We start from the raw sequence: 70390 nt of genomic DNA, 5'->3' as shown, positions 1-70390 counted from the left end.
CCCCTTTTTCTCCCACTATTTTTCCCTCCCCTATTTTCCCCTATTTACCACCACTTTTCCCCCACCCCTATATTTCTTCCACTATTTACCCCTCCAATATTTCCCTCCCCTATGTTTTTCCAACTTTTATCCCCTCCCTTTTCCCCCTCCCTATTTCCCTCCTTATTTTTCTCCTGTCCTAATTTTCCCCCTCCCCCATATTTTCCCCCTTTTCCCGCCACTTTTCCCCTCACCTATATTTCCCCCACTATATCACCCTCCCATATTTCACTTCCCTCCCTATTTCCCACTCCATTATCCCCCCTCTCCCATATTTCCCCCCTTCCTCTCTTTCCCCCTTTTGTCTCTCTCCCCATTTTTGTCTCTCTCCCCTCATGTCACTGGATTGGCTGACAGTGTCAGTGATAAAGCCAAATCAAATCACATTTTATTTGTCACATACACATGGTTAGCAGATGTTAATGCGAGTGTAGCGAAATGCTTGTGCTTCTAGTTCCGACAATGCAGTAATAACCAACAAGTAATCTAACTAACAATTCCAAAACTACTGTCTTATACACAGTACAGTGTAAGGGGATAAAGAATATGTACATAAAGATATATGAATGAGTGATGGTACAGAGCAGCATAGGCAAGATACAGTAGATGGTATCGAGTACAGTATATACATATGAGATGAGTATGTAAACAAAGTGGCATAGTTAAAGTGGCTAGTGATACATGTATTACATAAGGATGCAGTAGATGATATAGAGTACAGTATATACGTATGCATATGAGATGAATAATGTAGGGTATGTAACATTATATTAGGTTGCATTATTTAAAGTGGCTAGTGATATATTTGACATCAATTCCCATTATTAAAGTGGCTGGAGTTGAGTCAGTGTCAGTGTGTTGGCAGCAGCCACTCAATGTTAGTGGTGGCTGTTTAACAGTCTGATGGCCTTGAGATAGAAGCTGTTTTTCAGTCTCTCGGTCCCAGCTTTGATGCACCTGTACTGACCTCCCCTTCTGGATGATAGCGGGGTGAACAGGCAGTGGCTCGGGTGGTTGTCGTCCTTGATGATCTTTATGGCCTTCCTGTAACATCGGGTGGTGTAGGTGTCCTGGAGGGCAGGTAGTTTGACCCCGGTGATGCGTTGTGCAGACCTCACTACCCTCTGGAGAGCCTTACGGTTGTGGGCGGAGCAGTTGCCGTACCAGGCGGTGATACAGCCTGCCAGGATGCTCTCGATTGTGCATCTGTAGAAGTTTGTGAGTGCTTTTGGTGACAAGCCGAATTTCTTCAGCCTCCTGAGGTTGAAGAGGCGCTGCTGCGCCTTCTTCACGATGCTGTCTGTGTGAGTGGACCAATTCAGTTTGTCTGTGATGTGTATGCAGAGGAACTTAAAACTTGCTACCCTCTCCACTACTGTTCCATCGATGTGGATAGAGGGGTGTTCCCTCTGCTGTTTCCTGAAGTCCACAATCATCTCCTTAGTTTTGTTGACGTTGAGTGTGAGGTTATTTTCCTGACACCACACTCCGAGGGCCCTCACCTCCTCCCTGTAGGCCGTCTCGTCGTTGTTGGTAATCAAGCCTACCACTGTTGTGTCGTCCGCAAACTTGATGATTGAGTTGGAGGCGTGCGTGGCCACGCAGTCGTGGGTGAACAGGGAGTACAGGAGAGGGCTCAGAACACACCCTTGTGGGGCCCCAGTGTTGAGGATCAGCGGGGTGGAGATGTTGTTGCCTACCCTCACCACCTGGGGGCGGCCCGTCAGGAGGTCCAGTACCCAGTTGCACAGGGCGGGGTCGAGACCCAGGGTCTCGAGCTTGATGACGAGCTTGGAGGATGTCATAAGGTGAACGCACCAATTTGTAAGTCGCTCTGGATAAGAGCGTCTGCTAAATGACTTAAATGTAAATGTAAATGGAGGGTACTATGGTGTTGAATGCAGAGCTGTAGTCGATGAACAGCATTCTCACATAGGTATTCCTCTTGTCCAGATGGGTTAGGGCAGTGTGCAGTGTGGTTGAGATTGCATCGTCTGTGGACCTATTTGGGCGGTAAGCAAATTGGAGTGGGTCTAGGGTGTCAGGTAGGGTGGAGGTGATATGGTCCTTGACTAGTCTCTCAAAGCACTTCATGATGATGGAAGTGAGTGCTACGGGGCGGTAGTCGTTTAGCTCAGTTACCTTAGCTTTCTTGGGACCAGGAACAATGGTGGCCCTCTTGAAGCATGTGGGAACAGCAGACTGGTATAGGGATTGATTGAATATGTCCGTAATCACACCGGCCAGCTTGTCTGCGCATGCTCTGAGGGCGCGGCTGGGGATGCCGTCTGGGCCTGCAGCCTTGCGAGGGTTAACACGTTTAAATGTCTTACTCACCTCGGCTGCAGTGAAGGAGAGTCCGCATGTTTTCGTTGCAGGCTGTGTCAGTGGCACTGTATTGTCCTTAAAGCAGGCAAAAAAGTTATTTAGTCTGCCTGGGAGCAAGACATCCTGGTCCGTGACTGGGCTGGTTTTCTTCTTGTAGTCCGTGATTGACTGTAGACCCTGCCACATACCTCTTGTGTCTGAGCCGTTGAATTGAGATTCTACTTTGTCTCTATACTGACGCTTAGCTTGTTTGATAGCCTTGCGGAGGGAATAGCTGCACTGTTTGTATTCGGTCATGTTACCAGTCACCTTGCCCTGATTAAAAGCAGTGGTTCGCGTTTTCAGTTTCACGCGAATGCTGCCATCAATCCACGGTTTCTGGTTAGGGAATGTTTTAATCGTTGCTATGGGAACGACATCTTCAACGCACGTTCTAATCAACTCGCACACCGAATCAGCGTATTCGTCAATGTTGTTATCTGACCAATCTGAAACATATCCCAGTTCACGTGATGGAAGCAGTCTTGGAGTGTGGAGTCAGCTTGGTCGGACCAGCGTTGGACAGACCTCAGCGTGGGAGCTTCTTTTTTTAGTTTCTGTCTGTAGGCAGGGATCAACAAAATGGAGTCGTGGTCAGCTTTTCCGAAAGGAGGGCGGGGCAGGGCCTTATATGCGTCGCGGAAGTTAGAGTAACAATGATCCAAGGTTTTTCCACCCCTGGTTGCGCAATCGATATGCTGATAAAATTTAGGGAGTCTTGTTTTCAGATTAGCCTTGTTAAAATCCCCAGCTACAATGAATGCAGCCTCCGGATAAATGGATTCCAGTTTGCAAAGAGTCAAATAAAGTTCGTTCAGAGCCATCGATGTGTCTGCTTGGGGGGGATATATACGGCTGTGATTATAATCAAAGAGAATTCTCTTGGTAGATAATGTGGTCGACATTTGATTGTGAGGAATTCTAAATCGGGTGAACAGAAGGATTTGAGTTCCTGTATGTTTCTTCCATCACACCATGTCTCGTTAGCCATAAGGCATACGCCCCCGCCCCTCTTCTTACCAGAAAAATGTTTGTTTCTGTCAGCGTGATGCGTGGAGAAACCCGCTGGCTGCACCGCCTCCGATAGCGTCTCTCCAGTGAGCCATGTTTTCGTGAAGCAAAGAACGTTACAGTCTCTGATGTCCCTCTGGAATGCTACCCTTGCTCGGATTTCATCAACCTTGTTGTCAAGAGACTGGACATTGGCGAGAAGAATGCTAGGGAGTGGTGCACGATGTGCCCGTCTCCGGAGTCTGACCAGAAGACCGCCTCGTTTCCCTCTTTTTCGGAGTTGTTTTTTTGGGTCGCCGCATGGGATCCATTCAGTTGTCCTGGTTGAAAGGCAGAACACAGGATCCGCGTCGCGAAAATCATATTCTTGGTCGTACTGATGGTGAGTTGACACTGATCCTATATTCAGTAGTTCTTCTCGACTGTATGTAATGAAACCTAAGATGACCTGGGGTACTAATGTAAGAAATAACACGTAAAAAAAAAAAAAAAACTGCATAGTTTCCTAGGAACGCGAAGCGAGGCGGCCATCTCTGTCGGCGCCAATGGATGCAATAGCGCTATGTGGCCAACAGATGGAGGAATTGGAACAGAATTTACATGAAGTCACTGCCATTACGGCACAATTTCCAACAGGATTTTAAAAATGTACTTAAACTTTATTTTATGGGTAATACTAGGAGGAAAATGGATGCCACCCCCTATATATATATAGGAGTAAAAGGGGTCAAAATAAGGAACGCTTCACGAATTTGCGTGTCGTGTTGAGCCTTGCACCCGGTGATTGGTGAACTTGCTGAAAATATCGGTATGGCTCTAAATGGCTTCAGGGGGGTGCTGGAGGTCCATTGCTGGGTAGTGTGCACCACCCAACAGGGGGCACCCCTGGTCATTCAGACGGTTTTTAAAAGATCTTCCCACTTAGTGCAATGAGAGATATGTTAGTCTGTGGAACTTAGTCTTTGGAACAAAAGCTGAACATAGCGCAATGAGAAAGAAATTGGACTCTCGTTTTTTTTTTTTTTAAGTCTCCCCCTTTTTCTCTCGCTCTCTCCCACTTTTTTCTCTCCACTCTCTCCCACTTTTTCTCTCTCCCCCTTTTGCTCTTTCTCTCTCCCTTTTTCCCTACCTTTCTTGTTTATTTCCTTTATCTCAATACAGCTACATGGCCTGGTTCAGGACATACCAAGTAAAGCCGGGGACCTCAATGGCCACTTCAAGGTCTATGTCCAACTCAGGGACACAGCAACAGCTGTAGAGCCTCCTAATCCATGTAAATATATATTCTGTAGTCATCTAAGTCAATCAAACAGTAAATCAAACAGTGTAGCAAATGACAATATAACTGTGTCATTATGTTTGTCTGTGTTTCTTAGCTGCCGAGCCATCAGATCAGGAGTTGCTGTCTATCTGCCTGGGTTTTGACCAAGGTACACTATGTTGTGGCACTTTATTGTTTATTTCTGTTGAGAAGAATATACATATGAAATGACCTTTCCCCTAATAACTGTCTGTTGTTGTTAGCATTAACAGGATACATTTTAAAGTAGTAAGGTAAGTGGTAAATTGTTAAAACACCTCCTTCCTAGCTGGGCTTAGAAATCACTGTAGAATTTCTAATTGTTGCATCCATTTTGCTTGACACATAAAAATCCTTCCTCATCTTTTTGTGGAATGATGTGTTTACTGTAGCTTGTCTTGTCACCATTCCAACCTGTATTTCAGTCTGCATCACTTTGCTTGGCCTATTCCTTGCTTGTTGATGTCTACCCACTATACATCTATCGTTTGTAGCTTTTAAATGTAGATTGTGTTTAACCCAGATTCCTAACCTCTACCACTGATAACACTGATCAAAACTAAACCAAAGTGCATTGTCTGTCAACAGGCTGTTAACATGTTTTGAAGCTGAAGCTCTATTCTAATTGAATAATTTCACTTGTTTCTCTGAAATATTTTGTGAGACTAACTCCTGTGCTCCTGTAGCAGGTCCTACTGCCACCGCACCCCCTGCTGTGCTAGCTCCTACTGCCACCACACCCCCTGCTATGCTAGCTCCCACTGCCACCACAACCCCTGCTATGCTAGCTCCTACTGCCACCACAACCCCTGCTGTGCTAGCTCCCAAAGGAGCAGCAAGAGTGGGTCAGTCGGGCCCACTCTTCATAAGAGACAAGCAGCTCAAATGTGTCCTGAAAAGCCAGCTTGAGCTGTGGTACTCCCCTCCTCTGCCTCCTAACATCAGCCATAAGCCTCCAGCTTCTCCCTCCGGCCATTCTGCCTCTGGATGCCCTACCGCCTGTGGACCTTTAAGTTTGTGTGCGCCCAGCCACAGTGCGCCCAGCCACAGTGCACCCAGCCACAGTGCACCCAGCCACAGTGCACCCAGCCACAGTGCAAGCGTCAAAATCTCACAGGCTGTGGGGTGTACAAGACAGTCCGGAGGGTGCTTGACATGGACGGCTGGTATTATATGGGGACAGAGTATTCTTACAGAGGCTGGTATTATATGGGGACAGAGTATTCTTACAGAGGCTGGTATTATATGGGGACAGAGTATTCTTACAGAGGCTGGTATTATATGGGGACAGAGTATTCTTACAGAGGCTGGTATTATATGGAGACAGAGTACCTGGAGTGCCGCCTCTGTAAGAAGCTACTAGCAGGATGGTCGCTGGAGGTCTTGAACCAGCTGGACACAAGTCATCGCTCCATGTTCCCAGCCATCTTGACTTACAGGTTAGTAATTCACACCTCTGGAAATCAAAGCTCTTGTTCACTTTGAGGAAAAACAGAGAAAAAGCCCCATTGAAATGTTAATTAGCTCTTTGCCCATTGAAATGTTAATTAGCTCTTTGAGCTCTCTGAATTTCTGACCTTCGATCTCTTATCAGGAACTGCCCAAACAAAGCAAAGTGTTTCAACGTCACTTTCCCCAAGCCTCTCCTTCCCTTATCAAAGTGTTTCAACGTCAGCCCCTTTCCCCAAGCCCCTCCTTCCCTTATCAAAGTGTTTCAACGTCACCCTTTCCCCAAGCCCCTCCTTCCCCCCTCCTTCCCTTATCAAAGTGTTTCAACGTCACCCTTTCCCCAAGCCCCTCCTTCCCTTATCAAAGTGTTTCAACTTTCAGCCCCTTTCCCCCAAGCCCCTCCTTCCCTTATCAAAGTGTTTCAACGTCACCCTTTCCCCAAGCCCCTCCTTCCCTTATCAAAGTGTTTCAACGTCACCCTTTCAAGCCCCTTTCCCTTATCCAACGTCACCCCTTTCCCCCCCTCCTTCCCTTATCAAAGTGTTTCAACGTCACCCTTTCCCCAAGCCCCTCCTTCCCTTATCAAAGTCACCCTTTGTTTCAAAGTGTTTCAACGTCACCCTTTCCCCAAGCCCCTCCTTCCCTTATCAAAGTGTTTCAACGTCACCCTTTCCCCAAGCCCCTCCTTCCCTTATCAAAGTGTTTCAACGTCACCCTTTCCCCAAGCCCCTCCTTCCCTTATCAGTGTTTCAACGTCACCCTTTCACCCTTTCCCAGTGTTTCAAGCCCCTTTCCTTCCCTTATCAAAGTGTTTCAACGTCACCCTTTCCCCAAGCCCCTCCTTCCCTTATCAAAGTGTTTCAACGTCACCCTTTCAAGCCCCTCCTTCCCTTATCAAAGTGTTTCAACGTCACCCTTTCCCCAAGCCCCTCCTTCCCTTATCAAAGTGTTTCAACGTCACCCTTTCCCCAAGCCCCTCCTTCCCTTATCAAAGTGTTTCAACGTCACCCTTTCCCCAAGCCCCTCCTTCCCTTATCAAAGTGTTTCAACGTCACCCTTTCAGCCCCTTTCCCCAAAGTGTTTCAAGTCACCCTCTCCTTCCCCAAAGTGTTTATCAAAGCCCCTCCTTCCCTTATCAAAGTGTTTCAACGTCACCCTTTCCCCAAGCCCCTCCTTCCCTTATCAGTGTTTCAACGTCACCCTTTCCCCAAGCCCCTCCTTCCCTTATCAGTGTTTCAACGTCACCCTTTCCCCAAGCCCCTCCTTCCCTTATCAAAGTGTTTCAACGTCACCCTTTCAGCCCCTTTCCCTTATCAAAGTGTTTCAACGTCACCCTTTCCCCAAGCCCCTCCTTCCCTTATCAAAGTGTTTCAACGTCACCCTTTCCCCAAGCCCCTCCTTCCCTTATCAAAGTGTTTCTAGAACCCCCTCCACACACTCCTCACCCTCCCAAAGTGTTTCTTCCCCTCTTTTTTGACCCAATTGTCTCTGTGTATTAGGCTGTCCTGTGACCTGAAGGTGGTCACACCTCCTCCCTTTTTGGATGTGCCCTCAGCCCAGTGGCTGCTGACTGTCCACGGCTACGATGTTCTGTTCCAGCTAGAGGACTTCAAGGCCAGAGTCACCTCCATCTTTGGGTCCATCCTGAAGATGGATTCAACCAAGAAGGTGATTGAAGATGTTTTGACCAGAAATAATACTAGTTAGTTAGAGACAATCAAATAAATACTAATTTATTAGGACTTATTTTATGACTTAATGAATGTATTGTGAAACGTTGTGTCCACTCACTGACATGACTGTGTGTTCGTCTGTCTGTGTTTGTTTGACTCCCCTCAGGTGACCAAGAAACTAGCTGGGACAGCAGCGTGGGCCACAAATGTTGTCAATGAGTACGGCCAGGTGCTCATTACGGTCCTCACTGACAGTGAAGGAGAGGGCCTGCTCGACATGGCAGCTGGCCTCCAGCAGCGCTACAGTAGATCTGGAGTGGCACCTCCCAAGCTGCTCTCTGTCGACCGGGACTGCTGCACCCTGATGGGAAAGGGGAAGAAGGCAGCCATGTTCAGCCAGTGGGATGAGCTCATCGTCCGGCTGGATGTGTGGCACCTCATCCGTCGTTTAGCTCGGGGAGTGACCACAGAGAGCTCGGGGAGTGACCACAGAGAGCCATCCTCTGTATGCTCTCTTTTTGTGGCGGCTCTCCTCCTGCATGTTGGTGTGGTGTGCAGATGATGTGGAGCGCCTGCTGGAGGCCAAGCGAGGTGAGCTCATGGAGAGCAACATCACGGGGCTCAGCAACGCAAAGGTGATGAATTGAATCAGCCTGAAGGAGATGGCTCGGCACTGTCGTCGTCGCGGGGCGGAGGAGACCGAGCGTCTCATCGGGGAGCTCCTGAAGACCTTCAGGGATGCCACAGGCGTCCGGCTCCTGGACCGTGTCCGAATGCAGGCCATCTGGCAGACCCAGAGACGACACCTGGTCTGCATTCAGGACCCCCCTGGTGTCAGCCTCTACACCAACAAGGGCAAGGACGTGACCAAGGGAGGTGTCATCCTGCCTGTGTTGAGCTGCGCTCGTGGGTCCACCTCCCTGGAGTCTTTCCACCTCCACCACTTCATTCCTTGTATTTTAAATGTAAAACTGGGTCATGTCGTTATGTCATGTTGTGTGTTAACAGCTGTGTGCATGGGAGGAGTTATTATTTCTTCTTCATGTTGTCATCATCTACATCGGCTGATGTAAAAAGGGCTTTATAAATACATTTGATTGATTGATTGATTGATCTACAGGAACAAGTGCGGGTGCCGAGCCAGGCCTACCTCCTTGAAGGGTTGGTTGGGTGGAATGAGGACCGTGCCGAAGCTGCACTTTCAGGCCTACCTCCTTGAAGGGTTGGTTGGGTGGAATGAGGACCGTGCCGAAGCTGCACTTTCAGGCCTACCTCCTTGAAGGGTTGGTTGGGTGGAATGAGGACCGTGCCGAAGCTGCACTTTCAGGCCTACCTCCTTGAAGGGTTGGTTGGGTGGAATGAGGACCGTGCTGAAGCTGCAGCGGGGGGGCAGAAGCAGACCCTGCACTGCTATGATGGTGTAGCCCAGCACGCCATCAATGAGCTGAGCCAGAAGCTCCTGGGCTGCAGTCTTGTGAAGGAAGGCCTGCAAAGTACACTGGTATGTATTTCTAAATTATACAATTATACACACACTAAAACATGTGCAGTTCTGTTTATGTACAACTCTTGTTTTTTTGTTTTCTCTCTAAGGGGAACTCATTGGGGTCGAGTATCTCTTCTCCCAGACCCATGGTGACCAGATTCCAACCTCGGTAAGGACCCAGATGGGACACCTGATCTATGAGGGAGGAGGATGACCTGAGAGCTTGAGGATGACCCCACCATGTCCTTGCCCGACCTCGATGACCGTCTCCCACCAGTCCCTCCACTCAGGAAGGCCACTCAACCCAACCCATCCCAGGTACCTGTCGTCACACCCCCTGATGACACTGCACCAGCTGCCAGTCAGGACCCGGAGGATGATGTAAGTGCCTATCCACGTCCTAAACAGCTCACTCAAGTTTCTTTCCATTCATAACTATTAATGTGACTATTAATCCAACCCTTCCCCATGACTCTTCTATTTCCAGGAGAACATAGGACCTGATGGGGTTAGTGGATACCAGCACATGGTCCTCCTGGCCACTAGTCAGCCACTGCCACCTCCACCCAGTCTGTCTTCCACCTCCCTCCCTATAACGCCAGTCTTCCAAGACCTGCCCTCGACCTCCACTCCTCTTCCCCCTCCTGCTGGTGGACCAAAGGTCTCCAGAACCACCGAATGGAGGAGGAGGAAGAAGCTGGAGTCTGGCATTAAAGTCAGAGTGCACAAGCCATACGAAGGCTATAAGTGCTCTAAATGTGGCAAGCCTAAAACTTCTGAGTTTGGACACAGTATGTATGGTTCTGTGAGATTCTGTGCCACTACCTCTGGTGGCCAAACTGTGGAGGAGTGGCTGGCACTCATGAGGGCCCAGCATGGTGCTATAGCCAAGGCCAGTAAACTCTGACTGACTGGTGTGTACATTGTAAAGTAGTTTTTGTAAATATGTTCTTTGTTTTATTTACGACATTCATTGTTAATCTCTTGTACATTTAGCTCATTTAAAATCATCTTAACTTGTACTGTAGGGGACATTATGCTGGGTTGCTTCACACATGACATTCCCTGTGAAATAAATACATGGAATACAAGCACTTTCTCCCTTGAATTCATTTTGATTTATTGTCATACACTCTTAAAGTTCAACAAATAAAAAGACAAGCAAATCAGTCATCATTTTCTTAGTCAAACACAGAGTTGTAACGCACAAAAAAACAAATAGTGCTGGGAAACAAAAGGACCCACCTCCACACCTGACATGTAGCCGTCCATGGTGGCCTCCAGTTCTGAACAGGCGGTTCCCCAAAGGCGATTTTTTTTTTAAGTGTTCGTTCAAATAACATGTAACAATCAGGGTCCGGCCCCTACACTTACGTAGCCAATCAGGGTCCGGCCCCTACACTTACGTAGCCAATCAGGGTCCGGCCCCTACACTTACGTAGCCGCACTCTTGGGCCGGGTGTTACTGGCTGCGGCGGGCCTGACCACAGCAGCTACCCCCTCCTGGTCTCTGCGCTGAATGTAGTCAATCAAGGCGGCCATCGCACTCCCAGGATAACGGGGTGTCTGCGTCCTCAAGCTCCTGACATATCTGTGTGAGACACAGCAGAGGGACTGTTTCAGATGTAAAATGTTGCATAGAACACACTGAGATGAACATAGAAAACACAAAAACACATTACTTTATCCTGTCTGCACCCAGGTCCTGCAGTGAGTCCCACTTGTACTTCCTGATGCCAACAAGGGCCTTGTCCTCCTGGCCTGGAATCAGCACAGGAACCAATTAACTGTCAGAGCAAAAGAGTTCCATCTTACATACAATGAGAAGAATTAAACAAACTCACCTGGCTGGAAGGACAGGACTTTAGCTTCGTCGTACATCCGGTTGAACCTGACCATCTCAGTGAAGGCCGGATAGGCGCACGAGTAGCGAGTTAAGGCGTCCTCACAGGAGGGCCCTGAGCACCAGAAGCAGGGGGGGCCGTCAGCGTCCACTTTTACTGCCTGGGGTGTGGCCTTGAGGACCAACTCCTGTGAGGGTGTGAAACGGAACCTTGGATTTTTCATCTTAGGAGGCAAGAAAAAAAACTATTATCATGACTAATGGGTGCAGTTTACAAGTGACAGCATAACCATATTAGATACATATAAAGGAACGTATTTTTGCTTGATAGGTCTGCTAGGAGGAGGACAGCAGTGAGGGGGGGAGGGGGTATAGGACAATATCAGTGGTGTGGAGGGGGGTGCCGGGTTAGGTTGATTATTAGCTCATATGCAGTTAAATTCAGTTTAGTTAAAATCATAGAAAGCCACGTTTGCCCCAATGACAATCATGTTGTCACATATCATACAATGCATCCAACTACATACACTTCAAACGCATGCCATCAAAAAACGAAGAAAAATAGACAATTAAACAGTATACAATTCCAAGTTTGAGTTGATATAGATGTTAGCTAAGGTTTTATAGGGTTGTCAGCAGTCAAATAAACTTTTGCGTTTTTGTAAACCTTGTTTACAGTAGCTAGCGATCTACAGATGTTGTTAAATTACACAGTTCGGGTAGCTCCTGTAGTCAAACAATTCGGTTGGCTAGACGTGTTGTCATATTTCATCACATTTTACTAGTTGATTATTTTCATTTCTTTGCAATATATATACATAGGATATTATCCATTTCTGTCAGAAAAATATTTGATAGACAATGCTAACTTGCCTGCGCACAGCATGCAGCACACTATACTAGAACTACAGTAGCTAGAGATCTACAGACGTTGTTAAATTACACAGTTCGGGTAGCCTCTGTAGTAAAAAAAAATGCGGTTGGCTAGAGGTGTTAATGTCATATTTCATCACATTTATAGTCCTTGATGTGGATTTCTTTGCAAATTAAGCGAAATTACCACAGATACTCACCGGGTAGGTATGATCAAAACAATGGCTGCCGGAATATATTTTTTTTGTGGTCAAATTACGTTCCAGGACTTTCGGAGAGTGATGATTGGCTGAAAAACATTTGAAACAAACTAGACTTTTCATTGGTGGGTTTTTGCTCTCTTTCTCCAATTTGAAACAAGCTAAAGCTCTGATTGGAGGAGAGGACTAATGGGTATTTGGAACATTTGAAACATTTGAAACAGAGAAGAATGCGATGCAAATATTGCCCAAGGATATTGCCCATTCTTCTCTGTCGAAGGAGGAGGGGAAATGGGGGGTTTTGCTGGGTGAGAGGAGGAGTTGGCAGGGATGTGTCAACAATGCATATTAAGTAGCCATGTGCTTTGAGCACCAGGTCTAATATTTTTTTCCCATTATATCCCCCTCCTATAATTCCCTCCCCATCCCCTATATTTTTCCCACTATTTTCCCCTCCCACATTCCCCCCCTGATTTCTCTCCCCTAATTTCCCTCCTTATATTTCCCTACCCCTATTCTCCCCTGGCATATTTCCCTCCCTCTCCCCTATATTTTCCCCTCCCATATTTCATTTCCCTACCCCTATTTTCCCCTCCTATTTTCCTCCCCCCTATTCTCTTTCTACCTCCCCTATTGTCCCCTCACACCCCCTATTTTCCTCCTCCCCTATTTCCCTCTCTCATATTTCACTTCCCTCCCCTCCCCCCCCTGTATTTTTGCCACTATTTATCCCTCCCATATTTCACTTCCCTCCCCCTCCCCTGTATTTTTGCCACTATTTCCCCCTCCCATATTTCACTTCCCTCCCCTCCCCTCCCCTGTATTTTTGCCACTATTTACCCCTCCCATATTTCACTTCCTCCCCCTCCTCCTCCCCTGTATTTTTGCCACTATTTACCCCTCCCATATTTCACTTCCCTCCCCTCCCCTCCACTGTATTTTTGCCACTATTTACCCCTCCCATATTTCACTTCCCTCCCCTATTTCTCCCCTCCCTATTTTCCTCTCACTTATCCCCCCTATTTCACCACCCCTCCCCTGTTTTCCACCACCTTCCCCTCCCTATTTTCCTCTCACTTATGCCCCCCTATTTCACCACCCCCCCTGTTTTCCACCACCTTCCCCTCCCCTATTTCCCCCTCTTCTATTTTTCCCTTATCTTCCCCACCTCTACTTTCCTTCCCTCCCCTATTTCCCTTCCCCTCCCTATATTTTTCCCTCCCATTTCACTATTTTACCCTCACCTATTTCCCTTTTCTTCCCCACTATTTACACCTCCCATTTGACACTTCCCTACACCTATTTACCTCCTCCCCTAATTTCCCCTATTTCCCGACACTTTCCCCCACCCCTATATTTCTTCCACTATTTACCCCTCCCATATTTCCCTTTCCCTCCCCTATGTTTTTCCAACTTTTATCCCCTCCCTTCAGATCCCTCCTATTTCCCTCCTTATTTTCTCCTGTCCTAATTTCCCCCTCCCCCATATTTTTCCCTATTTTCCCCCTTTTTCCCGCCACTTTTCCCTCCCAAAATTCCTTTCCACTCCCCTCCCCTATTTCGACTCCCTTATTTTCCCCTCCCATATTTTCCTGTTCCCCATTTCCCCCTCTATTTTTCCCACTATTTTCCCCACCCCTATATTTCCCTTATTTGCCCCCTCCCCTATTTTCCTTCTCCCCTAATTTTCCCCTACTTTCCCCATCTTTTTCTCTCTCCCCATTTTTGTCTTCTATCCCTCCCTCTCCACTTTTCTCTCTGCCCTTTTCTCTCTCTCTCTCCCCTCAATCCCCCTTCCTCTCGCTCTCTCCCACTTTTTCTCTCTCCCCTTTTCTCTCTCCCCTCTCTCCCACTTTTTATCTCTCTCCCCTTTTCTCTCTCCCCTTTCACTCTTTCTCTCTGAGTTGTATCCCCTCTTCTCTCTAGTCTGAGTTGTGTCTCCTCTTCCCTCTAGTCTTCGTTGTATCCCCTCTTCCCTCTAGTCTGAGTTGTATCCCCTCTTCCCTCTAGTCTGAGTTGTATCCCTTCTTCCCTCTAGTCTGAGTTGTATCCCCTCTTCCCTCTAGTCTGAGATGTATATTGAGCCTTTACCACCCGTGATACCATAGTAGCGGTCAACCAACTGTTTCTAGGATATTGATTTAAATATTAAAAGATGTCTCCCTCCTCCTTCCCCCTTCATCTCCATCAACTCCACTCTTGATGGCAGAGGAGAGAGAGAGACCTAGAGAGAGAGACCTAGAAAGAGAGACCTATAGAGAAACAGAGAGCGAGAGAAATCTAGAGAGAGAGACATGGAGAGACAGAGAGACCTAGAGAGAGACCTAGAGAGCGAAACAGAGAGAGAGAGATCTAGGGGACAGAGAGAGAGAGACCTAGATAGAAAGAGATACTTAGAGAGAGAGAGAGAGAGTCCTAGAGAGAGAGAGAGAGAAAAAAATATATAGAAAGAAAAAAAGGGAGAGAGCAAGCAGAGAAAAGGAAGTGCAGAAGAGAGAGAGAGCCAGAAACACTGGTTGCATTTCTACATCTAAGTACTGCATATACCACATGATACCACATTGATACACTCAAGTTAACCTTAAATGAGTCCCCCTCTCCCTCCATCTCTCTTCCGTTCTCTCCAGTCCAAACACCCGATATCGGGGAAGTTTTAGACAAGAAAAACTAAGAAATATAAACGTTTAGAGTCCAAAGCTCTGACGATAGCTTCTGGTGTTCTTGTATGTAAAACCAATTGCATTTGGTTGTTGAATTAACAGCCTCTGCTCGCTCGCCTCTCGGTGTGCGGTCATTCGCCCTTGAGCCGGAGTGTTTTCAGCCGACCGTTTTCTCCCCATGGCAGTTAGAAATGCCTCTCGGTGTGCGGTCATTCGCCCTTGAGCCGGAGTGTTTTCAGCCGACCGTTTTCTCCCCATGGCAGTTAGAAATGCAACGGACCTGGACCCGTGCCCCCGGTATCACAAACAATGCAGATGGTGAGCTGCGCGCCATAGACACAGCTGGACACAGAGACAGAGAGACAGAGAGACACAAAGAGAGAAATAAATCATCTGATTTTTGCCGCATGGAATATCTTCTCTCCTGATAAAATCACGATTTGTGAAGACGTTTTCACTCAAGATAAATATTTTAAAAAGGACAAAGTTATTTGTGTCCCCTTCACACAACTGACACATTCAAAGCGGCATGTGTGACCCTACTGTGCCTTTGGCCAGCCCAGCAGCGCTGCGTGATTCTCAGAGGCGTGCGTGTCCTGTTTGTTCAAAACATTATGAACACCTACTCTTTCCATGCCATAGCCTGACCAGGTGAATGTTGGGGCTGCAAAGTAGCCTGGTTAGAGCGTTGGACTAGTAACCTGAAGGTTGCAAGTTCAACCCCCCGAGCTGACAAGGTACAAATCTGTCGTTCTGCCACTGAACAGGCAGTTAACCCACTGTTCCTAGGCCGTCATTGAAAATAAGAATTTGTTCTTAACTGACTTGCCTCGTTAAATAAAGGTTAAAAAAATACTCCCTTAAAAAATACTCTACTTCAGTGTAGATGAAGGGGAGGAGACAGGTTGAATAAGGATGTTTAAGTCTTGAGTAAATTGAGACATGGACTGTGTATGTGTGCCATTCAGAGGGTGAATGGGCAAGACAAAATATTTAAGTGCCTTTGAACAGGGTATGGTAGTAGGTGCCAGGCGCACCGGTTTGAATGTGTCAAGAACTGCAACGCTGCTGGATTTGTCACGCTCAACAGTTTCCCGTGTGTATTGTGCATGGCCCTCCACCCAAATGACATCCAGACAACTTGACACGACTGTCAAGTTTGTGTATATTCCATATGTTAACCAATACTTGAGAAGCGAATACAGTTGATTCACTTCATAACAAGAAGACTGTGAAAACTGTCTACACGGGTGTGTGTGACGCGTCTCTTCCTCCATTCAGATCCTATCGTGTTGACGATCGCTAGCTACGGTTTTTAACACTTTCCCCGCTAGTCAGGTTGGCCTAATGTTGCATTTCTTGCCTTTTTAAAAATTATTTATGGGGGGCATTTCATCAGTACATTGCATTTATGGAAAGCATGCATGCAAAGTTATGTAGCATTTGATGCATGTCAGATCCACATGGGTAAATTGTAAGATTCAAATAATACATAATTGCCATTATTGTAAAGTAATCTTGCATAATTTAAAAAGGGATTGAATACCTAGATAACAATGCAATACATTACAGACCCATATGCATGTGTGGATTGAAATGCAAGGGAAATATCATGATTTTCACATCATTAAACGAACACATGATAGATGTATTATATGATCAACACTGTTTCATTGCAGCCTGGTTGTAAAGTCTCTGTAATGTTACAAGGAGTGGAATGTTCGCTAAACAGACTACAGCCCAGACTAGTTCCATTCATTACATACGCACGATTTTCATAGCTTTGGGTGTCCAAAAGATAATGAGTTCACAACTTTCTCCAAATGCAGATAAATGCTGGCTTCTAGCTAACATCAAGTAAATTAGGTATCAGTGTTGTGCCGAAAATCCCCCTGCCAGAATACACCCCCGCCTTCTAATTTCCTTCATTTTGTGGCTTGAGTCAAATACTTTCGGTGACACACATCAGAGTCAAATAGTTTCTATAGAACAAACTTCATGCCAGAAAAGGCAACCGAAATGAATAATTAATGTATGTGTGTTATATTAAACATAGAGGAGGGAGTAAAATGTTGGCAAGCAATAAATATTTCAGGACGACTATGTCTGAATTATTATCCTTACACTTTCAAAAATACTAGTTGAATAAGACACGAGAGAGATGATGAATTATGGCAAAGAGATTTATTTATAGACTAATACAACAATCAGTAGCGGATTTAGGTACAGGCGACATGGGCAGCCGCCCAGGGGCATCTTGCCCGGGGCAACACGGTGCGGGGCGGGCGCTGAAGGGGGGGTTCCGCCCAGGGGCATCTTGCCCGGGGCAACACGGTGCGGGGCGGGCGCTGAAGGGGGGGTTCCGCCCAGGGGCATCTTGCCCGGGGCAACACGGTGCGGGGCGGGCGCTGAAGGGGGTTCCGCCCAGGGGCATCTTGCCCGGGGCAACACGGTGCGGGGCGGGCGCTGAAGGGGGGGTTCCGCCCAGGGGCATCTTGCCCGGGGCAACACGGTACCGGGCGGGCGCTGAAGGGGAGGTTCCGCCCAGAGCGCCATACAAGCTAGAACCGCCACATACACTTGAAACAAATAGCCAAACTGAAAACTGCAGACAAAAATGCTTTCTGCTACTAAGATCAGTGAAATGTAGGCTAAACTGACAGAGTGAAGAGCAGAAATGTCAGCTAGCAAGCAAGTCACAGTAACGAAGAACGCGAAGGGGGGATTCTGGGGGGAGATTTTCGACACAACACCTGTGCAGAAGCAAAGGCTACGTATGTATTACAGGTATAACATATACTTTATTTATAACATATACTTTATTTCACCGAAAATCCCTCATTTATTATAATTTATTGTTTTATGGTTATTTTGAGATTTGTTACACTACTTTCAAGAGTGAACTATTGTATTGTATTTATTTTCTACATGGTGTTAATGCTGTGAGGTCATCAACAGGAGTCATGCTTTTACTCCTCGGTTTGCTCAGAGCCTGATGAGGAGAGGTATGTGTTATGTTACGCTCCGCTCTTTTCAATGCACATGTAAGCAAATGTCCCAAAAAAGACAACCGAAAATTAGATCGTCATTGATTTAGTGTTGCGCTACTGTTTTTAGGAATATATATTAGTGTGAATGGGGATAATGTTTGATTGCAACTTTGCAAGGTTTGCCCAGCCACCGTTACCTTTGCGGGTCTCTCAGGTGCAGACAGCGTGAGTTTTCAGACAGGAATTCAGCACTTTTGTCTTTTATCAGGCTAATATAGTTGTGTATGGCAGTCCAGACGGCAGCATCAAGCTTGGCTTTGTATTTGTATCCATTCCATGCAGGTATGTTCTGAAATGTGACGATTTGATATGTAATGTTTAATGTGCTAATTAGTTAGCCGTTGTTAATTTTGTTACTTGTCTGGACATGTCAAAATGGCGTTGTTGCCTCATTAGTATACCTCAGGTACAATAGTACACTAAGAAATATTTAGCATTTATTAGCTAATTATTTCTGTACAACATTTATAAAATGAAATGAGTATTTTGAAAATATGAACATGTACATCTTGTACAATGCATTTTTAGTTGTTGACGTGAGTTAGCTCAGCGCGTGATGAAGAGAGGCTAATATAGTTGTGTTTGGGAGTCCAGACAGCAGCACCAACCTTTGTCTTGTATTTGTATCCCTTCAGTCACTAAAAGAGAGACAACCAGCAGAATTGTGTCCAGAGACTTGTCTTCCACCTACACATCACCAGAACACAACGCAGAAAGGTACAGTACTGTACCGTCCCTTTAACACGTGCATGATAGGGAGATTTGTAAGTCGCTCTGGATAAGAGCGTCTGCTAAATGACTTAAATGTAAATGTAAATGAGATGAGGCCAGAGGTTGCATTGCATTACAACTTCTCTCTTTTCCCCTCTCTTTCTCTCTTCCCTCTAACCTCTCTCTCTCTCTCCCTCCCTCCCATTTTCTCTGTTCCTCTTTTTCTCTCCCTCTTTCTTTTTCTCTTCTCTTCATTCCACTCCATTCATTCTCTTTTCTCTCTCTCCTTTCTCTCTCATTTCTCTCCCCTTTCTTTCTCTCTCCCCTCTTTCTTTCGCTTTCTCTCCTCTTTCTCTCTCTCTCTTCTCTCTCTTCTTTCTCTTTCTTTCTCTCTCTCCCCTTTCTTTCTCTCTCCTCTTTCTCTTTCTCTCTCTTCTTTCTCTCTCTCATTTTTCTCTCTTCTTTCTCTCTCTCATTTTTCTCTCTCCTTTCTCTCAAATTCATTTTTTTCCTAATTCAAGCTGCTTTATTGGTATGAAAAACATTGTGTCACTTTTGCCAAAGCAACAATGTATACAATATACATTGTAATACAATTATAAAAAGATAACAAATAGTAATATAAAATGGTGGCAAATGATAATACAACAGGAAATACAAAAATAACAAGGTAAGTCAGTAGTAGAAATATAATAAATAAAAATGGAAAATGAAACTAAAACTAACTTATAACTAAATAACTGATCTTCACCATTACATCAGTACTACAACTACCATCATCATTACTACTACTACTACTACCATCATTACTACTACTACTACTACCACCACCATCATTACTACTACTACTACTACTACTACCATCATCATTACTACTACTACTACCATCATTATTACTACTACTACTACTACTACTACCACCATCATTACCATCATCATTACTACTACTACTACTACTACCACCATCATTACTACTACTACCACCATCATTACTATCATCATTACCATCATCATTACTACTACTACTACTACTACTACCACCACCACCATCATTACTACTACTACTACTACTACCACCATCATTACTACTACTACCACCATCATTACCATCATCATTACTACTACTACTACTACTACCACCACCACCATCATTACTACTACTACTACCACCACCACCATCATTACTACTACTACTATTACTATTATTACTACTACTCATACCACCATCATCACTAAACTGCTATCATTACCCTACTACCCTACTACCACCACCACCATTACTACTACTACTACTACAACCACCACCATCACTACTACTACTACTACTACTACTACTACCACCACCACCATTACTACTACAACCACCACCACTACTACTACTACTACTACTACCATCATCACTAAACTGCTATCATTACCATCACCCTACTACTACTACTACCACCACCATCATTACTACTACTACCACCATCACTACTACTACAATCATCACTAAACTGCTATCATTATCATCACCCTACTACTACCACCACCATTACTACTACTACTACTACTACTCATACCACCATCATCACTAAACTGCTATCATTACCCTACTACTACCATCATCATTACTACTACTACCACCACCATTACTACTACTACTACTACTACTCATACCACCATCATCACTAAACTGCTATCATTACCCTACTACTACCACCATCATTACTACTACTACCACCATCATTACTACTACTACTACTACTACTACTACTACCATCATCATTACTACCACCACCACCATCATTACTACTACTACTACTACTACCATCATTACCACTACTACTACCTCCACCATCATTACTACTACTACTACTACTACCATCATTACCACTACTACTACCTCCATCATCATTACTACTACTACTACTACTACTGCTACCATCATTACCACTACTACTACCTCCATCATCATTACTACTACTACTACTACTACCACCACCATCATCATTACTACTACCACCATCATTACTACTACTACTACCATCATTACCACTACTACTACCTCCATCATCATTACTACTACTACTACCTCCATCATCATTACCACTACTACTACTACCACCATCATCATTACCACTACTACTACTACTACCACCACCAGCAAGAGCAACATCATTGATATATACAGAGAAGAGTCGGCCCAAGAATTGAACCCTGTGGCACCCCCATAGAGACTGCCAGGGGACCGGACAACATGCCCTCCGATTTGACACAAATCTGGTTAGCTTCTGGAGGTTCTTGAATGTGTTCTAAAATTAAAAATAATAGCGATACCGTATCACATTCGAGACACGAACAAAACATGTCTTCACTGCTACGCCATCTTGGGAAATGATCACTGTCAGTGATGACACCAATGGATGCAATAGCACTATGTGGCCACCAGATGGAGGTATTGGAACAAAATTAACATGAAGTCACTGCCATTATGGCACAATTTCCAATGGGATTTAAAAAAAAATCTTATGGGTAATACTAGGAGGAAGATGGATGTCCCCCCTTATATATAGGGGTAAAAGGGTTCAAAATAAGGAACGCTTCACGAATTTGCGTGTCATCCTTGCGCAGGGGCCATGCTAATCTTCTCTGTATCGTTCCAATTTTAGTATATGTGCTGCCGAAGCGAGCACAATACAGACATAGGAGAGGCCCTCATATATAGAGCACAATCCTCCTGACGTTTCGGGTCCTGGTTGCTGTCGAACAGACTTTCAGAGGCTCAAAAACCACCCATAGAAGGTTCCCACAGGATATTGTATAGACATGAAACTGGTAGGGATAATAATGGCTACCTTGTGTGTTGTAATCTTCTAACCTCTGCTTCAGAGTTGCAACGTATGCTGGGTGATATGCGAGTACACTGTCCCGTCTAGGACGTTGATAGGGTAGAACATAATGACGTAACAAAAGCCCTTGCACAAAACCCCACCCACTCACTGAAACCCGACACGCTCTGGGGCTGCATTCACTAAAGGTCCTCACGCATAAACGTAGCAGGAAATGTTGTGAAGCCTACGTCAAAAATACCCTAACATGGGGATTTTAAAATCGTGTACCTGACGTGAAAATGTGCTATTTGGTAAGAAAGAAAGTGATCAGTGATCAAATGCAAAAACTGCTGTTTTGTGACATTTTGACATTAGTTATAGATGTAGAGACATTTAATTGATTATTATAAGGAATTATTCTAGACTAAAATGTAGTGTAATAAGCTTTTGGACTCCTCCCCCTGCTGGTTTTAGTTGCTCTTCCCCTGGGCTTTGTTCCCCACCCTTCCCCCGCTCTCTGCAACATGGCCCGGCCAAAGATACTTATAACCAACTCCCCATTTAGTAGCGAGAGAAGCAGAACAGAGCAACACAGAAGAGTAGTAACAGAGAGGAGAGAGAACTAGAACGAGAGAAACAGCAGAGAGGAAAATGGTAAAGAGAGCGACAGAGAACTAGAGATTCATATGTGGCCTGGCTGTGGTTGGAAGGTGACTGTTTCAACTTCCATGTTGACACATTGCCAGTGTGGTTCAATAAGAGTTTTTAAAACTGGTGGTGGGGGGAGAGAGAGACAGAAGGGGGAGAGGGAGAATGAGAAAAGAGGAGGGAGACAAAATGGGGAGACAAAAAGAGAAAGAATGGGAGAGTGAGAGACAAAGGGAGGGAAAGAAAAAGGGGAGTGAGTGAGAAAAAGGGGGAGAATGATGAGAGAAAAGGGAGAGGAGAAAGAGAAAAATAGGGAGAGAAAGAGATAGAAGGGGGATGTCATTGGATTGGCTGACTGTTTATTTTATTTTTTATTTCACCTTTATTTCACCTTTATTTAACCAGGTAGGCTAGTTGAGAACAAGTTCTCATTTACAACTGCGACCTGGCCAAGATAAAGCATAGCAGCGTGAACAGACAACACAGAGTTACACATGGAGTAAACAATTAACAAGTCAATAACACAGTATAAAAAATAAAAAATAGTCTATATACATTGTGTGCAAAAGGCATGAGGAGGTAGGTGAATAATTACAATTTTGCAGATTAACACTGGAGTGATAAATGATCTAGATGGTCATGTGCAGGTAGAGATACTGGTGTGCAAAAGACCAGAAAAGTAAATAAATAAAAACAGTATTGGGATGATGTAGGTAAATTGGGTGGGCTATTACCGATGGACTATGTACAGCTGCAGCGATCGGTTAGCTGCTCAGATAGCAGATGTTTAAAGTTGGTGAGGGAGATAAAAGTCTCCAACTTCAGCGATTTTTGCAATTCGTTCCAGTCACAGGCAGCAGAGAACTGGAAGGAAAGGCGGCCAAATGAGGTGTTGGCTTTAGGGATGATCAGTGAGATACACCTGCTGGAGAGCGTGCTACAGGTGGGTGTTGCCATCGTGACCAGTGAACTGAGATAAGGCGGAGCTTTACCTAGCATGGACTTGTAGATGACCTGGAGCCAGTGGGTCTGGCGACGAATATGTAGCGAGGGCCAGCCGACTAGAGCATACAAGTCGCAGTGGTGGGTGGTATAAGGTGCTTTAGTAACAAAACGGATGGCACTGTGATAAACTGCATCCAGTTTGCTGAGTAGAGTATTGGAAGCTATTTTGTAGATGACATCGCCGAAGTCAAGGATCGGTAGGATAGTCAGTTTTACTAGGGTAAGTTTGGCGGCGTGAGTGAAGGAGGCTTTGTTGCGGAATAGAAAGCTGACTCTAGATTTGATTTTAGATTGGAGATGTTTGATATGAGTCTGGAAGGAGAGTTTACAGTCTAGCCAGACACCTAGGTACTTATAGATGTCCACATATTCTAGGTTCTAACCATCCAGGGTGGTAATGCTAGTCGGGCGTGCGGGTGCAGGCAGCGAACGGTTGAAAGGCATGCATTTGGTTTTACTAGCGTTTAAGAGCAGTTGGAGGCCACGGAAGGAGTGTTGTATGGCATTGAAGCTCGTTTGGAGGTTAGATAGCACAGTGTCCAAGGAAGGGCCAGAAGTATACAGAATGGTGTCGTCTGCGTAGAGGTGGATTAGGGAATCACCCGCAGCAAGAGCAACATCATTGATATATACAGAGAAAAGAGTCGGCCCAAGAATTGAACCCTGTGGCACCCCCATAGAGACTGCCAGAGGACCGGACAACATGCCCTCCGATTTGACACAAATCTGGTTAGCTTCTGGAGGTTATTGAATGTGTTCTCAAATAAAAAATAATAGCGATACCGTATCACATTCGAGACACGAACAAAACACGTCTTCACTGCTATGCCATCTTGGGAAATTATCACTGTTAGTGATGACACCAATGGATGCAATAGCACTATGTGGCCACCAGATGGAGGTATTGGAACAAAATTAACATGAAGTCACTGCCATTATGGCACAATTTCCAATGGGATTTAAAACATGTTCTTATGGTAATACTAGGAGGAAGATGGATGTCCCCCCCTTATATATAGGGGTAAAAGGGGTCAAAATAAGGAACGCTTCACGAATTTGCGTGTCATCCTTGCGCAGGGGCCATGCTAATCTTCTCTGTATCGTTCCAATTTTAGTATATGTGCTGCCGAAGCGAGCACAATACAGACATAGGAGAGGCCCTCATATATAGAGCACAACCCTCCTGACGTTTCGGATCCTGGTTGCGTTCAAACAGACCTTCAGAGGCTCAAAAACCACCCATAGAAGGTTCCCAAAGGATATTGTATAGGCATGAAACTGGTAGGGATAATAATGGCTACCTTGTCTGTTGTAATCTTCTAACCTCTGCTTCAGAGTTGCAACGTATGCTGGGTGATATGCGAGTACACTGTCCCGTCTAGGACGTTGATAGGGTAGAACATAATGACGTAACAAAAGCCCTCGCACAAAACCCCACCCACTCACTGAAACCCGACACGCTCTGGGGCTGCATTCACTAAAGGTCCTCACGCATAAACGTAGCAGGAAATGTTGTGAAGCCTACGTCAAAAATACCCTAACATGGGGGTTTTAAAATCGTGTACCTTACGTGAAAATGTGCTATTTGGTAAGAAAGAAAGTGATCAGTGATCAAATGCAAAAACTGCTGTTTTGTGACATTTTGACTTTAGTTATAGATGTAGAGACATTTAATTGATTATTATAAGGAATGATTCTAGACTAAAATGTAGTGTAATAAGCTTTTGGACTCCTCCCCCTGCTGGTTTTAGTTGCTCTTCCCCTGGTCTTTGTTCCCCACCCTTCCCCCGCTCTCTGCAACATGGCCCGGCCAAAGATACTTATAACCAACTCCCCATTTAGTAGCGAGAGAAGCAGAACAGAGCAACACAGAAGAGTAGTAACAGAGAGGAGAGAGAACTAGAACGAGAGAAACAGCAGAGAGGGAAATGTTAAAGAGAGCGACAGAGAACTAGAGATTCATATGTGGCCTGGCTGTGGTTGGAAGGTGACTGTTTCAACTTTCATGTTGACACATTGCCAGTGTGGTTCAATAAGAGTTTTTAAAACTGGTGGTGGGGGGGAAAAGAGACAGAAGGGGGAGAGGGAGAATGAGAAAAGGGGAGAGAGAACATGGGGAGACAAAAAGAGAAAGAAAGGGAGAGTGAGAGACAAAGGGAGCGAAAGAAAAAGGGGAGTGAGTGAGAAAAAGGGGGAGAATGATGAGAGAAAAGGGAGAGAAAGTGTGACAGAGAAAGAGATAGAAGGGGGATGTCATTGGATTGGCTGACTTTTTATTTTTTATTTCACCTTTATTTAACCAGGTAGGCTAGTTGAGAACAAGTTCTCATTTACAACTGCGACCTGGCCAAGATAAAGCATAGCAGCGTGAACAGACAACACAGAGTTACACATGGACTAAACAATTAACAAGTCAATAACACAGTATAAAAAATAAAAAATAGTCTATATACATTGTGTGCAAAAGGCATGAGGAGGTAGGTGAATAATTACAATTTTGCAGATTAACACTGGAGTGATAAATGATCTAGATGGTCATGTGCAGGTAGAGATACTGGTGTGCAAAAGAGCAGAAAAGTAAATAAATAAAAACAGTATTGGGATGATGTATGTAAATTGGGTGGGCTATTACCGATGGACTATGTACAGCTGCAGCGATCGGTTAGCTGCTCAGATAGCAGATGTTTAAAGTTGGTGAGGGAGATAAAAGTCTCCAACTTCAGCGATTTTTGCAATTCGTTCTAGTCACAGGCAGCAGAGAACTGGAAGGAAAGGCGGCCAAATTAGGTGTTGGCTTTAGGGATGATCAGTGAGATACACCTGCTGGAGCGCGTGCTACGGGTGGGTGTTGCCATCGTGACCAGTGAACTGAGATAAGGCGGAGCTTTACCTAGCATGGACTTGTAGATGACCTGGAGCCAGTGGGTCTGGCGACGAATATGTAGCGAGGGCCAGCCGACTAGACCATACAAGTCGCAGTGGTGGGTGGTATAAGGTGCTTTAGTAACAAAACGGATGGCACTGTGATAAACTGCATCCAATTTGCTGAGTAGAGTATTGGAAGCTATTTTGTAGATGACATCGCCAAAGTCAAGGATCGGTAGGATAGTCAGTTTTACTAGGGTAAGTTTGGCGGCGTGAGTGAAGGAGGCTTTGTTGCGGAATAGAAAGCCGACTCTAGATTTTATTTTAGATTGGAGATGTTTGATATGAGTCTGGAAGGAGAGTTTACAGTCTAGCCAGACACCTAGGTACTTATAGATGTCCACATATTCTAGGTTGTAACCATCCAGGGTGGTGATGCTAGTCGGGCGTGCGGGTGCAGGCAGCGAATGGTTGAAAAGCATGCATTTGGTTTTACTAGCGTTTAACCTCTTACTCCTACCCGACACGCAGGCGTCCCATCTAGACATCTGGAAATGCAAATGCGCTACGCTAAATGCTAATAGCACTCGTTAAAACTCAAACGTTCATTAAAATACACATGCAGGGTACTGAATTAAAGCTACACTCGTTGTGAATCCAGGCAACAAGTCAGATTTTTAAAATGCTTTTCGGCGAAAGCATGAGAAGCTATTATCTGATAGCATGTAACACCCCAAAAGACCCACATGGGACGTAAACAAAATAATTAGCATAGTCGGCGCTACACAAAACGCACAAATAAAATATAAAACATTCATTACCTTTGACCATCTTCTTTGTTGGCACTCCTAGATGTCCCATAAACATCACTATTGGGTCTTTTTTTCGATTAAATCGGTCCATATATAGCCTAGATATCGATCTATGAAGACTGTGTGATCAAGGAAAAAAATTGCGTTTTATAACGTAACGTAATTTTTTTAAATTAAAAAAGTTGACGATAAACTTTCACAAAACACTTCGAAATACTTTTGTAATGCAACTTTAGGTATTAGTAAACGTTAATAATCGATCAAATTGATCACGAGGCGATGTATATTCTATAGCTGTACGTCTGGAAATAATGTCCGGGTAAATCTCAACCAAAATATCCGGTCGGAGACCGGAAGAAATGCACTGCCTCGTGTCCGTTTGACCAAGAAACAAGTCGTACCAGAGGTAGCGGCACAGAATCTCACAGAACCATACATACTGTGTCCAAACTCAGAAGTTTTAGGCTTGCCACATTTAGAGCACTTATAGCCTTCATATGGCTTGTGCACTCTGACTTTAATGCCAGACTCCAGCTTCTTCCTCCTCCTCCATTCGGTGGTCCTGGAGACCTTTGGTCCACCAGCAGGAGGGGGAAGAGGAGTGGAGGTCGAGGGCAGGTCTGGGACACTGGCGTTATAGGGAGGGAGGTGGAAGACAGACTGGGTAGAGGTGGCAGTGGCTGACTAGTGGCCAGGAGGACCACGTGCTGGTATCCACTAACCCCATCAGGTCCTATGTACTCCTGGAAATAGAAGAGTCATGGGGAAGGGTTGGATTAATAGTCACATTAATAGTTATGAATGGAAAGAAACTTGAGTGAGCTGTTTAGGACGTGGATAGGCACTTACATCATCCTCAGGGTCCTGACTGGCAGCTGGTGCAGTGTCATCAGGGGGTGTGACGACAGGTACCTGGGATGGGTTGGGTTGAGTGGGCGGTGGAGTGGAGGGACTGGTGGGAGACGGTCATCGAGGTCGGGCAAGGACATGGTGGGGTCATCCTCCTCTCCTTCCTCAAATAGAGTAGGTGTCCCGTCTGGGACATCTGGGTCCTTACCGAGGTTGGACTCCAACCTCTGGTCACCATGGGTCTGGGAGAAGAGATACTCGACCCCGGTGATGTTGCTCTCCATGAGCTCACCTCGCTTGGCCTCCAGCAGGTGCTCCACATCATCTGCACAGCACACCACACCAACATGCAGGAGGAGAGCCGCCACAAAAAGAGAGCATACAGGGGATGGCTCTCTGTGGTCACTCCCCGAGCTCTCTGTGGTCACTCCCCGAGCTCTCTGTGGTCACTCCCCGAGCTCTCTGTGGTCATTCCCCGAGCTCTCTGTGGTCACTCCCCGAGCAAAACGACGGATGAGGTGCCACACATCCAGCCGGACGATGAGCTCATCCCACTGGCTGAACATGGCTGCCGTCTTCCCCTTTCCCATCAGGGTGCAGCAGTCCCGGTCGACAGAGAGCAGCTTGGGAGGTGCCACTCCAGATCTACTGTAGCGCTGCTGGAGGCCAGCTGCCCTGTCGAGCAGACCCTCCCCTTCACTGTCAGTGAGGACCGTAATGAGCACCTGGCCGTACTCATTGACAACATTTGTGGCCCACGCTGCTGTCCCAGCTAGTTTCTTGGTCACCTGAGGGGAGTCAAACAAACACAGACAGACGAACACACAGTCATGTCAGTGAGTGGACACAACGTTTCACAATACATTCATTAAGTCATAAAATAAGTCCTAATAAATTAGTATTCATTTGATTGTCTCTAACTAACTAGTATTATTTCTGGTCAAAACATCTTCAATCACCTTCTTGGTTGAATCCATCTTCAGGATGGACCCAAAGATGGAGGTGACTCTGGCCTTGAAGTCCTCTAGCTGGAACAGAACGTCGTAGCCGTGGACAGTCAGCAGCCACTGGGCTGAGGGCACATCCAAAAAGGGAGGAGGAGGTGTTACCCTCAGTGGTGCAGCACCTGGGACTACAAAGTGGTCACAGACAGACCGGTAGTACAGGGTCAGTACAGGGTCCGACTCATCCAGGTCAGGCTGTGCTGCTCCCTCAGCTGGTTGTACAGCCTGGTCACACTGTTCCCCAGTGTCCTCTCTCTCAGCCTGACCACCTTCAGGTCACAGGACAGCCTAATACACAGAGACAATTGGGTCAAAAAAGAGGAGGGTGTGGAGGGGGGTTCTAGAAACACTTTGATAAGGGAAGGAGGGGCTTGGGGAAAGGGTGACGTTGAAACACTTTGATAAGGGAAGGAGGGGCTTGGGGAAAGGGTGACGTTGAAACACTTTGATAAGGGAAGGAGGGGCTTGGTGAAAGGGTGACGTTGAAACACTTTGATAAGGGAAGGAGAGGCTTGGGGAAAGGGTGACGTTGAAACACTTTGATAAGGGAAGGAGGGGCTTGGGGAAAGGGTGACGTTGAAACACTTTGATAAGGGAAGGAGGGGCTTGGGGAAAGGGTGACTTTGAAACACTGCTTTGTTTGGGCAGTTCCTGATAAGAGATCGAAGGTCAGAAATTCAGAGAGCTCAAAGAGCTAATTAACATTTCAATGGGCAAAGAGCTAATTAACATTTCAATGGGGCTTTGAAACATCAAAACTCAGTGTTGACAAGAACCTACTGACCGCCTCTTTTTCTCACTATGATGCTTTTTCCTGTTTTTCCTCAAAGTGAACAAGAGCTTTGATTTCCAGAGGTGTGAATTACTAACCTGTAAGTCAAGATGGCTGGGAACATGGAGCGATGACTTGTGTCCAGCTGGTTCAAGACCTCCAGCGACCATCCTGCTAGTAGCTTCTTACAGAGGCGGCACTCCAGGTACTCTGTCCCCATATAATACCAGCCTCTGTAAGAATACTCTGTCCCCATATAATACCAGCCGTCCATGTCAAGCACCCTCCGGACTGTCTTGTACACCCCACAGCCTGTGAGCTTTTGACGCTTGTACTGTGGCTGGGCGCACTGTGGCTGGGCGCACTGTGGCGCTGGGCGCACACAAACTTAAAGGCCCACATTTGCTACACTGTTTGATTTACTGTGTAATTGACTTAGATGACTACAGAATATATATTTACATGGATTAGGAGGCTCTACAGCTGTTGCTGTGTCCCTGAGTTGGACATAGACCTTGAAGTGGCCCATTGAGGTCCCCGGCTTTACTTGGTATGTCCTGAACCAGGCCATGTAGCTGTATTGAGATAAAGGAAATAAACAAGAAAGGTAGGGAAAAAGGGAGAGAGAAAGAGCGAAAGGGGGAGAGAGTGGAGAGAAAAGGGGAGGGAGAGAGCGAAAGGGGAGAGAGAAAAAAGTGGGAGAGTGAGAGAAAAAGGGGGAGAATAAAAAAAATGAGTCCAATTTCTTTCCACAGACTAACATAGTGCAATGAGAGATAAGTGGGAAGATTTTTTTTTTTTAACCGTCTGAATGACATGGGGTGCCCCCTGTTGGGTGGGCCCGGGTGGGTGGTGCACACTACCCAGCCATGGACCTACAGCACCCCCCTGAAGCCATTTAGAGCCATACCGATATTTTCAGCTGGTAAGCCATCACCGGGTGCACGGCTCAAATTCACCAATCACCGGGTGCAAGGCTCAACATGACACACAAATTCGTGAAGCGTTCCTTATTTTGACCCCTTTTACTCCAATATATATATAATTTTTTTTTTAAATGGGGGGGGGCATCCATTTTCCTCCTAGTATTACCCATAAAATAAAGTTAAAGTATATTTTTTAAATCCTGTTGGAAATTGTGCCGTAATGGCAGTGACTTCAGGTTAATTTTGTTCCAATTCCTCTATCTGTTGGCCACATAGCGCTATTGCATCCATTGGCTTTATCACTGACAATGTCAGCCAATCCAGTGACATGGGGGGGAAAGAGAGAGGGGAGAGAGACAAAAATGGGGAGAGAGACAAAACGGGGGAAAGAGAGGAATTTTGGGAGGAGAAAAGTGGCGGGAAAAGGGGGAAAAATATGGGGGAGGGGAAAATTAGGACAGGAGAAAATAAGGAGGGAAATAGGGAGGGATCTGAAGGGAGGGGATAAAAGTTGGAAACACATAGGGGAGGGGAGGGAAATATTGGAGGGGTAAAAATAGTGGAAGGAATATAGGGGTGGGGGAAAAGTGGTGGTAAATAGGGGAAAATTAGGGGAGAAAAAGGGGGGAGAAATATGAGAGGGGAAAAGTGGCGGGAAATAGGGGGATAATGGGGAAAAATATGGGGGAGGGAGAAATATGGGAGGGAATATAAGGAGGGAAATAGGGGAGGGAAATTAAGGGAGGGTAAAATAGGGGAGTGAGAAATAGGGGAGGGGAAAGTGGTGGAAAATAGGGGAGGGGCATAAGTGAGGGGAAAATAGGGGAGGGGTAAATAGTGGGAAAAATATAGGGGAGGGAAAGGGAAATATGGGAGGGGAGAAAAGGGGTAGGGAAGTATAAAGGAGGGAAATAGGGGAGGTGAAAATGGGAGGGGAAAATAGTGGGAAAAATATAGGGGATGGGGAGGGGAGAATAGGGATATAATGGGAAAAAATATTAGACCTGGTGCTCAAAGCACGTGGCTACTTAATATGCATTGTTGATACATCCCTGCCAACTCCTCCTCTCACCCAGCAAAACCCCCCATTTCCCCTCCTTCGACAGAGAAGAATGGGCAATATCCTTGGGCAATTTGCGCATTTTTCTGTTCCAAATGTTCCAAATTCCCATATTGTTCCATTAGCCCTCTCCTCCAATCAAATGCTTCAGTTTGTTCCAAATTGGAGAAAGAGAGCAAAAATACACCAATGAAGAGCCTAGCTTGTCCCAAAAGTTTTTAAGCCAATCATCTTCCTCTGAAATGTTCCTAAAGCCACTTCATCAGAAAATCTTTTTCTGTCAGCCATTGACGCTATTCGGTGAGTATCTGAGGTCATTTTGCTTAATTTACAACGAATGTAACGTGGATGACTATAAATGTGATGAAATATGACAATAACACCTCTAGTCAACCGCCTTGTTTGACTACAGGGGCTTCCCAAACTGTAATTTAATAACTTTTGTAGATCGCTAGCTACTGTAGCCTGCTGCTGCACAGGCAGGTTAGTATTGGCTATAAATCATTTTTCTGTCAGCCATCGATGCCACTCGTTGAGTATATGAGGTAATTGTGCTTAATTTGCAACAAATGACAACTAAATGTGATGAAATATGACAATAACACGTCTATCCAACCGACTTGTTTGACTACAGGGGCTACCCAACTTGTGTAATTTAACAACGGTTGTATATCGCTAGCTACTGTAGGTGGACATAACTCACAACGTTTATTTGACCACTGACAATCCTGTAAAACCTTAGCTAACATCTATATCATCTAAAAGTTGGAATTCTATACTATTTATTTGTCTATTTTCCTTCGTTATTTGATGGCATGCATTTAAAGTGTATGTAGTTGAATGAATTGTATTGATGGTCATTGGGGCAAACGTGTCTTTCTATGTAAACTGAATTTAACTGCATGTGAAATAATAATCACCCTAATCCTACCCATAACCCCCCACTGCTGTCCTCCTCCTAGCAGACCTATCAAGCAAACATAAGTTCCTTTATATGTATCTAATACGGTTATGCTGTCACTTGTCACTGCACTCATCAGTCATGATAATAGTATTTTTCTTGCCTCCTAAGATGGAAAATCCAAGGTTCCGTTTCACGCCCTCACAGGAGTTGGTCCTCAAGGTCACACACCCCAGGCAGTAAAAGTGGCCGCTGACGGCCCCCCCTGCTTCTGGTGCTCAGGGCCCCCCCTGCTTCTGGTGCTCAGGGCCCTCCTGCTTCTGGTGCTCAGGGCCCTCCTGCTTCTGGTGCTCAGGGCCCTCCTGCTTCTGGTGCTCAGGGCCCTCCTGCTTCTGGTGCTCAGGGACCCCCTGTTTCTGGTGCTCAGGGCCCTCCTGTGAGGACGCCTTAACTCGCTACTCGTGCGCCTATCCGGCCTTCGCTGAGATGGTCAGGTTCAACCGGGCGCACGTGTGACAGGTTAAAGGACATATTCATAGCCTGTTATACATTGAAAAGTATTAGTAAGTTCATAGTATGTGAGGATCTTAAAACATCTAAGGTGAAAAAGATGCATTCAGTATTAGTTGATAGAGATTGATAACATTCATATAATTGTGTTAAAGTTAAAATCTGTCAAAGGGTACGAATTGTGAGAGTAATGTGTAAACGTTATATTGATTACTTTATTTTGTGGTGCCTAAAAGTGTTAATCTGTGATCTACGAAATGCTCTTAATCTATGAGCCGGAGATCGTCTCCACCCATATGGTCTCCACCCGTATTCCTGGGGAAAATCGCGGTCTTTTCTCATTGAACTAAACGTTGAATTGAGAATACAACACCGTATCACTGTCGTGATTATTTCTCCCCTGTTTTCAGGTACTTTATTGATGATAAAAATAGTAATTTAAATGTTATAACTCGCTAACATGTCAATAGTGTTTAAGGTGTGTTTTAGGATAGTCTTGAGGAAGTTTGAGTTAAGTTTGAAGAGAGTAATATTAGCCCTGCTCGGTTGAAGTGAAGAATAGCATCGTACTGAGAGTAGCTGCCATTTTATGTTGTTTGTGAATGAACATGCGCGTTGTTAAAAAGATATTTTGCTGTGTTATTTGTATAATGGGTTTTCTGTTGTTTTGTAATGTGTTACTTTTGTGAAATGAATGACACTAAACGTTGAATTGAGAATACAACACCGTATCACTGTCGTGATTATTTCTCCCCTGTTTTCAGGGGCGTAACACGAGGAAGCTAAAGTCCTGTCCTTCCAGCCAGGTGAGTTTGTTTAATTCTTCTCATTGTATGTAAGATGGAACTCCTTTGCTCTGACAGTTAATTGGTTCCCGTGCTGATTCCAGGCCAGGAGGGCAAGGCCCTTGTTGGCTTCAGGAAGTACAAGTGGGACTCACTGCAGGACCTGTATGAGGCTACGGGTGCAGACAGGATAAAGTCATGTGTGCTGCGTGTCTTTTGTGTTTTCTATGTTCATCTCAGTGTGTTCTATGCAACATTTTACATCTGAAACGTTCCCTCTGCTGTGTCTCACACAGATATGTCAGGAGCTTGAGGACGCAGACACCCCGTTATCCTGTGAGTGCGATGGCCGCCTTGATTGACTACATTCAGCGCAGAGACCAGGAGGGGTTAGCTGCTGTGGCCAGGCCCGCCGCAGCCAGCACCGCCCCAGCCAGCACCATCCGGCCCGAGTGCGGCTACGTAAGTGTAGGGGCCGGACCCTGATTGGCTACATAAGTGTAGGGGCCTGACCCTGATTGGCTACGTAAGTGTAGGGGCCGGACCCTAATTGGCTACATAAGTGTAGGGGCCTGACCCTGATTGGCTACGTAAGTGTAGGGGCCGGACCCTGATTGGCTACGTAAGTGTAGGGGCCGGACCCTGATTGGCTACGTAAGTGTAGGGGCCGGACCCTGATTGGCTACGTAAGTGTAGGGGCCGGACCCTGATTGGCTACGTAAGTGTAGGGGCCGGACCCTGATTGGCTACGTAAGTGTAGGGGCCGGACCCTGATTGTTACATGTTATTTGAACGAACACATTCATTTTTGGGGGTAATTTCTTTTCTTTTAATTAACTTAAAGTTGTATTGATTTTTTATTGTTTGGATTGTTTATTTTTGTAAGATAAACTAAATGTATGGCCTAACAACATCACCTTTGGGGAACCGCCTGTTCAGAACTGGAGGCCACCATGGACGGCTACATGTCAGGTGTGGAGGTGGGTCCTTTTGTTTCCCAGCATTATTTGTTTTTTTGTGTGTTACAACTCTGTGTGTTTGACCGAGAAAATGACTGATTTGCTTGTCTTTTTATTTGTTGAACTTTAAGAGTGTATGACAGTAAATCAAAATGAATTTAATTTAAGGGAGAAAGTGCTTGTATTCCATGTATTTATTTCACAGGGAATGTCATGTGTGAAGCAACCCAGCATAATGTCCCCTACAGTACAAGTTAAGATGATTTTAAATGAGCTAAATGTACAAGAGATTAACAATGAATGTCGTATATTTTTTATTATTTTTTTACAAAGAACATACGTACAAAAACTACTTTACAATGTAACACCAGTCAGTCAGAGTTTACTGGCCTTGGCTATAGCACCATGCTGGGCCCTCATGAGTGCCAGCCACTCCTCCACAGTTTGGCCACCAGAGGTAGCGGCACAGAATCTCACAGAACCATGTGTCCAAACTCAGAAGTTTTAGGCTTGCCACATTTAGAGCACTTATAGCCTTCATATGGCTTGTGCACTCTGACTTTAATGCCAGACTCCAGCTTCTTCCTCCTCCTCCATTCGGTGGTTCTGGAGACCTTTGGTCCACCAGCAGGAGGGGGAAGAGGAGTGGAGGTTGAGGGCAGATCTTGGGAGACTGGCGTTATAGGGAGAGAGGTGGAAGACAGACTGGGTAGAGGTGGCAGTGGCTGACTAGTGGCCAGGAGGACCACGTGCTGGTATCCACTAACCCCATCAAGTCCTATGTACTCCTGGAAATAGAAGAGTCATGGGGAAGGGTTGGATTAATAGTCACATTAATAGTTATGAATGGAAAGAAACTTGAGTGAGCTGTTTAGGACGTGGATAGGCACTTACATCATCCTCCGGGTCCTGACTGGCAGCTGGTGCAGTGTCATCAGGGGGTGTGACGACAGGTACCTGGGATGGGTTGAGTGGGCGGTGGAGTGGCCTTCCTGAGTGGAGGGACTGGTGGGAGACGGTCATCGAGGTCGGGCAAGGACATGGTGGGGTCATCCTCCTCTCCCTCAAATAGATCAGGTGTCCCGTCTGGGTCCTTACCGAGGTTGGACTCCAACCTCTGGTCACCATGGGTCTGGGAGAAGAGATACTCGACCCCAATGAGTTCCCCTTAGAGAGAAAACAAAAAAGTGAGTTGTACATAAACAGAACTGCACATGTTTTAGTGTGTGTATAATTGTATAATTTAGAAATACATACCAGTGTACTTTGCAGGCCTTCCTTCACAAGACTGCAGCCCAGGAGCTTCTGGCTCAGCTCAATGATGGCGTACTGAGCTACACCATCATAGCAGTGCAGGGTCTGCTTCTGTGCGCCCCCCTCGGCTGCAGCTTCAGCACGGTCCTCATTCCACCCAACCAACCATTCAAGGAGGTAGGCCTGAAAGTGCTCGGCACCCACACTTGTTCCTATAGATGATGACAACATGAAGAAGAAATAATAACTCGTGTCTCGTGTGCTTTTGTTTTTTCGTATTTTTTGTATATATATTTCAATTTGATTTTCGATCTCTTTTCGATTTTTTATTTGATTATACCTTCCGGTAACCTGCCTCACCCAATGTGATACGGTATCGCTATTATTTTTAATTTTAGAACACATTCAAGAACCTCCAGAAGCTAACCAGATGTATCAAATCGGAGGGCATGTTGTCCGGTCCTCTGGCAGTCTCTATGGGGGTGCCACAGGATTCAATTCTTGGGCCGACTCTTTTCTCTGTATATATCAATGATGTTGCTCTTGCTGCGGGCGATTCCCTAATCCACCTCTACGCAGACGACACCATTCTGTATACTTCTGGCCCTTCCTTGGACACTGTGCTATCTAACCTCCAAACGAGCTTCAATGCCATACAACACTCCTGCTCTTAAACGCTAGTAAAACCAAATGCATGCTTTTCAACCGTTCGCTGCCTGCACCCGCACGCCCGACTAGCAGCACCACCCTGGATGGTTCCAACCTAGAATATGTGGACATCTATAAGTACCTAGGTGTCTGGCTTAGACTGTAAACTCTCCTTCCAGACTCATATCAAACATCTCTAATTTAAAATCAAATCTAGAGTCAGCTTTCTATTCCGCAACAAAGCCTCCTTCACTCACGACGCCAAACTTACCCTAGTAAAACTGACTATCCTACCGATCCTTGACTTCGGCGATGTCATCTACAAAATAGCTTCCAATACTCTACTCAGCAAACTGGATGCAGTTTATCACAGTGCCATCCGTTTTGTTACTAAAGCACCTTATACCACCCACCACTGCGACTTGTATGCTCTAGTCGGCTGGCCCTCGCTACATATTTGTCGCCAGACCCACTGGCTCCAGGTCATCTACAAGTCCATGCTAGGTAAAGCTCCTCCTTATCTCAGTTCACTGGTCACGATGGCAACACCCACCCGTAGCACGCGCTCCAGCAGGTGTATCTCACTGATCATCCCTAAAGCCAACACCTCATTTGGCCGCCTTTCCTTCCAGTTCTCTGCTGCCTGTGACTGGAACGAATTGCAAAAATCGCTGAAGTTGGAGACCTATCTCCCTCACCAACTTTAAACATCTACTATCTGAGCAGCTAACCGATCGCTGCAGCTGTACACGTAGTCCATCGGTTAATAGCCCACCCAATTTACCTACCTCATCCCCATACTGTTTTTATTTATTTACTTTTCTGCTCTTTTGCACACCAGTATCTCTACCTGCAGATGACCATCTAGATCATTTATCACTCCAGTGTTAATCTGCAAAATTGTAATTATTCACCTACCTCCTCATGCCTTTTGCACACAATGTATATAGACTATTTTTTATACTGTGTTATTGACTTGTTAATTGTTTACTCCATGTGTAACTCTGTGTTGTCTGTTCACACTGCTATGCTTTATCTTGGCCAGGTCGCAGTTGTAAATGAGAACTTGTTCTCAACTAGCCTACCTGGTTAAATAAAGGTAAAATAAAATAAACAGTCAGCCAATCCAATGACATCCCCCTTCTATCTCGTTCTCTGTCATACTTTCTCTCCCTATTTTCTCTTTCTCCTCTCCCTTTTCTCTCATCATTCTCCCCCCTTTTCTCACTCACTCCCCTTTTTCTTTCCCTCCCTTTGTCTCTCACTCTCCCTTTCTCTTTTTGTCTCCCCATTTTCTCTCCCTCCTCTTTTCTCATTCTCCCTCTCCCCCTTCTGTCTCTCTCTCCCCCCACCACCAGTTTTAAAAACTCTTATTAAACCACACTGGCAATGTGTCAACATGAAAGTTGAAACAGTCACCTTCCAACCACAGCCAGGCCACATATGAATCTCTAGTTCTCTGTCGCTCTCTTTACCATTTCCCTCTCTGCTGTTTCTCTCGTTCTAGTTCTCTCTCCTCTCTGTTACTACTCTTCTGTGTTGCTCTGTTCTGCTTCTCTCGCTACTAAATGGGGAGTTGGTTATAAGTATCTTTGGCCGGGCCATGTTGCAGAGAGCGGGGGAAGGGTGGGGAACAAAGACCAGGGGAAGAGCAACTAAAACCAGCAGGGGGAGGAGTCCAAAAGCTTATTACACTACATTTTAGTCTAGAATCATTCCTTATAATAATCAATTAAATGTCTCTACATCTATAACTAAAGTCAAAATGTCACAAAACAGCAGTTTTTGCATTTGATCACTGATCACTTTCTTTCTTACCAAATAGCACATTTTCACGTAAGGTACACGATTTTAAAACCCCCATGTTAGGGTATTTTTGACGTAGGCTTCACAACATTTCCTGCTACGTTTATGCGTGAGGACCTTTAGTGAATGCAGCCCCAGAGCGTGTCGGGTTTCAGTGAGTGGGTGGGGTTTTGTGCGAGGGCTTTTGTTACGTCATTATGTTCTACCCTATCAACGTCCTAGACGGGACAGTGTACTCGCATATCACCCAGCATACGTTGCAACTCTGAAGCAGAGGTTAGAAGATTACAACAGACAAGGTAGCCATTATTATCCCTACCAGTTTCATGCCTATACAATATCCTTTGGGAACCTTCTATGGGTGGTTTTTGAGCCTCTGAAGGTCTGTTTGAACGCAACCAGGATCCGAAACGTCAGGAGGGTTGTGCTCTATATATGAGGGCCTCTCCTATGTCTGTATTGTGCTCGCTTCGGCAGCACATATACTAAAATTGGAACGATACAGAGAAGATTAGCATGGCCCCTGCGCAAGGATGACACGCAAATTCGTGAAGCGTTCCTTATTTTGACCCCTTTTACCCCTATATATAAGGGGGGACATCCATCTTCATCCTAGTATTACCATAAGAACATGTTTTAAATCCCATTGGAAATTGTGCCATAATGGCAGTGACTTCATGTTAATTTTGTTCCAATACCTCCATCTGGTGGCCACATAGTGCTATTGCATCCATTGGTGTCATCACTAACAGTGATAATTTCCCAAGATGGCATAACAGTGAAGACGTGTTTTGTTCGTGTCTCGAATGTGATACGGTATCGCTATTATTTTTAATTTGAGAACACATTCAATAACCTCCAGAAGCTAACCAGATTTGTGTCAAATCGGAGGGCATGTTGTCCGGTCCTCTGGCAGTCTCTATGGGGGTGCCACAGGGTTCAATTCTTGGGCCGACTCTTTTCTCTGTATATATCAATGATGTTGCTCTTGCTGGTGGTGGTAGTAGTAGTAGTAGTAGTGGTAATGATGATGGTGGTAGTAGTAGTAGTGGTAATGATGGTGGTGGTAGTAGTAGTAATGATGATGGAGGTAGTAGTAGTGGTAATGATGGAGGTAGTAGTAGTAGTAATGTTGGTGGTGGTGGTAGTAATGATGATTGTAGTAGTAGTAGTAATGATGGTGGTGGTAGTAGTAGTAATGATGATGGTAGTAGTAGGGTAATGATAGCAGTTTAGTGATGATGGTGGTATGAGTAGTAGTAGTGGTAGTAGTGGTAATGATGATGGTGGTATGAGTAGTAGTAGTAATGGTGGTGGTAGTAGTAGTAGTAGGGTGATGGTAATGATAGCAGTTTAGTGATGATGGTAGTAGTAGTGATGGTGGTAGTAGTAGTAGTAGGGTGATGGTAATGATAGCAGTTTAGTGATGATGGTAGTAGTAGTAGTGATGGTGGTGGTGGTTGTAGTAGTAGTAGTAATGGTGGTGGTGGTAGTAGTAGTAATGATGGTGGTAGTAGTGGTGGTAGTAGTAGTAGTAATGATGGTGGTAGTAGTAGTAGTAGTAGTAGTAGTAATGATGGTGGTAGTAGTAGTAGTAATGATGGTGGTGGTAGTAGTAGTAGTAATGATGGTGGTAGTAGTGGTGGTAGTAGTAGTAATGATGGTGGTGGTAGTAGTAGTAGTAATGATGGTGGTGGTAGTAGTAGTAGTAATGATGGTGGTGGTAGTAGTAGTAGTAATGATGGTAGTAGTACTAGTAGTAGTAGTAGTAATGATGGTGGTGGTAGTAGTAGTAGTAATGATGGTGGTGGTAGTAGTAGTAGTAATGATGGTAGTAGTAGTAGTAGTAATGATGGTGGTAGTAGTAATGATGGTGGTGGTAGTAGTAGTAGTAATGATGGTAGTAGTAGTAGTAATGATGGTGGTGGTAGTAGTAGTAGTAATGATGGTGGTGGTAGTAGTAATGATGGTGGTGGTAGTAGTAGTAGTAATGATGGTGGTGGTAGTAGTAATAATGGTGGTGGTAGTAGTAGTAGTAATGATGGTGGTGGTAGTAGTAGTAGTAATGATGGTGGTGGTAGTAGTAATAATGGTGGTGGTAGTAGTAGTAGTAATGATGGTGGTGGTAGTAGTAATGATGGTGGTGGTGGTAGTAGTAATGATGGTGGTGGTGGTAGTAGTAGTAGTAATGATGGTAATGATGGTAGTAGTAATGATGATGGTAGTTGTAGTACTGATGTAATGGTGAAGATTAGTTATAAGTTAGTTTTAGTTTCATTTTCCATTTTATTTATTATATTTCTACTACTGACTTACCTTGTTATTTTTGTATTTCATGTTGTATTATCATTTGCCACCATTTTATATTACTATTTGTTATCTTTTTATAATTGTATTACAATGTATATTGTATACATTGTTGTTTTGGCAAAAGTGACACAATGTTTTTCATACCAATAAAGCAGCTTGAATTAGGAAAAAAATGAATTTGAGAGAAAGGAGAGAAAAAGAAGCGAGAAAGGAGAGAGAGAGAGAGAAAGAGAAATGTGAGAGAGAGAAAGAAGAGAGAGAAATTAGAGAAAGAGAAAGAAAGGGGAGAGAGAGAAAGAAAGGGGAGAGAGAGAAGGAAAGGGGAGAGAGAGAAGGAAAGGGGAGAGAAATGAGAGAGAAAAGTGAGAGTAAAGAGAAAGAATGGAGTGGAATGAAGAGAAGAGAAAAAGAAAGAGGGAGAGAAAAAGAGGAACAGAGAAAATGAGAGTGAGGGAGAGAGAGAGAAAGAGGTTAGAGGGAAGAGAGAAAAGAGAGAAGTTGTAATGCAATGCAACCTCTGGCCTCATCTCCCTATCATGCACGTGTTAAAGGGACGGTACAGTACTGTACCTTTCTGCGTTGTGTTCTGGTGATGTGTAGGTGGAAGACAAGTCTCTGGACACAATTCTTCTGGTTGTCTCTCTTTTAGTGACTGAAGGGATACAAATACAAGACAAAGGTTGGTGCTGCTGTCTGGACTCCCAAACACAACTATATTAGCCTCTCTTCATCACGCGCTGAGCTAACTCACGTCAACAACTAAAAATGCATTGTACAAGATGTACATGTTCATATTTTCAAAATACTCATTTCATTTTATAAATGTTGTACAGAAATAATTAGCTAATAAATGCTAAATATTTCTTAGTGTACTATTGTACCTGAGGTATACTAATGAGACAACAACGCCATTTTGACATGTCCAGACAAGTAACAAAATTAACAACGGCTAACTAATTAGCACATTAAACATTACATATCAAATCGTCACATTTCAGAACATACCTGCATGGAATGGATACAAATACAAAGCCAAGCTTGATGCTGCCGTCTGGACTGCCATACACAACTATAGTAGCCTGATAAAAGACAAAAGTGCTGAATTCCTGTCTGAAAACTCACGCCGTTTTTCACCTGAGAGACCCGCAAAGGTAACCGTGGCTGGGCAAACCTTGCAAAGTTGCAATCAAACATTATCCCCATTCACACTAATATATATTCCTAAAAACAGTAGCGCAACACTAAATCAATGACGATCTAATTTTCGGTTGTCTTTTTTGGGACATTTGCTTACATGTGCATTGAAAAGAGCGGAGCGTAACATAACACATACCTCTCCTCATCAGGCTCTGAGCAAACCGAGGAGTAAAAGCATGGCTCCTGTTGATGACCTCACAGCATTAACACCATGTAGAAAATAAATACAATACAATAGTTCACTCTTGAAAGTAGTGTAACAAATCTCAAAATAACCATAAAACAATAAATTATAATAAATGAGGGATTTTCGGTGAAATAAAGTATATGTTATACCTGTAATACATACGTAGCCTTTGCTTCTGCACAGGTGTTGTGTCGAAAATCTCCCCCCAGAATCCCCCCTTCGCGTTCTTCGTTACTGTGACTTGCTTGCTAGCTGACATTTCTGCTCTTCACTCTGTCAGTTTAGCCTACATTTCACTGATCTTAGTAGCAGAAAGCATTTTTGTCTGCAGTTTTCAGTTTGGCTATTTGTTTCAAGTGTATGTGGCGGTTCTAGCTTGTATGGCGCCCTGGGCGGAACCCCCCCCCTTCAGCGCCCGCCCCGAATACCGAAAGTATTTGACTCAAGCCACAAAATGAAGGAAATTAGAAGGCGGGGGTGTATTCTGGCAGGGGGATTTTCAGCACAACACTGGTACCTAATTTACTTGATGTTAGCTAGAAGCCAGCATTTATCTGCATTTGGAGAAAGTTGTGAACTCATTATCTTTTGGACACCCAAAGCTATGAAAATCGTGCGTGTATGTATTGAATGGAACTAGTCTGGGCTGTAGTCTGTTTAGCGAACATTCCACTCCTTGTAACTCCTTGTAACATTACAGAGACTTTACAACCAGGCTGCAATGAAACAGTGTTGATCATATAATACATCTATCATGTGTTCGTTTAATGATGTGAAAATCATGATATTTCCCTTGCATTTCAATCCACACATGCATATGGGTCTGTAATGTATTGCATTGTTATCTAGGTATTCAATCCCTTTTTAAATTATGCAAGATTACTTTACAATAATGGCAATTATGTATTATTTGAATCTTACAATTTACCCATGTGGATCTGACATGCATCAAATGCTACATAACTTTGCATGCATGCTTTCCACAAATGCAATGTACTGATGAAATGCCCCCCATAAATAATTTTTAAAAGGCAAGAAATGCAACATTAGGCCAACCTGACTAGCGGGGAAAGTGTTAAAAACCGTAGCTAGCGATCGTCAACACGATAGGATCTGAATGGAGGAAGAGACGCGTCACACACACCCGTGTAGACAGTTTTCACAGTCTTCTTGTTATGAAGTCAATCAACTGTATTCGCTTCTCGAGTATTGGTTAACATATGGAATATACACATTTGACAGTCGTGTCAAGTTGTCTGGATGTCATTTGGGTGGAGGGCCATGCACAATACACACGGGAAACTGTTGAGCCGTGACAAATCCAGCAGCGTTGCAGTTCTTGACACATTCAAACCGGTGCGCCTGGCACCTACTACCATACCCTGTTCAAAGGCACTTAAATATTTTGTCTTGCCCATTCACCCTCTGAATGGCACACATACACAGTCCATGTCTCAATTTACTCAAGACTTAAAAATCCTTCTTTAACCTGTCTCCTCCCCTTCATCTACACTGAAGTAGAGTATTTTTTTTAAGGGAGTATTTTTTTAACCTTTATTTAACTAGGCAAGTCAGTTAAGAACAAATTCTTATTTTCAATGACGGCCTAGGAACAGTGGGTTAACTGCCTGTTCAGTGGCAGAATGACAGATTTGTACCTTGTCAGCTCGGGGGTTTGAACTTGCAACCTTCAGGTTACTAGTCCAACGCTCTAACCAGGCTACTTTGCCGCCCCAACATTCACCTGGTCAGGCTATGGCATGGAAAGAGTAGGTGTTCATAATGTTTTGAACAAACAGGACACGCACGCCTCTGAGAATCACGCAGCGCTGCTGGGCTGGCCAAAGGCACAGTAGGGTCACACATGCCGCTTTGAATCGGTCGGTTGTGTGAAGAGGACACAAATAACTTTGTCCTTTTTAAAATATTTATCTTGAGTGAAAACGTCTTCACAAATCGTGATTTTATCAGGAGAGAAGATATTCCATGCGGCAAAAATCAGATGATTTATTTCTCTCTCTTTGTGTCTCTCTGTCTCTGTGTCCAGCTGTGTCTATGGCGCGCAGCTCACCATCTGCTTTGTTTGTGATACCGGGAGCACGGGTCCGGGTCCGTTGCATTTCTAACTGCCATGGGGAGAAAACGGTCGGCTGAAAACACTCCGGCTCAAGGGCGAATGACCGCACACCGAGAGGCGAGCGAGCAGAGGCTGTTAATTCAACAACCAAATGCAATTGATTTTACATACAAGAACACCAGAAGCTATCGTCAGAGCTTTGGACTCTAAACGTTTATATTTCTTAGTTTTTCTTGTCTAAAACTTCCCCGATCTCTCGCTCTCTCTAGTTGTCTCTCTCTCTATAGATCTCTTTCTCTAGGTCTCTCTCTCTGTCTTTCTGTCTCTCTCTCTCTATGTCTCTATCTATCTAGGTTTCTATCTCTCTCTCTCCAGGTCTCTATCTCTCTCTCTCTGTCTCTCTCTCTATAGATCTCTTTCTCTAGGTCTCTCTCTCTATGTCTCTCTCTAGGAATCTCTCTCTCTCCTCTGCCATCAAGAGTGGAGTAGATGGAGATGAAGGGGGAAGGAGGAGGGAGACATCTTTTGATCTTTAAATCAATAACCTAGAAACAGTTGGTTGACCGTTACCATGGTATCACTGGGGTGGTAAAGGCTCAATATACATCTCAGACTAGAGGGAAGAGGGGATACAACTCAGACTAGAGAGAAGAGGGGATACAACTCAGACTAGGGAGAAGAGGGGATACATCTCAGACTAGAGAGAAGAGGGGATACATCTCAGACTAGAGGGAAGAGGGGATACAACTCAGACTAGAGGGAAGAGGGGATACAACTCAGACTAGAGAGAAGAGGGGATACAACTCAGACTAGAGAGAAGAGGGGATACAACTCAGACTAGAGGGAAGAGGGGATACAACTCAGACTAGAGAGAAGAGGGATACAACTCAGACTAGAGGGAAGAGGGGATACAACTCAGACAGGGGATACAACTAGACTAGAGGGAAGAGGGGATACAACTCAGACTAGAGGGAAGAGGGGATACAACTCAGACTAGGGAGAAGAGGGGATACAACTCAGACTAGAGAGAAGAGGGGATACAACTCAGACTAGAGGGAAGAGGGGATACAACTCAGACTAGAGGGAAGAGGGGATACAACTCAGACTAGAGAGAAGAGGGGATACAACTCAGACTAGAGGGAAGAGAGGGGATACAACTCAGACTAGAGGGAAGAGGGGATACAACTCAGACTAGAGAGAAGAGGGGATACAACTCAGACTAGAGGGAAGAGGGGATACAACTCAGACTAGAGGGAAGAGGGGATACAACTCAGACTAGAGGGAAGAGGGGATACAACTCAGACTAGAGAGAAGAGGGGATACAACTCAGACTAGAGGGAAGAGGGGATACAACTCAGACTAGAGGGAAGAGGGGATACAACTCAGACTAGAGGGAAGAGGGGAACAACTCAGACTAGAGGGAAGAGGGGATACACTCAGACTAGAGGGAAGAGGGATACAACTCAGACTAGAGGAAGAGGGGATACAACTCAGACTAGAGGGAAGAGGGGATACAACTCAGACTAGAGAGAAGAGGGGATACAACTCAGACTAGAGGGAAGAGGGGATACAACTCAGACTAGGGAGAAGAGGGGATACAACTCAGACTAGGGAGAAGAGGGGATACAACTCAGAGAGGGAAGAGGGGATACAACTCAGACTAGAGGGAAGAGGGGATACAACTCAGACTAGGGAAGAGGGGATACAACTCAGACTAGAGGGAAGAGGGGATACAACTCAGACTAGAGGGAAGAGGGGATACAACTCAGACTAGGGAGAAGAGGGGATACAACTCAGACTAGAGGGAAGAGGGGATACAACTCAGACTAGAGGGAAGAGGGGATACAACTCAGACTAGGGAGAAGAGGGGATACAACTCAGACGAGAGGGAAGAGGAGATACAACTCAGACTAGAGGGAAGAGGAGATACAACTCAGACTAGGGAGAAGAGGGGATACAACTCAGACGAGAGGGAAGAGGAGATACAACTCAGACTAGAGGGAAGAGGAGACAGGTTGAAGGGAATAAAATAGTTGTTGTTATCTATCTTCTCCTCTCCTTTTTCTGTCTGTCTGTCTGTCTGTCTGTGTACAGATGAAGTGGGTAACAGGTGTGTGTGATGGTGGTCTCTTCACAGAGAGCTACTGTAACATCTGCAATGCTCAACTCAACACGTGGCACACTACGAGGTTAGTCTCTCTCTCACACACACACACACACACACCTGTAACAGTTTAATTGGTCTTGTCTCTTGTCCTTCAGAGTAGGAAACATGCCAACAAGGTCCGTCTCTTCTACATGCTTCATCCTGAGGACGGAGGACCTCCCTCCAAGAGACTGAGACCTGACAACGCTGTACGTCTGTCTGTGTGTGTGTCTCTTTCTCGCATCCCTTCTCTCTGTTTCTCTACCTCTTCCTCTGCTAGGCCAACTAACAGTCAGTCAGACAGAATGTTACATCTTCCTCTTCCTCTGCTAGGCCAACTAACAGTCAGTCAGACAGAATGTTACCTCTTCCTCTTCCTCTGCTAGGCCAACTAACAGTCAGTCAGACAGAATGGTACCTCTTCATCTGCTAGGCCAACTAACAGTCAGTCAGACAGAATGGTACCTCTTCCTCTGCTAGGCCAACTAACAGTCAGTCAGACAGAATGGTACCTCTTCATCTGCTAGGCCAACTAACAGTCAGTCAGACAGAATGGTACCGCTTCCTCTGCTAGGCCAACTAACAGTCAGTCAGACAGAATGGTACCTCTTCATCTGCTAGGCCAACTAACAGTCAGTCAGACAGAATGGTACCTCTTCCTCTGCTAGGCCAACTAACAGTCAGTCAGACAGAATGGTACCTCTTCCTCTTCCTCTGCTAGGGCAACTAACAGTCAGTCAGACAGAATGTTACCTCTTCCTCTGCTAGGCCAACTAACAGTCAGTCAGACAGAATGGTACCTCTTCATCTGCTAGGCCAACTAACAGTCAGTCAGACAGAATGGTACCTCTTCCTCTGCTAGGCCAACTAACAGTCAGTCAGACAGAATGTTACCTCTTCCTCTTCCTCTGCTAGGCCAACTAACAGTCAGTCAGACAGAATGTTACCTCTTCCTCTTCCTCTGCTAGGCCAACTAACAGTCAGTCAGACAGAATGGTACCTCTTCATCTGCTAGGCCAACTAACAGTCAGTCAGACAGAATGGTACCTCTTCCTCTGCTAGGCCAACTAACAGTCAGTCAGACAGAATGGTACCTCTTCATCTGCTAGGCCAACTAACAGTCAGTCAGACAGAATGGTACCGCTTCCTCTGCTAGGCCAACTAACAGTCAGTCAGACAGAATGGTACCTCTTCATCTGCTAGGCCAACTAACAGTCAGTCAGACAGAATGGTACCTCTTCCTCTGCTAGGCCAACTAACAGTCAGTCAGACAGAATGGTACCTCTTCCTCTTCCTCTGCTAGGGCAACTAACAGTCAGTCAGACAGAATGTTACCTCTTCCTCTGCTAGGCCAACTAACAGTCAGTCAGACAGAATGGTACCTCTTCATCTGCTAGGCCAACTAACAGTCAGTCAGACAGAATGGTACCTCTTCCTCTGCTAGGCCAACTAACAGTCAGTCAGACAGAATGTTACCTCTTCCTCTTCCTCTGCTAGGCCAACTAACAGTCAGTCAGACAGAATGTTACCTCTTCCTCTTCCTCTGCTAGGCCAACTAACAGTCAGTCAGACAGAATGTTACCTCTACCTCTTCCTCTGCTAGGCCAACTAACAGTCAGTCAGACAGAATGTTACCTCTTCATCTGCTAGGCCAACTAACAGTCAGTCAGACAGAATGTTACCTCTTCCTCTGCTAGGCCAACTAACAGTCAGTCAGGCAGAATGGTACCTCTTCCTCTGCTAGGCCAACTAACAGTCAGTCAGACAGAATGGTACCTCTTCATCTGCTAGGCCAACTAACAGTCAGTCAGACAGAATGGTACCTCTTCCTCTTCCTCTGCTAGGCCAACTAACAGTCAGTCAGACAGAATGGTACATCTTCATCTGCTAGGCCAACTAACAGTCAGTCAGACAGAATGGTACCTCTTCCTCTGCTAGGCCAACTAACAGTCAGTCAGACAGAATGTTACCTCTTCCTCTTCCTCTGCTAGGCCAACTAACAGTCAGTCAGACAGAATGTTACCTCTTCCTCTTCCTCTGCTAGGCCAACTAACAGTCAGTCAGACAGAATGTTACCTCTTCCTCTTCCTCTGCTAGGCCAACTAACAGTCAGTCAGACAGAATGTCACCTCTTCCTCTGCTAGGCCAACTAACAGTCAGTCAGACATTTACATTTAAGTCATTTAGCAGACGCTCTTATCCAGAGCGACTTACAAATTGGTGCATTCACCTTATGACCTCCAGTGGAACAGTAGTGCATCTAAATCTTTTCAGGGGAGGGGTGAGAGGGATTACTTTATCCTATCCTAGGTATTCCTTAAAGAGGTGGGGTTTCAGGTGTCTCCGGAAGGTGGTGATTGACTCCGCTGTCCTGGCGTCGTGAGGGAGTTTGTTCCACCATTGGGGGGCCAGAGCAGCGAACAGTTTTGACTGGGCTGAGCGGGAACTGTACTTCCTCAGTGGTAGGGAGGCGAGCAGGCCAGAGGTGGATGAACGCAGTGCCCTTGTTTGGGTGTAGGGCCTGATCAGAGCCTGGAGGTACTGAGGTGCCGTTCCCCTCACAGCTCCGTAGGCAAGCACCATGGTCTTGTAGCGGATGCGAGCTTCAACTGGAAGCCAGTGGAGGGAGCGGAGGAGCGGGGTGACGTGAGAGAACTTGGGAAGGTTGAACACCAGACGGGCTGCGGCGTTCTGGATGAGTTGTAGGGGTTTAATGGCACAGGCAGGGAGCCCAGCCAACAGCGAGTTGCAGTAATCCAGACGGGAGATGACAAGTGCCTGGATTAGGACCTGCGCCGCTTCCTGTGTGAGGCAGGGTCGTACTCTGCGGATGTTGTAGAGCATGAACCTACAGGAACGGGCCACCGCCTTGATGTTAGTTGAGAACGACAGGGTGTTGTCCAGGATCACGCCAAGGTTCTTAGCGCTCTGGGAGGAGGACACAATGGAGTTGTCAACCGTGATGGCGAGATCATGGAACGGGCAGTCCTTCCCCGGGAGGAAGAGCAGCTCCGTCTTGCCGAGGTTCAGCTTGAGGTGGTGATCCGTCATCCACACGGATATGTCTGCCAGACATGCAGAGATGCGATTCGCCACCTGGTCATCAGAAGGGGGAAAGGAGAAGATTAATTGTGTGTCGTCTGCATAGCAATGATAGGAGAGACCATGTGAGGTTATGACAGAGCCAAGTGACTTGGTGTATAGCGAGAATAGGAGAGGGCCTAGAACAGAGCCCTGGGGGACACCAGTGGTGAGAGCACGTGGTGTGGAGACGGATTCTCGCCACGCCACCTGGTAGGAGCGACCTGTCAGGTAGGACGCAATCCAAGCGTGGGCCGCGCCGGAGATGCCCAACTCGGAGAGGGTGGAGAGGAGGATCTGATGGTTCACAGTATCGAAGGCAGCCGATAGGTCTAGAAGGATGAGAGCAGAGGAGAGAGAGTTAGCTTTAGCAGTGCGGAGCGCCTCCGTGATACAGAGAAGAGCAGTCTCAGTTGAATGACTAGTCTTGAAACCTGACTGATTAGGATCAAGAAGGTCATTCTGAGAGAGATAGCGGGAGAGCTGGCCAAGGACGGCACGTTCAAGAGTTTTGGAGAGAAAAGAAAGAAGGGATACTGGTCTGTAGTTGTTGACATCGGAGGGATCGAGTGTAGGTTTTTTCAGAAGGGGTGCAACTCTCGCTCTCTTGAAGACGGAAGGGACGTAGCCAGCGGTCAGGGATGAGTTGATGAGCGAGGTGAGGTAAGGGAGAAGGTCTCCGGAAATGGTCTGGAGAAGAGAGGAGGGGATAGGGTCAAGCGGGCAGGTTGTTGGGCGGCCGGCCGTCACAAGACGCGAGATTTCATCTGGAGAGAGAGGGGAGAAAGAGGTCAGAGCACAGGGTAGGGCAGTGTGAGCAGAACCAGCGGTGTCGTTTGACTTAGCAAACGAGGATCGGATGTCGTCGACCTTCTTTTCAAAATGGTTGACGAAGTCATCTGCAGAGAGGGAGGAGGGGGGAGGGGGAGGAGGATTCAGGAGGGAGGAGAAGGTTGCAAAGAGCTTCCTAGGGTTAGAGGCAGATGCTTGGAATTTAGAGTGGTAGAAAGTGGCTTTAGCAGCAGAGAGAGAAGAGGAAAATGTAGAGAGGAGGGAGTGAAAGGATGTCAGGTCCGCAGGGAGGCGAGTTTTCCTCCATTTCCGCTCGGCTGCCCGGAGCCCTGTTCTGTGAGCTCGCAATGAGTCGTCGAGCCACGGAGCGGGAGGGGAGGACCGAGCCGGCCTGGAGGATAGGGGACATAGAGAGTCAAAGGATGCAGAAAGGGAGGAGAGGAGGGTTGAGGAGGCAGAATCAGGAGATAGGTTGGAGAAGGTTTGAGCAGAGGGAAGAGATGATAGGATGGAAGAGGAGAGAGTAGCGGGGGAGAGAGAGCGAAGGTTGGGACGGCGCGATACCATCCGAGTAGGGGCAGTGTGGGAAGTGTTGGATGAGAGCGAGAGGGAAAAGGATACAAGGTAGTGGTCGGAGACTTGGAGGGAGTTGCAACGAGGTTAGTGGAAGAACAGCATCTAGTAAAGATGAGGTCGAGCGTATTTCCTGCCTTGTGAGTAGGGGGGAAGGTGAGAGGGTGAGGTCAAAAGAGGAGAGGAGTGGAAAGAAGGAGGCAGAGAGGAATGAGTCAAAGGTAGGCGTGGGGAGGTTAAAGTCGCCCAGAACTGTGAGAGGTGAGCCGTCCTCAGGAAAAGAGCTTATCAAGGCATCAAGCTCATTGATGAACTCTCCGAGGGAACCTGGAGGGCGATAAATGATAAGGATGTTAAGCTTGAAAGGGCTGGTAACTGTGACAGCATGGAATTCAAAGGAGGCGATAGACAGATGGGTAAGGGGAGAAAGAGAGAATGACCACTTGGGAGAGATGAGGATCCCGGTGCCACCACCCCGCTGACCAGAAGCTCTCGGGGTGTGCGAGAACACGTGGGCAGACGAAGAGAGAGCAGTAGGAGTAGCAGTGTTGTCTGTGGTGATCCATGTTTCCGTCAGTGCCAAGAAGTCGAGGACTGGAGGGAGACATAGGCGGAGATGAACTCTGCCTTGTTGGCCGCAGATCGGCAGTTCCAGAGGCTACCGGAGACCTGGAACTCCACGTGGGTCGTGCGCGCTGGGACCACCAGATTAGGGTGGCCGCGGCCACGCGGTGTGGAGCGTTTGTATGGTCTGTGCAGAGAGGAGAGAACAGGGATAGACAGACACATAGTTGACAGGCTACACAAGAGGCTACGCTAATGCAAAGGAAATTGGAATGACAAGTGGACTACACGTCACGAGTGTTCAGAAAGTTAAGCTTACGTAGCAAGAATCTTATTGACTAAAATGATTAAAATGATACAGTACTGCTGAAGTAGGCTAGCTGGCAGAGGCTGCGTTGTTGACTATGTAGGCTAGCTGGCATTGGCTGCGTTGTTGACACTACACTAATCAAGTCGTTCCGTTGAGTGTAATAGTTTCTACTGTGCTGCTATTCGGGGCTAGCTGGCTAGCTAGCAGTGTTGATTACGTTACGTTGCTAAAAGAACGACAATAGCTGGCTAGCTAACCTAGGAAATCGCTCTAGACTACACAATTATCTTTGATACAAAGACGGCTATGTAGCTAGCTATGTAGCTAGCTACGATCAAACAAATCAAGCCGTTGTACTGTAATGAAATGAAAATGTGATACTACCTGTGGAGCGAAGCGAAATGCGACCGGAATGTTGAGTGCAGAAGTTCTGTTCGGGTAGACGTTGGCTAGCTGTTGGCTAGCTAGCAGAGTCTCCTATGTTAAGGACGACATAAAACTACACACTCTAAACTACACAATTATCTTGGGTACGAAGACAGCAAAGACAACTATGTAGCTAGCTAACACTACACTAATCAAGTCGTTCAGTTGAGTGTAATAGTTGTGCTGCTAATCGGTAGACGGTGGACTAGCTAACGGTGGACGTTAGCTAGCTGGCTAGCTGCAGGGCAGTGTAGACTGCGTTAGGACGACGAAATACGATAATTACGCAATTATCTATGATACAAAGACGGCTATGTAGCTAGCTAAGAAGAAATTGCTAAGATTAGACAAATCAAACCGTTGTACTATAATGAAATGTAATGAAATGTAATACTACCTGCGGACCGAGTGCAGATGCGACCGCTCGCTCCAACCCGGAAGTCATGAAGATTGACTCTGTCTCTGTCTCTCTCTCTCTCGTTCTCTGACAGAATGTTACCTCTTCCTCTTCCTCTGCTAGGCCAACTAACAGTCAGTCAGACAGAATGTTACCTCTTCCTCTTCCTCTGCTAGGCCAACTAACAGTCAGTCAGACAGAATGTTACCTCTTCCTCTTCCTCTGCTAGGCCAACTAACAGTCAGTCAGACAGAATGTTACCTCTTCCTCTGCTAGGCCAACTCTTTGTACGTGCAGTGTGTGTGTGTGTACATTCAAAGCGCTCTGTCCCCATGGGGGGCACTGGTCCAGCAGTCCTGTGGGTCTGCAGATAAAACTCAGCTTCCTTTGATCTCTGCAATGAATTGGGGAGGTTGAATCTCTCTCACACAAACACACACATACCTCTCTCATTCTCTCTCTCTCCTCTCTCTTTCTCTCCTATTTCTGCGAGGAGACAGCTGTGGATGGTAACAAGTGTTGTAGTCTGTGTAACATGTTCTTTACCTCAGCCATAGTGGCCCAGTCCCACTACCAGGGAAAGACTCATGCTAAGAGCGTCAAACTAGTGTTGGGCTCCTCACCTACTATTTCTACTACCCCTCCCACAGGTAACACACATTTACATTTACATTTAAGTCACACACACACGCTTTCCAATACACACACACACACACACACATACGTTTTCCAACACACACACACACACACACACTTTCCTTAATAAACATGTTTCATGAATACATATATGAATATATATGAATTCTTATTTCCTGTGTCACAGACTCCTCCCCCAGTTCATCCGACACGCACCCTCTGCCAATGCCGCCTCCCCCAGCCCCTCCCATTACCTGGCTAGTGACCAATAGCAACACAGTGTGTAGGTCGTGCTTCCTGTGTGGGGCATGGTTCAACAACCCAGCGATGGCCCAGCAGCACTACGAGGGGAAGAAGCACCGGCGGAACGCAGCCAGGAGACAACTACTGGAACAACTAGCTGATAACCTGGACAGCAACCAGAACACAGGTTAGAGGTCAGGAATACAGCCAGGAGACAACTACTGGAACAACTAGCTGATAACCTGGACAGCAACCAGAACACAGGTTAGAGGTCAGGAATACAGCCAGGAGACAACTACTGGAACAACTAGCTGATAACCTGGACAGCAACCAGAACACAGGTTAGAGGTCAGGGGTCAGGAATACAACCAGGAGACAACTACTGGAACAACTAGCTGATAACCTGGACAGCAACCAGAACACAGGTTAGAGGTCAGGAATACAGCCAGGAGACAACTACTGGAACAACTAGCTGATAACCTGGACAGCAACCAGAACACAGGTTAGAGGTCAGGAATACAGCCAGGAGACAACTACTGGAACAACTAGCTGATAACCTGGACAGCAACCAGAACACAGGTTAGAGGTCAGGGGTCAGGAATACAGCCAGGAGACAACTACTGGAACAACAAGCTGATAACCTGGACAGCAACCAGAACACAGGTTAGAGGTCAGGAATACAGCCAGGAGACAACTACTGGAACAACAAGCTGATAACCTGGACAGCAACCAGAACACAGGTTAGAGGTCAGGAATACAGCCAGGAGACAACTACTGGAACAACTAGCTGATAACCTGGACAGCAACCAGAACACAGGTTAGAGGTCAGGAATACAGCCAGGAGACAACTACTGGAACAACTAGCTGATAACCTGGACAGCAACCAGAACACAGGTTAGAGGTCAGGAATACAGCCAGGAGACAACTACTGGAACAACTAGCTGATAACCTGGACAGCAACCAGAACACAGCTTAGAGGTCAGGAATACAGCCAGGAGACAACTACTGGAACAACTAGCTGATAACCTGGACAGCAACCAGAACACAGGTTAGAGGTCAGGAATACAGCCAGGAGACAACTACTGGAACAACTAGCTGATAACCTGGACAGCAACCAGAACACAGGTTAGAGGTCAGGAATACAGCCAGGAGACAACTACTGGAACAACTAGCTGATAACCTGGACTGCAACCAGAACACAGGTTAGAGGTCAGGGGTCAATAATACAGCCAGGAGACAACTACTGGAACAACTAGCTGATAACCTGGACAGCAACCAGAACACAGGTTAGAGGTCAGGAATACAGCCAGGAGACAACTACTGGAACAACTAGCTGATAACCTGGACTGCAACCAGAACACAGGTTAGAGGTCAGGGGTCAATAATACAGCCATGAGACAACTACTGGAACAACAAGCTGATAACCTGGACAGCAACCAGAACACAGGTTAGAGGTCAGGAATACAGCCAGGAGACAACTACTGGAACAACTAGCTGATAACCTGGACAGCAACCAGAACACAGGTTAGAGGTTAGGGGTCAAGGATTAGAGGTCAGGGGTTAGAGGTCAGGAATACAGCCAGGGCACGACTTCTGGAACAACTGACTGATTTGGATATGAAACAGAACATATGTTAGAGGTCAGCTGTTAGAGGTCAGAGGTTTGGGAGATTAGAGGTCAAACTAGGGTCAAAGGTTATGGCAGGTGTAGCTAGGCTCAGGGTCTAAGATTATATAAAGTATGATTACAGGACCGGTGTTATGGTGGATTTAGGGGGCGTGGCCCACCCTACCAAACCCTGCCATACCTCCTTGACCGACCAAATCAAATATTTAAATATAGATGATTTATTTGACCTAGATGCACGCCGACAGAGACAAATACATCTCAGATAAAGCATCGGAGCGAAACAGCGACTGATATTATATAAGAACGGCTAATAGTAGGTTAACACCATCTGCTTTAAGTCACTCAGGAAACAGTCTTTCAAGAAGATCTAAACGAATGTTCCCATGAAACTGATTGACATCAAATTATTGACGTGCAGTCTGGACCTTTCGCCTGTAAAACGTGAAGAATTATCATTAAAGCAGACGGTGTTAACTATTAGCCGTTCTTATATGATATCAGGCTCTGTTTCCTGAGTGGATAAAAGCAGATGGTGTTAACCAGGGGCGGACTGAAACAATAATTCAGGATTCCACATTACAAAATACAAACATTTGAGACCGATCAACAAGTAGCCTATCCGAACAGTTTGCATGCTTAGCAACAATATAAGCTCAAGAAACTCCTGTACTCTCTGATGGGCATGTTTCCAGGCCTGCAGGCCTCCTTTGACAAATGCACTATCACTGGCTGAAGGTTTTGCGAATGCAAGACAAACTGAGCAGAACAAGGAGTGAGTTAATTCATAGAATGTCAGCCATTTTCTGTTTGTGACAGAATACAATGGGAATGACTCTTTGAGGGGTTTGTTTTGGGTGGTACTGAAAGTCAAAATCCTTGGACTGAGGACAGGAAAAAATAATCAAATGTATTTTCAGTGCTTTCACTGTCCCTTTCTATTTTCCCTGTACTGGGCTCTGAACCTCTCTCTCTCTCTCTCTGCACATCTGGTTGCTCTGCAGAATGAGATTAACATTGTAAATAACCTAAACTTAAACTTGTATTACTTGTGCAGTCATCGATTGTCTGCCCCCCCGATTACAGTCCTACTGATAATCTCATAAATAAAGAACATATGAATCTAAAATCATAGCCTACATGTTTAGGATTTGTGCTCTTAAGTCGTACCTGAAGGTTCCTGCTCTGAGTCTGACTCTGAACTGACCACCATCTCCAGTTCAGCAGTGTGTCAGAATGTGGCATGAGTCATGACCCAATGCTGGCAAGTCCATAGTCCAGGTTTACCATTTTTTTTACTAGTTGAAACATATTGCCTTCAATGTCATATTATGATCGCTATGTTGCACTCATTTTTATTTTAATTTTACCCCCTTTCTCCCCAATTTCGTGGTATCCAATTGTTTTTAGTAGCTACTACCCTATGATACAACTTCTCCACGAAGACGTGCAAACTGTTTAGCCGACCGGCCGTTGTGCCACTATTATTAGCTGGGCTACTTAGCTAACCATGCTGGGTGTGTGTGTTTTAGCTAGTGTTTTTGACTGACCTGGTCCCTTACTGGCGAATATGTCACTTATTTTTGCAGCGTCTGTGGCAAGGGCCTTTCTCTTTTAATTCTCTCCCTCTCTGCTCCACCTTTCCTTTTCGTCCATTTCGCCGTGCGACTTGTCTGAAATGTTGTTGGTAGGGAAGCAGGTAGACCGTTGCTATGCGCGTCGCGGACAGGCCTGAGGTCATGTTTGGAGAGTGAGAGTGTACTTCCTAACCTCCTGCCCAATGTATGACCATATTAGAGAGACATATTTCCCCCAGATTACACAGATCCACAAAGAATTCGAAAACAAATCCAATTTTGAAAAACTCCCATATCTTTTGGGTGAAATTCCACAGTGTGCCATCACAGCAGCAAGATTTGTGACCTGTTGCCACGAGAAAAGGGCAACCAGTGAAGAACAAACACCATTGTAAATACAACCCATATTTATGCTTATTCATTTTATCTTGTGTCCTTTAACTATTTGTACATTGTATATATATATATATAATATGACATTTGTAATGTCTTTACTGTTTTGAAACTTCTGTATGTGTAATGTTTACTGTTAATTTTTGTTGTTTTTCACTTTATATATTCACTTTGTATGTTGTCTACCTCACTTGCTTTGGCAATGTTAACACATGTTTCCCATGCCAATAAAGACCTTGAATTGAATTGAATTGAGTGTCCCTGATGACTGGATTCTCCTCAACTCATTCCTGCTTGCTGTATGCCTGGTCAAATTGACTATTCACGTAGGAGCCAAAACATGTCCCGGTGCGCCCGACAGCGTTAACCTACTATTAGCCGTTCTTATATGATATTATGCGTGGATTCCTGAGTGAATTAAAGCAGATTGTGTTAAATAACTATTAGCCGTTCTTATATGATTTCAGGCGCTGTTTCCTGAGTGAATTAACACTTGACAGTGATGATGGCCTATTTTGAAATGAGGTATGCCCAACTTGGTGTTTGAGGGTAACATTTGAAGATAAATGTTATGCATAGGCCTGTTCTACAATGACATCTGTCAGTACAAACTTTAATTGAGAAATTAGGATGTCGTTTAAAAAAGTATATTTTGCGCTCCCTCACCTAAAAACATAGCACTACACCACTGAAATGGAAGGAAAGGTGGCAGGTGCACAGTGCGCTGTTCGGATCGTGGGATTATATTGGACATAAGTGTGAAGGTATCCTACTTTTTGAAGTGATTTGTTTGACAATCAGATTGTGTTCGTGCCACATTAAAAAGGGAATACATTTTTACAGTTAAATTACAAGAGTTCACACATAGGAGGTCCTGTGGAACAAAGTTGCCCCCAATGGAAATCAAATGCCCGTCCAACTGATTAGTTCTGGCCGGCCCTGTATGATTAGACAGAGATCATATCACAGGAGTCCAGGACGTGTCCATAGGTGACAGGTGTTCCAATCATTTGATTGAGTTCCATTGTGATCAAGTTCCAATCGTTTGATTCAGTTCCATTGTGATCAAATTACAATCATTTGATTCAGTTCCATTGTGATCAAGTTCCAATCGTTTGATTCAGTTCCATTGTGATCAAATTACAATCATTTGATTCAGTTCCATTGTGATCAAGTTCCAATCGTTTGATTCAGTTCCATTGTGATCATGTTCCGATAATTTGATTCAGTTCCATTGTGATGCATTTCCAATCATTTGGTTCAGTTCCATTGTGTGTTCCTGTGTACCTCCAGGTTTGAGGAGCAATTACAGCTGCAGTGTGTGTGATGTCACTCTGAACTCAATAGAACAGTACTACGCGCATCTCCAGGGCTCCAGACACCAAAACAAGTGAGTGAGTCTGTCTATCTGTCAGTCAGTTGGTCAGTCTATACCTCTATCTTTACCTATAATCCTGACATCTACTCCTCCACACACACACACACACACACACATAGTTTGGGAAGGGAGAGGCTGGCTGGGTTGCCAGATTGGGAATGGAGAGGCTGGCTGGTTGGGTTGCCAAATTGAGCAGGGGGAGGCTGGCTAGCTGGCTTACTAGCTGAAGGGTTGGTTAACATATTATGTAAGAACCGGGTCACTGCTGGGTTGCCAGATTGTGAGTGGCAGGCTGGCTGGCTAGATTGCCAGGTTGGTGAGGTTCTAACACACACAAAGTAGTTCAGAGGGCTAAATCGACTGGAACCAGCTGCCTGAGAATGGAATGCAACACTGCATTCTGTCCATCTACATTATAGAGTAACGCCGGTCGGTCGGTCCATGTATTGATTGGTGTTGGTTTCTGAAAGGCTCCGAGTGATTCCATTGAGTTTGATCTACTGGGTGTCTAATCTGCCTCAGCCAATTCCTCTCTCCTTTCTCTTTGTAACCACACTGGTATTGTGCCCTAAATAGCATGGCACCCTATTCCCTATATAGTGACGACATTTGACCAAAGCCCTATAAGCCCTGGTCAAAAGAAGTGCACTATATAGGGAATAGGGTGCCATTTAGTGTGCATTTTGTTCCGACTCCTCAGCCAATCTCTCTCTCTGTAATGATACAATGCCTAATGAATTATAGGCGGTGGGTCTGTATGTTTTATTAGTAGAAATATTACGTGATTAAGGCCACTGTTCTGTTTACCTCTCTTCGTCTCCTCCTCCTCCTCCATCTTTATGTTGGTATTGTTATCTTGTATTATGTCTTGTTGTTGTTGCATTGTCCAGAAGGAACCTGCCAGTTAGCATTTAGTTGGAGGGTGTAGACCATGTGTATCCTGTACTTACGACTAATAAAACTTGAAATTTGAAACACTGCTGCCTCCTCAATACACACAGCGCTAATAGAACTCTCCTCCTCCTCTCCTCAATACCAACAGCGCTAATAGAACTCTCCGCCTCCTCTCCTCAATACACACAGCGCTAATAGAACTCTCCTCCTCCTCCTCTCCTCAATACACACAGCGCTAATAGAACTCTCCTCCTCCTCCTCTCCTCAATACACACAGCGCTAATAGAACTCTCCTCCTCCTCTCCTCAATACACACAGCGCTAATAGAACTCTCCTCCTCCTCCTCTCCTCAATACACACAGCGCTAATAGAACTCTCCTCCTCCTCTCCTCAATACACACAGCGCTAATGGAACTCTCCTCCTCCTCTCCTCCAATCTTCCTCAATACACAGTGTTTATGAACTCTCCCCCTCCTCCTCTCCTCTCCTCATTTCCTCCACATCCTCTCCTCCTCAATAAACACAGTGCTAATGGAACTCTCCTCTCCTTCTCCTCCTTCTTCTCTCCTTCTCTCCTTCTCCTCTCCTCAATAATCACAGCACTAATGGAATTGAGTCCTAGAAACTGTGTGTGTGCGTGCGTGTGGGACTATTTCTCTTTCCAACAGAGTTTGGTAACAACAGTCCATGACAACACATGCAGTAACACTAATCAAATATAATTACAGAAATGGAACAGGGCGAAGCTCTGGACTTTATGCCAGGACATGATTAATATAGACACAATATTAAGTCCCAGAATCCATACCAAATGGCACCCTATTCCCTATATAGGGCCCATAGGGCTCTGGTCAAAAGTAGTGCACTATATAGGGAATATTTAGGGATGCTTCCCAAGTTGAGAGCAAATTGTAGTTGTTATTGATATTAATCTTATGAATCGTGAAAAATGTCATAATAAATGTTATTGATTCAATTAGGAGGCTTGGTTAACGAGCTGCATATTTCTCCATTTCTGACTTTAATCAGATCATTCTTTCTTTTTTAGAGAAGAACATTGTTAGTTTCTCTCCCTCTTCTCTCTCTCTCCTCTCTCTTCTCTCATGACTCTTTTGTCTCTCCAAGTCACTTACATCTGGGGGTGTAATTGAATGATTCTTAGTGTTATAGAATGATTCTTAGTGTAATAGAATGATTCTTATTGTAATAGAATTATTCTTAGTGTAATATAATGATTCTTAGTGTTATAGAATGATTCTTAGTGTTATAGAATGATTCTTAGTGTAATAGAATGATTCTTAGTGTTATAGAATGATTCTTAGTGTAATAGAATGATTCTTAGTGTTATAGAATGGTTCTTAGTGTTATATAATGATTCTTAGTGTTATTGAATGATTCTTAGTGTTATAGTGTAATAGAATGGTTCTTAGTGTAATAGAATGATTCTTAGTGTAATATAATGATTCTTAGTTTAATAGAATGATTCTTAGTGTAATAGAATGATTCTTAGTGTAATATAATGATTCTTAGTGTTATAGAATGATTCTTAGTGTAATAGAATGATTCTTAGTGTAATAGAATGGTTCTTAGTGTTATAGAATGATTCTTAGTGTTATAGAATGATTCTTAGTGTTATAGAATGATTCTTAGTGTTATAGAATGATTATTCGTGTTATAGAATGATTATTCATGTAATAGAATGATTCTTTGTGTAATAGAATGATTCTTAGCTCCCAGCTCTGTTCTCATGAGTCGGTATGACATCACCCCCACTCTTGCCCTACTCTCTTCCTCCTATCTTTTTCTCTCTCCCTCATCTCTCTCATTCTCTCTCTGTCTATCTGTAATTTATTCTCTGTTGTTTACACCTGTCTCTCGTCTGTTTCAGTTTGAAGCACCACCAGAGATGTGTTGAGTCGGCCGGTCTGTGACTTCTGTGGATGGATGACCAGAGAGAAGAAGCAGCCAGAGAGAGACGGACTGGAATTGTGACGTCATCGTGTACCGTTTGTGACGTCACAGTGCAGAGAAGGAGGTGTGACTGGTTGGACTAAAACAGAAACAGACATAGCGATGACATAGCGATGATGTCACATGCACAAACTTTTTCTGCAAAGAGAGTTCAATGATGTCAGTCACCCACAGAAATTGACAAGAACACTTCTCACACTTTGTCATCTGACACACACACACACACACACACACACACACACACACACACACAGACAGTTGTGCCAGAGTTGATTGAGTTGATTCACGTCATTAAAGCACTTTCAAACATATTTCTGTGTATCTGTCCTCACTTTTGTCGCGATTAGATGCATGTTGGATCCTTACCAGACACATAGGCATCCATCCATGTGTGTGAGAAAGAGAGAGAGAGAGACAGCAAGAGAAAGAGAGAGACAGCAAGAGAGAGAGGGGGAGATATAGAGAGATAGAAAGAGAGAGAGTAAGGGGGAGAGAGGGGGAGAGATAGAGAGACAGCAAGGGAGAGAGTAAGGGGGAGAGAGAGGGGGAGATATAGAGAGAGAGAGACAGCAAGAGAAAGAGAGACAGCAAGAGAGAGAGGAAGGGGGAGATATAGAGAGATAGAAAGAGAGAGAGGAAGGGGGGAGAGAGAGGGGGAGATATAGAGAGACGTCATCGCTAAAGTGCTGAAGGACATCGCTCTCAAACGTATCCCCAACACTTCACACAGGAGCAACAGATCAATAGACACAGCACCCAGACCGGCGAGACACCCTCCCAGACCTGCAGGACCCCCCCCTGGACCTACACATAGAGGACCCACGCCAAGAGGAATTACATCCAGACCACCGCACACCCAGACACATCCACACCCCCACCCCAACCAATCAACACCCCCACGTCAACCATGCCCACACCCCATTTAGGCCCCCTCAGATCAGACCTATGCCACTCCTGCCCACCCCATGCACCCCACCCCGCAAAGAGGGCCTCAACATGGAAGCCACACATACGCCCAGGTAGTGAGCGGGCAAACAGTCCCAACCCCCACTCTCACACTCGCCCAAGCCAATGGCATGTACCAGATGCTCAGCAGGCTCTGCTCACACTTACTGGCCTGAGGCCAAACCACGACCAACAACATTGGACACTCTATGAAACAAAAAGCATTCACTATATCATCCTGGAATATCCAAGGCCTGAGGTCATCTGCCTTTGGCCTGAAGAGCAGAAACCCGGACTTCACCAAAGAAATCGGTAACACAGACATTGTCATCCTGCAAGAAACCTGGTATAGAGGAGACAGACCCACTGGTTGCCCTCTAGGTTACAGAGAGCTGGTAGTCCCATCCACCAAACTACCAGGTGTGAAACAGGGAAGGGACTCAGGGGTATGCTAATTTGGTATAGAGCAGACCTAACTCACTCCATTAAATTAATCAAAACAGGAACATTCTACATTTGGCTAGAAATTCAAAAAGGAAATGATCCTAACAGAGAAAAATGTTCTCCTGTGTGCTACCTATATCCCCCCCACTAGAATCCCCATATTTTAATGAAGACAGCTTCTCCATCCTGGAGGGCGAAATCAATCATTTCCAGGCCCAGGGACATGTACTAGTCTGTGGCGACCTAAATGCCAGAACCGGACAAGAACCTGACACCCTCAGCACACAGGGGGACAAACATCTGCCTGGAGGTGACAGCATCCCTCCCACATATGCCCCCTAGGCACAACTATGACAACATAACCAACAAAAACGGGTCACAACTCCTGCAGCTCTGTCGCACGCTGGGTATGTACATAGTCAACGGTAGGCTTCGAGGGGACTCCTATGGTAGGTACACCTATAGCTCATCTCTTGGCAGTAGTACTGTAGACTACTTTATCACTGACCTCAACCCAGAATCTCTCAGAGCGTTCACAGTCAGCCCACTGACACCCCTATCAGACCACAGCAAAATCACAGTCTACTTAAACAGAGCAATACTCAATCATGAGGCATCAAAGCCAAAGGAACTGAGTAACATTAAGAAATGCTATAGATGGAAGGAATCCAGTTTGGAAACCTACCAAAAACAATTAGGCAACAACAAATTCAATCCCTTTTAGACAATTTCCTGGGTAAAACGTTCCACTGTAATAGTGAAGGTGTAAACCTGGCAGTAGAAAATCTTAACAGTATATTTGACCTCTCAGCTTCCCTATCAAATCTAAAAATCTCAAATAGAAAACCGAAGAAAATTAACAATAATGACAAATGGTTTGATGAAGAATGCAAAAATCTAAGAAAGAAATTGAGAATCCTGTCCAACCAAAAACATAGAGACCCGGAAAACCTGAGTCTACACCTTCACTATGGTGAATCACTAAAACAATACAGAAATACACTACGGAAAAAGAAGGAACAGCATGTCAGAAATCAGCTCAATGTAATTGAAGAATCCATAGACTCTAACCACTTCTGGGAAAATTGGAAAACACTAAACAAACAACAACATGAAGAATTATCTATCCAAAATGGAGATGTATGGGTAAACCACTTCTCCAATCTTTTTGGTTCTATAACAAAGAACAAAGAGCAAAAACATATACATGATCAAATACAGATCTTAGAATCAACTATTAAAGACTACCAGAACCCACTGGATTCTCCAATTACATTGAATGAGTTACAGGACAAAATAAAAACCCTTCAACCCAAAAAGGCCTGTGGTGTCGATGGTATCCTCAATGAAATGATCAAATATACAGACAACAAATTTCAATTGGCTATACTAAAACTCTTTAACATCATACTTAGCTCTGGCATCTTCCCCAATATTTGGAACCAAGGACTGATCACCCCAATCCACAAAAGTGGAGACAAATTTGACCCCAATAACTACCGTGGAATATGTGTCAACAGTAACCTTGGGAAAATCCTCTGCATTATTATTAACAGCAGACTCGTACATTTCCTCAATGAAAACAATGTACTGAGCAAATGTCAAATTGGCTTTTTACCAAATTACCGTACAACAGACCATGTATTCACCCTGCACACCCTAATTGACAACCAAACAAACCAAAACAAAGGCAAAGTCTTCTCATGCTTTGTTGATTTCAAAAAAGCCTTCGACTCAATCTGGCATGAGGGTCTGCTATACAAACTGATGGAAAGTGGTGTTGGGGGTAAAACATACGACATTATAAAATCCATGTACACAAACAACAAGTGTGCGGTTAAAATTGGCAAAAAACACACACATTTCTTCACACAGGGTCGTGGGGTTAGACAGGGATGCAGCTTAAGCCCCACCCTCTTCAACATATATATCAACGAATTGGCGCAGGCACTAGAAAAGTCTGCAGCACCCGGCCTCCCCTGCTAGAATCCGAAGTCAAATGTCTGCTGTTTGCTGATGATCTGGTGCTTCTGTCACCAACCAAGGAGGGCCTACAGCAGCACCTAGATCTTATGCACAGATTCTGTCAGACCTGGGCCCTGACAGTAAATCTCAGTAAGACCAAAATAATGGTGTTCCAAAAAGGTCCAGTCACCAGGACCACAAATACAAATTCCATCTAGACACTGTTGCCCTAGAGCACACAAAAAACTATACATACCTTGGCCTAAACATCAGTGCCACAGGTAACTTCCACAAAGCTGTGAACGATCTGAGAGACAAGGCAAGAAGGGCATTCTATGCCATCAAAAGAAACATACATTTCAACATACCAATTAGGATTTGGCTAAAAATACTTGAATCAGTCATAGAGCCCATTGCCCTTTATGGTTGTGAGGTCTGGGGTCCGCTCACCAACCAAGACTTCACAAAATGGGACAAACACCAAATTGAGACTCTGCACGCAGAATTCTGCAAAAATATCCTCCGTGTACAACGTAAAACACCAAATAATGCATGCAGAGCAGAATTAGGCCGATACCCACTAATTATCAAAATCCAGAAAAGAGCCATTAAATTCTACAACCACCTAAAAGGAAGCGATTCACAAACCTTCCATAACAAAGCCATCACCTACAGAGAGATGAACCTGGAGAAGAGTCCCTAAGCAAGCTGGTCCTGGGGCTCTGTTCACAAACACAAACACACCCTACAGAGCCCCAGGACAACAGCACAATTAGACCCAACCAAATCATGAGAAAACAAAAAGATAATTACTTAACACATTGGAAAGAATTAACAAAAAAACAGAGCAAACTAGAATGCTATTTGGCCCTAAACAGAGAGTACACAGCGGCAGAATACCTGACCACTGTGACTGACCCAAAATTAAGGAAAGCTTTGACTATGTACAGACTCAGTGAGCATAGCCTTGCTATTGAGAAAGGCCGCCGTAGGCAGACATGGCTCTCAAGAGAAGACAGGCTATGTGCTCACTGCCCACAAAATGAGGTGGAAACTGAGCTGCACTTCCTAACCTCCTGCCCAATGTATGACCATATTAGAGATACATATTTCCCCCAGATCACACAGATCCACAAAGAATTCGAAAACAAATCCAATTTTGAAAAACTCCCATATCTACTGGGTGAAATTCCACAGTGTGCCATCACAGCAGCAAGATTTGTGACCTGTTGCCACGAGAAAAGGGCAACCAGTGAAGAACAAACACCATTGTAAATACAACCCATATTTATGCTTATTTATTTTATCTTGTGTCCTTTAACTATTTGTACATTGTATATATATATATATATATATATATATATATATATATATATATATATATATAATATGACATTTGTAATGTCTTTACTGTTTTGAAACTTCTGTATGTGTAATGTTTACTGTTCATTTTTGTTGTTTTTCACCTTATATATTCACTTTGTATGTTGTATACCTCACTTGCTTTGTCAATGTTAACACATGTTTCCCATGCCAATAAAGCCCTTGAATTGAATTGAAATTGAATTGAATTGAGAGATAGAAAGAGAGAGAGAGACAGCAAGAGAAAGAGAGACAGCAAGAGAGAGAGAGTGAGAGGGGGAGAGATAGAGAGACAGCAAGGGAGAGAGTAAGGGGGAGAGAGGGGGAGATATAGAGAGAGAGAGACAGCAAGAGAGAGAGGAAGGGGGAGATATAGAGAGATAGAAAGAGAGAGAGGAAGGGGGAGAGAGAGGGGAGATATATAGAGAGAGAGGGGGAGATATAGAGAGATAGAGGGAGAGGGGAGATAAAGAGAGAGCGAGAGGAAGGGGAGAGAGAGGGGGAGATATAGAGAGAGAGAAAGAGAAGGGTGGGGGAGATATAGAGAGAGAGAGAGGAAGGGGGAGATATAGAGAGAGAGAAAGAGAAGTGTGGGGGAGATATAGAGAGAGAGAGAGGAAGGGGGAGATATAGAGAGAGAGAAAGAGAAGGGTGGGGGAGGGAGATATAGATGTAATGTTCTGCCCTGTGAACGGTTATTTTACACACAGCCCAGAGGTCCAGTGGTACGTGAAACCTTTAGCTGTTTACTTCAGTAGACCTGAATGGACATTTGCTGTTGCACACACACACAGACACACACACACACACCAAAGTGTGTCCTGATTCTGCCTACCTTGTTTTACATGTTTCATTACATTTAGGCCCCCTCAGATCAGATCTATGCCCCTCCTGCACATCCCATGTACCCCACCCCCGCAAAGAACTTCAACATGGAAGTCACACATACGCCCAGGCAGTGAGCAGGCAAACAGGCCCAACCCCCACTCTTACACTAGCCCAAGCATGTACCAGATGCTCAGCAGGCTCTGCTCACACTTACTAGCCTGAGGCCAAACCACACAACCAACAACATTGGACACTTTATTGGAACACAAAGCCTTCACTATATCATCCTGGAATAGCCAAGGCCTGAGGTCATCTGCCTTTGGCCTAAAGAGAAGAAACCTGGACTTCATCAAAGAAATCAGAAATACAGACATTGTCATCCTACAAGAAACATGGTACAGAGGAGATGGACCCACTGGTTACCCTCTAGGTTACAGAGAGCTGGTCGTCTCATCCACCAAACTACCAGGTGTGAAACAGGGAAGGGACTCAGGGGGTATGCTCATTTAGCATAGAGCAGACCTAACTCACTTCATTAAATTAATCAAAACAGGAACATTTTACATTTGGCTAGAAATTCAAAAGGAAATTATCTTAACAACGAAAAATGTCTTCCTGTGTGCTACCTATATCCCCCCACTAGAATCCACATCCTTTAATGGAGACAGCTTCTCCATCCTGGAGGGGGAAATCAACCATTTCCAGGCCCAGAGACATTTACTAGTCTGTAGCGACCTAAATGCCAGAACCGACAAGAACCTGACACCCTCAGCACACAGGGGGACAAACACCTGTCTGCAGGTGACAGCATTCCCTCCCCCATATACCCCCTAGGCACAACTATGACAACATAACCAACAGAAACGGGTCACAACTCCTGCAACTCTGTCGCACGCTGGGTATGTACATAGTCAATGATAGGCTTTGAGGGGACTCCTATGGTAGGTTCACCTATAGCTCATCTCTTGGCAGTAGTACTGTAGACTACTTTATCACTGACCTCAACCCAGAGTCTCTCAGAGCGTTCACAGTCAGCCCACTGACACCCCTATCAGACCACAGCAAAATCACAGTCTACTTGAACAGAGCGTGTGTGTGTGTGTGTGTGTGTGTGTGTGTGTGTGTGTGTGTGTGTGTGTGTGTGTGTGTTTCTGTGTCTTTGTGTGTAAAAGGTCAATCCAAGTAAACACACTTCCTGTTATTAAGCCAATGCTGATCATCTCCATACACAACTTTCCAAGTTCTGCACAGTACCTTCAGTGAAACTTTTTAAATTAAAGAAATGATTTGTCCAAAACAGTTCTGCTGTTCAGAGGGATGCATTATCTGCTGGGAAAGACTCTTTTCATTAGGTTCTATCCACACGGACCTGGTTAACAGGGTCCTTATTCATCGTACATTTAGAAGGAAATCTCATTAAAGCTTTGGAATCAGCTCTTCCCTGACTGATGCTGGGTCTCGGCGGGTGATGGCGCTAGCTGATTAAATAACTTCCTTGTTACAACCCCAAACACTCTCATTAACAACTTAGTTTACTGACAGTTTATAATACCAAATTAGAGATAAAGAGGGAATGAACAATTTACTGTGGAACTGACGGAGATCATTGACTAGGAGAGGTGTGTCTACCAGACAGCGAGTGGTTTACTGTGGAACTGCTGGATGGAGATCATTGACTAGGAGAGGTGTGTCTACCAGACAGCGAGTGGTTTACTGTGGAACTGCTGGATGGAGATCATTGACAAGGAGAGGTGTGTCTACCAGACAGCGAGTGGTTTACTGTGGAACTGCTGGATGGAGATCATTGACAAGGAGAGGTGTGTCTACCAGACAGTGAGTGGTTTACTGTGGAACTGCTGGATGGAGATCATTGACTAGGAGAGGTGTGTCTACCAGACAGCGAGTGGTTTACTGTGGAACTGCCGGAGATCATTGACTAGGAGAGGTGTGTCTACCAGACAGCGAGTGGTTTACTGTGGAACTGCTGGATGGAGATCATTGACTAGGAGAGGTGTGTCTACCAGACAGCGAGTGGTTTACTGTGGAACTGCTGGATGGAGATCATTGACTAGGAGAGGTGTGTCTACCAGACAGCGAGTGGTTTACTGTGGAACTGCTGGATGGAGATCATTGACTAGGAGAGGTGTGTCTACCAGACAGTGAGTGGTTTACTGTGGAACTGCTGGATGGAGATCATTGACTAGGAGAGGTGTGTCTACCAGACAGCGAGTGGTTTACTGTGGAACTGCCGGAGATCATTGACTAGGAGAGGTGTGTCTACCAGACAGCGAGTGGTTTACTGTGGAACTGCTGGATGGAGATCATTGACTAGGAGAGGTGTGTCTACCAGACAGCGAGTGGTTTACTGTGGAACTGCTGGATGGAGATCATTGACTAGGAGAGGTGTGTCTACCAGACAGTGAGTGGTTTACTGTGGAACTGCCGGAGATCATTGACAAGGAGAGGTGTGTCTACCAGACAGCGAGTGGTTTACTGTGGAACTGCCGGAGATCATTGACTAGGAGAGGTGTGTCTACCAGACAGTGAGTGGTTTACTGTGGAACTGCTGGATGGAGATCATTGACTAGGAGAGGTGTGTCTACCAGACAGTGAGTGGTTTACTGTGGAACTGCTGGATGGAGATCATTGACTAGGAGAGGTGTGTCTACCAGACAGCGAGTGGTTTACTGTGGAACTGCTGGATGGAGATCATTGACTAGGAGAGGTGTGTCTACCAGACAGTGAGTGGTTTACTGTGGAACTGCCGGAGATCATTGACAAGGAGAGGTGTGTCTACCAGACAGCGAGTGGTTTACTGTGGAACTGCCGGAGATCATTGACTAGGAGAGGTGTGTCTACCAGACAGTGAGTGGTTTACTGTGGAACTGCTGGATGGAGATCATTGACTAGGAGAGGTGTGTCTACCAGACAGTGAGTGGTTTACTGTGGAACTGCTGGATGGAGATCATTGACTAGGAGAGGTGTGTCTACCAGACAGCGAGTGGTTTACTGTGGAACTGCTGGATGGAGATCATTGACTAGGAGAGGTGTGTCTACCAGACAGCGAGTGGTTTACTGTGGAACTGCCGGAGATCATTGACTAGGAGAGGTGTGTCTACCAGACAGCGAGTGGTTTACTGTGGAACTGCTGGATGGAGATCATTGACTAGGAGAGGTGTGTCTACCAGACAGCGAGTGGTTTACTGTGGAACTGCCGGAGATCATTGACTAGGAGAGGTGTGTCTACCAGACAGCGAGTGGTTTACTGTGGAACTGCCGGAGATCATTGACTAGGAGAGGTGTGTCTACCAGACAGCGAGTGGTTTACTGTGGAACTGCCGGAGATCATTGACTAGGAGAGGTGTGTCTACCAGACAGCGAGTGGTTTACTGTGGAACTGCTGGATGGAGATCATTGACTAGAGAGGTGTGTCTACCAGACAGCGAGTGGTTTACTGTGGAACTGCTGGATGGAGATCATTGACTAGGAGAGGTGTGTCTACCAGACAGCGAGTGGTTTACTGTGGAACTGCTGGATGGAGATCATTGACTAGGAGAGGTGTGTCTACCAGACAGCGAGTGGTTTACTGTGGAACTGCCGGAGATCATTGACTAGGAGAGGTGTGTCTACCAGACAGCGAGTGGTTTACTGTGGAACTGCTGGATGGAGATCATTGACTAGGAGAGGTGTGTCTACCAGACAGTGAGTGGTTTACTGTGGAACTGCCGGAGATCATTGACTAGGAGAGGTGTGTCTACCAGACAGCGAGTGGTTTACTGTGGAACTGC

General features: G+C 45.2%; 3 protein-coding genes, 3 long non-coding RNA genes, 3 other non-coding genes and 1 pseudogene across 9 annotated transcripts; 5 read left to right on the top strand and 5 right to left on the bottom strand.

The window, feature by feature from the left end:
* Positions 1-3171: 3171 nt before the first annotated feature.
* LOC115127958 (uncharacterized) lies at positions 3172-6382 on the top strand. The gene is made up of 3 exons (XR_003863448.2): positions 3172-4690; positions 4794-4847; positions 4942-6382. It is a non-coding gene; the product is annotated as an uncharacterized LOC115127958 (long non-coding RNA).
* A 3952-nt stretch (positions 6383-10334) lies between these two features.
* Positions 10335-17395, bottom strand: LOC135559797 (uncharacterized). The gene is made up of 6 exons (XM_065000675.1): positions 17163-17395; positions 15182-15243; positions 12242-12330; positions 11170-11356; positions 11008-11086; positions 10335-10916 (listed from the first exon to the last, which is right to left on the bottom strand). The coding sequence occupies exons 1-6, from the start codon at positions 17393-17395 to the stop codon at positions 10760-10762; spliced, it is 807 nt and encodes a 268-aa protein (XP_064856747.1). The 3' UTR covers positions 10335-10759.
* Positions 17396-17452: 57 nt separating this feature from the next.
* On the top strand, positions 17453-18669 carry LOC135559881 (uncharacterized). Its single transcript, XR_010458574.1, has 4 exons — positions 17453-17688; positions 17860-17906; positions 18160-18233; positions 18587-18669. It is a non-coding gene; the product is annotated as an uncharacterized LOC135559881 (long non-coding RNA).
* A 2561-nt stretch (positions 18670-21230) lies between these two features.
* Positions 21231-21337, bottom strand: LOC135560652 (U6 spliceosomal RNA). Its single transcript, XR_010459151.1, has one exon. It is a non-coding gene; the product is annotated as a U6 spliceosomal RNA (small nuclear RNA).
* A 2823-nt stretch (positions 21338-24160) lies between these two features.
* LOC135560651 (U6 spliceosomal RNA) lies at positions 24161-24267 on the bottom strand. The gene has a single exon (XR_010459150.1). It is a non-coding gene; the product is annotated as a U6 spliceosomal RNA (small nuclear RNA).
* Positions 24268-27932: 3665 nt separating this feature from the next.
* Positions 27933-29959, bottom strand: LOC115112622 (uncharacterized). The gene is made up of 4 exons (XM_065000674.1): positions 29893-29959; positions 29566-29802; positions 28614-28927; positions 27933-28442 (listed from the first exon to the last, which is right to left on the bottom strand). Exons 1-4 carry the CDS (start codon positions 29957-29959, stop codon positions 28101-28103), a joined length of 960 nt encoding a protein of 319 aa, XP_064856746.1. The 3' UTR covers positions 27933-28100.
* A 1749-nt stretch (positions 29960-31708) lies between these two features.
* On the top strand, positions 31709-34797 carry LOC135560111 (uncharacterized). The gene is made up of 3 exons (XR_010458703.1): positions 31709-33633; positions 33717-33807; positions 33909-34797. It is a non-coding gene; the product is annotated as an uncharacterized LOC135560111 (long non-coding RNA).
* Positions 34798-34868: 71 nt separating this feature from the next.
* Positions 34869-42922, bottom strand: LOC135560110 (uncharacterized). The gene is made up of 7 exons (XM_065001208.1): positions 42123-42922; positions 41923-41969; positions 41595-41668; positions 41160-41241; positions 35829-36037; positions 35466-35738; positions 34869-35359 (listed from the first exon to the last, which is right to left on the bottom strand). Exons 1-7 carry the CDS (start codon positions 42230-42232, stop codon positions 35045-35047), a joined length of 1110 nt encoding a protein of 369 aa, XP_064857280.1. The 5' UTR covers positions 42233-42922; the 3' UTR covers positions 34869-35044.
* Positions 38741-38847, top strand: LOC135560650 (U6 spliceosomal RNA). Its single transcript, XR_010459149.1, has one exon. It is a non-coding gene; the product is annotated as a U6 spliceosomal RNA (small nuclear RNA).
* Positions 42923-45891: 2969 nt separating the features above from the next.
* On the top strand, positions 45892-61327 carry LOC115127475 (zinc finger matrin-type protein 4-like; annotated as a pseudogene).
* Positions 61328-70390: the final 9063 nt, after the last annotated feature.

The sequence above is a fragment of the Oncorhynchus nerka genome, linkage group LG15 (genome assembly GCF_034236695.1).
Source record: "Oncorhynchus nerka isolate Pitt River linkage group LG15, Oner_Uvic_2.0, whole genome shotgun sequence".
NCBI lineage: Eukaryota > Metazoa > Chordata > Actinopteri > Salmoniformes > Salmonidae > Oncorhynchus > Oncorhynchus nerka.
Note: the sequence above shows the minus strand (reverse complement) of the source record. Positions and strands in the feature narration are given on the sequence as shown.

What these genes read in the sequence shown, in the direction of transcription:
- LOC115112622 (XM_065000674.1), bottom strand. Translation starts at nt 29,959, where the DNA reads ATGGGCCACTTCAAGGTCTATGTCCAACTCAGGGACACAGCAACAGCT. An exon ending in CTTGAACCAGCTGGACACAA is followed by an intron (nt 28,928 to 29,565) that starts GTCATCGCTCCA and finishes TGTGACCTGAAG; the next exon opens with GTGGTCAGGCTGAGAGAGAG. An exon ending in AGATGGATTCAACCAAGAAG is followed by an intron (nt 28,443 to 28,613) that starts GTGATTGAAGAT and finishes GACTCCCCTCAG; the next exon opens with GTGACCAAGAAACTAGCTGG.
- LOC135559797 (XM_065000675.1), bottom strand. Translation starts at nt 17,395, where the DNA reads ATGCCCCTGGGCGGAACCCCCCCTTCAGCGCCCGCCCCGCACCGTGTT. An exon ending in CCCGCACCGTGTTGCCCCGG is followed by an intron (nt 15,244 to 17,162) that starts GCAAGATGCCCC and finishes CTCTGTGTCCAG; the next exon opens with CTGTGTCTATGGCGCGCAGC. An exon ending in AGTCCTGTCCTTCCAGCCAG is followed by an intron (nt 11,087 to 11,169) that starts GTGAGTTTGTTT and finishes TGCTGATTCCAG; the next exon opens with GCCAGGAGGACAAGGCCCTT.
- LOC135560110 (XM_065001208.1), bottom strand. Translation starts at nt 42,232, where the DNA reads ATGTCAGCTAGCAAGCAAGTCACAGTAACGAAGAACGCGAAGGGGGGA. An exon ending in TCAGAGCCTGATGAGGAGAG is followed by an intron (nt 41,669 to 41,922) that starts GTATGTGTTATG and finishes GTCTTTTATCAG; the next exon opens with GCTACTATAGTTGTGTATGG. An exon ending in CCAGAACACAACGCAGAAAG is followed by an intron (nt 36,038 to 41,159) that starts GTACAGTACTGT and finishes CATCATCTATAG; the next exon opens with GAACAAGTGTGGGTGCCGAG.